The 71,532-nt window shown below is 48.7% G+C and overlaps 2 long non-coding RNA genes across 2 annotated transcripts; one reads left to right on the top strand and one right to left on the bottom strand.

Annotated features, from left to right (window-relative positions):
* Positions 1-23,640: 23,640 nt before the first annotated feature.
* On the bottom strand, positions 23,641-25,242 carry LOC147578034 (uncharacterized). Its single transcript, XR_015254177.1, has 2 exons — positions 24,810-25,242; positions 23,641-23,937 (listed from the first exon to the last, which is right to left on the bottom strand). It is a non-coding gene; the product is annotated as an uncharacterized LOC147578034 (long non-coding RNA).
* A 36,602-nt stretch (positions 25,243-61,844) lies between these two features.
* LOC147578033 (uncharacterized) lies at positions 61,845-64,475 on the top strand. Its single transcript, XR_015254723.1, has 2 exons — positions 61,845-62,227; positions 64,231-64,475. It is a non-coding gene; the product is annotated as an uncharacterized LOC147578033 (long non-coding RNA).
* Positions 64,476-71,532: the final 7,057 nt, after the last annotated feature.

Genomic DNA, 71,532 nt, shown 5'->3' with positions numbered 1-71,532 from the left:
CAAATTTTCCTAGCTTCTCTGGCCTCCATGTTCTCACCTATAAGAACAGGGGCCACAGTGCCTTCTTCTCAGGGTTTTGAGGAGAACGGAAGAAGAAAATGTGCATTCCAGGCACGTACTAGCTTCCTTACGGGGTAGACTCTCAACAGAAGCCACGTCCTTTGCTTTCCACCTGCTTGCTCCTCCATAAATCTGCAACTCCCCGTGACCTATGAAAGCAAACGGAGATGAGTGGAAAGCACCTCCTTCCAGGCTGTGGGGCTGGCACATCTTGAAAGCCCTTGATTTTAAAAAGTTGGTGACCCCCAGGGAGTGCACATGGTACCCCGGAAAGTGCTCCTGGAGCCCATCTCCCCCGTGGCACTGAGTTGGGTCTGTGTGTAGCTGAGGCATTCACTGCTGTCCTTGGTCTCACAGGATTACGAAGCCCAGGTTGCTTTCTTACAGCATCTGGAGACGACTGAGACATTCTTTTCTTCCAAAGCCTCTCCTCGCTGCTCACAAGTACAGGACGCAACCTCCTCCCCAGCGTGACATGTGAGGTCCTGAGGCCTAGGCCCCGTTTTCCTCTGCACCCGTCTGTACTCTGCTCCAAATACACTGAGCCCTCCTGGGAGCCGAACACCTTGCTCCCCAGCCCCTCGGGGCCATCTTCCTGCCGGTCCCTCCGCCTGGAACCCTCTGTCCCCAGTTCGGCACCTGGCGAAGCCATCTCCACTTTCTCAGAACCAGTTCAGGCATCCACTCCTTTCAACGGCTTCCCCACGTCTGGGCCACCTGCCCCTCCTCGGTGCTCCTGCAGCACTCAGCCCCCCTTGATTGCCATTTCCTGACTTCCTGCTGGCGCCTCTGTGGGACTCTGAGCTAAAAGACAGCAGAACCAGGCCCTCTCCAATGCCGAGCCCCCCTCCCTGCCCTCCCTGCCCTCCCGCAGGGCCGTAACTCAGCAGGTACTCAGCAAAGGGGCCACACTGCGTGACTGGGCTCCAGGGAGTCACTCTCTGAGGTCTAATTGCTGGTAGAGACACGTTTGCCCAAATTGCATCTGAAGACTGTCACCACAGTGGCCATTGGCTCATCCCTGTCTACCCGAACCATCCTTTTGGTTAACCTGTGCCCCGCTTTGAAGCCTTGCGTGCTGAGAAAGGCAGAGTCAAAGCCAAAGGGTGTGGCTGGAGGTAGCAGAGCCAGAGCAAAAGCCCAAATTGAAGGCAAGTTAGAAAAAATGCGTAGCCGTAAACATTAGGCTGCGCGCTAAATATTTTCTACTAAGCATTTTATCCGGTACTTACCCTGAGCCAGGAACACTTCCGAGTGCCTTAACACGCTTATTCTTGTAATCTGCACAACGACGAGGTGAGGCTGGTCTAATGGGTAACGTTACCCTCATTTCACATAGGGAGAAAACTGAGCCACTGGGATGTCAAGCAACCTGCCCGAGGTCACATGCCCAGGAATGGGTGAAAAAGAGATGCTTTCAAAAGCAGACAGAAGCGAGAGGAGGAGGATGAACAGTGTGAGGAACAGGGCAGGCGGCTTGGTCATTCACCGAGTCATGCACTCATTCCGTGAAAAATGTTAGGGGTCCCTGCCTAGCTCCGTGTCATGCTCTGGAATTATAGTGGTGAACAAACAGGTTGTTCGAACAAACAGGGACCCCTGGCCTGATGGTGCTCATGGCAGAGGAATTAGGCAAATAACCACACAAATAAATAAATGAGTATACATTATAGGAAGTGCTAGCAGCAAAAAGTACACGGCACCGTGAGACTGAATAGAAGGGGTTATCTAATAAATATCGTGGTCGGGAATATGATGTTCCTGCTGAGACCAAAAAAAAAAAAAAAGTGGGTTAACCCAATGAAGGATGGAAGAGAGAAAGCGCAGGGCACCTGGGTGGATGGGTTGGTTAAGCGTCCAACTCTTGATTTCAGCTCAGGTCGTGATCTCACAGTTCATGAGTTCGAGCCCAGAGTCAGGTATGTACTGACAGCAGGGAAACTACTTGGGATTCTGTCGCCGCCTCTCCCCTGCTCTCTCTCTCAAAATAGATATATATATTTACAAAGAAGAAGAAGAAGAAGAGGAGGAGGAGGAGGAGGGGAGAAAGCTCTAGGCAGAGAGAGCAGCATGTACAAAGGTCCTGGGGCAGAAGGGTGTTGGGTGTTCAAGGGGCTAGAGGAAAGGCACTCTGGCAGACAGACAAGAAATGAGGCTGGCACGGGCTAGGTCACACAGGACTTTGGAACAGAGCATGTAGGAAGGGGAATAACGGGAGGCCGGAAAGAGAAGTCAGAAGCTGGTCGTGAATGGCACACTTAAAAACTGGTGCCTCATCTTTGATGTCCAAGATGCCTGGGCATCATGGAAGCCAAGACAAGGTCTTGGGCATGTCACTTCAGAGATTAAAAATAAAAATAACCAAAAGGGTATGTGTTTGGTAGGGTGGGTGCGAGGAGATTTTAAATGTCCCGAAGGAGTGCAAAATGGCCAGCCAAATGATCCCAGCCTGGAAAGAGTTCGCCCCTTGCTGCCCTTGATATCTTCATCAACTCAGGCGCTTTGCAAAATAATAAGCTATCATTTATCAGCGTTCTGCAAGGTAGCATTACAACTGAGTCAGGGCAATAAATCAGGCACATATAATTTGAGCCCCGAAGTACAGTAATTCTTCTTTTAATGCCACATCTGGTATAGATAATACGATTTGCAGGGGAGAGGGGGCGATGAACACTATGCAGGGCCCTCATTATTGGGCAAGCGTTGCTTGCAGCCTGATCTCCCGCCCATCCTTCCAGCAACACGGAGGACTTAAAAAGCAGCTTTATTATTATTCCCTTGGCTGGCCAAAAGGGAAACCGAGTTAATTATAGACTTGTTTGCCGGTTATTAATTAAACCCCAGCTAAACATAAAAACGCAGGGGAAGTGCCATTTCCCGCTCCGTGCTTCCAGCCTCTTGGAGCTCAGCTGACGTTCCTGCCGCCGTGGTCCACTCTGTGTCCTGTTTCCTCTGCAGATTTTCTCAGGAGGGTCCCAGGGCCTTTGCCCTGTGTGCAAACAAAACCTTATTTTTAGCTGGGAAGGAACACAAAATTGGAAGCTCCGAAAGGGCAGGGGGACAATAGGAGGAAGCTTGCAGACACTGACAGCTTGTGACACCCAGGGCTCCGGGGACGGCCACACCCTCCCGGGTTCTCCAGCCTCCCTAGTCCTCAGATGGATGGCCCAGCCTGACCTGCACCATCTACGTGGTGATGGCTCCGCACAGTGACTAGGAGGACAAGTTTGTGGCACATGACCAGAACTCCAAGCTTGCCCCCACTTACTAACTCCATGGCAACGGGCGCATTTCGGTGGCCCCTCTCAAAAGGAGACATGAGCAGCACCCCCTCCTACACGTGCTATGAATCTCACACGAGACAAGGCTTGTCAAGCACTCAGCAGGTGCCCAGAGCACGGTTGCTTCTAAAGATTAGTTTCCTTTCCCTCACTCTTCCAGGATGATGGGCTTTGGTGTCTGTGGCTCCCACAGAAATATCAAATGCTAGACGATGCATGCGTGACCTTCTCATATTTCAAAATCTTTCTAAGCTTCTATTTTCTCATCTCTAAAATGGGAGCAAGTCTAGTGCCCACCAGAGAGGATCACCAGGAGGGTCAAATTCGATATCGGGAGCAACCTAGTGCCTGCCTCTGATCAGATGTCCAGTATGTTAGTGACTAAATTATCTGAAAACCATCCTCCGAATAATTAAAGAGAAGAACATCAAGTCCATATCTGTGACATAAAAAAGAAGAGAGAGACTGATCAAAGGGAATCACACCAAACTAGCCTCATTTCTTACTGGAGTTGACAAACTACATGACCAGATCAAGAACATTCCACGGATGTCGTACAAACACATCATCAGAGAGTTTGCCAGATTCCTTGGCAAAATCTAGCTAGACCATCAACCTAGCCTCCTCAAAATCTTCCAGTGGGCATGTTCTCTGCTTGGCGGCCATCACTGTCTGATTAGCCTTGCCCACACTGTTTCTTAGATGGGAAAAGCCAAGGACAGAGCCCTCTGACCACCAGTAATCTTCAAAACAAGATTTCACAACGTGGCTAGTCACGTGGACGAAAACAGAAAGCATTCCAGTAAAATCTGCAGATGAAACAAAGCTTGAGGGAATTATTCACGTGACTTCCAGACTCTGAGCACGGTGCTCTCCACACCCCCCTGCACTGCCCAGCCAAGCTAGAGACTGTCGAGTCTGCATCCAAACCTGCCCACCCCACCCACGAGAGCAGGCGTGGGCAGCCTGCCCTGGCACCAGCTTTGCAACTTGTGGTCATGGATCGTCACTGGTATCATTCAGTCCCGTTCACACCGTTTATTTCCCTCATCTCTTATTGTTTTAAGTGGATCGTTTCTACTCTCCACCCATCTTCTAGCAGCAATCCTGAGCCTCAGATTCACGTCTTATACTACTGAGGAAATCCCTGTGATGCGGAAGCCGGAGATACAATGGCGCACAAGGCCTACGAGAGCTCTATGGGAGAAACCATTGGTAAACACATAATTGCACAAATAATTATTGAATAACCATTTTACTAAGCACCGGGTGCTAAACAGAGCTAATGTCTTATTTGATCTCCTAAAACTTTCTCATGATTGTTCTGCCCATTTAAAAGGCGAAAGTGAAGCCAGAGAGCTCCTGTGATAGACACAATGGAGCTATTGTAGAAGAAAGGATGGGGAGGGTCGACAGGGGGGCAAACCTTGGAGAATTCTAAAGTGCTGCATACATAAAAAAGGTGATGACAACTGTCATTCTTGCCCTCTGGGATACCAAGCTTGTGATTCCATCCCAAAAGTTTTTTTATTTTTTTATTTTTATTTTTTTAAATTTTTTTTTCAACGTTTTTATTTATTTTTGGGACAGAGAGAGACAGAGCATGAACAGGGGAGGGGCAGACAGAGAGGGAGACACAGAATCGGAAACAGGCTCCAGGCTCTGAGCCATCAGCCCAGAGCCCGACGCGGGGCTCGAACTCACGGACCGCGAGATCGCGACCTGGCTGAAGTCGGACGCTTAACTGACTGCGCCACCCAGGCGCCCCCATCCCAAAAGTTTTTAAATACCTGACATCAGGGTTTCCATATTTCTTTCTTTCTTCTAGCCTTCTGTGTGATGAGGCAAGATGAGGGTCCTGAGAGAGGGTATCTCAATGTAGACATCTACCCTACATTCTGTCACCTACCAAATGAGATTCTTCAATATCCACTGTACCAATGTGAAAACTTTCCTCCACCTCTCAAACTGTTCACCTCGTCTGCAGGAAAGGGCTGATAATAGCATCTACCCCCACAGGATTCTGGTCAGCAATAAATGAAATATCATATATACAGCCTGACACATCCTGAGTGCTTAGTGGATAGCAAGAATTCCCCTTCCCTCACCTTCCCTTCTCTTCGTTTCCCTTCCCTCCCCTTCCCTCCCCTTCCCTCCCCTTCCCTCCCCTTCTCTCTGGAAAGGTCTTCATTGCACAAGAAGATGAATCAGCATTCTAGGAGCCTGGAGGAAGGCTGCTCTCAGAGGCGTGCCCTCCCCTGTCAATATGTGGCTCTGGTCTTAGCTCCAGGGACTCAAATTTTAAAAAGAAATGCAACTAGCATACCCCTCGCTACTGATTTCCCACTTGCTATTCATGCCTTACCAGTTGCATGAAGGGCAGAGTGCTTCTCAAGGAAAGGAATCGGGGGGGGGGGGCAGGGAATAAGGGGAGAGGGTGGTATGGGAAGTTTCCATGGTTCTCTGCACCTCTGAGAGCTTAGAAATCGTTTAGTAAGAAAATACCTTCTCCTCTTTCTCCAAGAGTTGAGCAGTGGCGCATCTGTAATTCTTAAACAGAAAAGCTTGAAGAGGGCATTAAAGATCGAGCTTGACTGTGGCATTTGAATGGCTTAAAGACCTAAACAGGTGACCCTTTGCAGACTAGACATAGCAAGTTGGAATGGTAAGGAAATTGCGGTGTAAGAAGCAAACCCACTCACTGGGAGGTAATGTTTATTATTAACCAGCTGCAATGTATTAGGTGCTGTCACACCATTGGGTCTTCCCTCTTAATGTGTACTTGGCCCTCACCATGATACCGAATGGTAGAAATTTTTAGACACACGAGAAACAAGGAGCTTGTACTTGTATTGCATATGAAAGCCCTGGGGCCCAGAGACCATAAGTGGCAGGGCTAGAATTCCTATTTGGATCTGACTCCAAAACCCATTCTTGTCTGGCTTGTCACACAGCCACCAAAGAGCATGAGAAAGTGAGGCTGGAAACAAATAAAATGATTATGGTAGGCAGATTAGCTCAAAACTCACAGCAAGGATGGGGAAATTCATTATTGGGGCAAATAGCTCCTTATTTTTTCTTAAATTAGAACCTTATAAATAAGTGGTCCCCATGTCCTCAAGGAAAGGTTAGCATATGGGCAGGATCCTCCACTGAAATAGTCAGGGAAGCATGTAATTGGTTTTAGAAAGACTTCCATCCAAAATGATTAAATCAAGTTTTGGCACATGAAAGGGGGAGGTTCAGTTATTGGAAAATTTGCTTAGGTGACACAGCTCATTTCCTGATGAAACCGGATTAATGGGACATTACTGAACCTAATTCCTCAAGAAGTAAATGACTCACCTCTCCTCCTGCTGGGCTGCCTGGAGCTTTCCATGTGCTTGGCCTTCTGCCCTTTCTGAAAACCCAAGCGCTAGGATGGGAAGCTCAGCTGGGAGAAGGAAAAGCGTCAATCCTTATTTTTCTTTACCTCCTGGTTCTCCACTAATTAGGTCTTAAACTAAGCAGCATCTGAATAGCCAAAATAGATCCCCCTCCCACTGCGTTCAGAGCTTACCCTATGTTATTGGGAGCTTACTGGGAAGACGTAGGGTGCTCGCAATGGCTAGATGGACAGGGTCTTGGAAAGAACAAGATAAGAGAACGGGTAGCCAGGAGGTCTGGGGCGGAGCTCTCCGAATGGGCACAGAGCCTGAGGCTGTTTGTGTCTGTGTCGATGTTCACACCCACAAAATATGCTGTCCACAGCAAAGGAACACTCAATAATCAAGTGGTCACGATCTCCCATTCTGTGTTAGGTAGTTTCTCTTCCCAACCACTTTGATGTTTGTTCCCTGGCCTCATGAACAAGGTGGTCATGGTTTCAGGGATGGAGGTAGCACTGACTCTGGTCGAAGAAGTCTATGCCATAGGACCCATGCATGAGCGTCCAACCCACCAACTGCAGAGAACATAGCTGAGCATTAGGCATGGCTTCGCTTGCAGGGACAGTATTCAGCCGCCTGGTCTGATCAGGTAGGGGGTAGCGATTTATCCTCACTGAAACCGACAGCAATATGCACATGGATCTGATGTCCCCGCCCACAATGTTTCTGACAACATCGCCACCCGTAGACCTAAAAATGCCTTATTCTCCATCGTGGAATCCCACACAGCATTGCTTCTGACCACGAAGCTCATTTTCTTTTTTTTTTTTTTTATTTTATTTTTGGGACAGAGAGAGACAGAGCATGAACGGGGGAGGGGCAGAGAGAGAGGGAGACACAGAATCGGAAACAGGCTCCAGGCTCCGAGCCATCAGCCCAGAGCCCGACGCGGGGCTCGAACTCACGGACCGCGAGATCGTGACCTGGCTGAAGTCGGACGCTTAACCGACTGCGCCACCCAGGCGCCCCACGAAGCTCATTTTCTAAAGAAGAGGGACAACGGGCTCATGACCGTGAGTCTCATCATGAACTTGGTGAGGCAGCAGCAGGCAGTCTCACAGATAGAATGGGGGAATGACATATTAAAGACTCAGTTACGGTAGCTGCTAGATGGCAATATTTGCCAGGGCAAGCTGCTATGCCACAAGTAATTCGTTCAGAACTACCAATTCACGCCGGATGCCGTTTTCCCATAGCCGAACTACTTGGGCGTAAAAACCCAAGAGGAGAAGGTGCCCCTTTTACCGTTAATGCTAATGACCCATTGGCAAAAATTTTACTCCCATTCCTGCAGATTTGGGCTCTGCTGGCTTAGAGGTCTTAATTCCCAGGGAAGGAATATTTCTACCAGGGGACACAACAATGGGTCTTGAACTGGCACTCAAGACTCACAGCAGGTAGGTTGGTGTGCTTGCCACGTGAACTAATGTGACCAGTGGTAAAAGTTGGTGGAAGATCACAGAAACCCACTATATTCAGATCTGCGACAGGTTTAGACCTTCCAGGAGTGATGGTCAGGGCCACACAGTCAGGTAAAGAACTGAGCTGCTGGAGGAGGCAAAAGGGAACACGAACGTAGCAGTAGAATAAGGAAGCTCCGACTCTATGCCCTTACAGCCCGTTGCGGAAATGGGGAAGTTTGCAACCATGCAGGCCGTGTTCCATAACCCCAATTCCTTCCTAGCATCTGGAGAAAGTCTAGGTGGTTTTTGTCTGGCTGGTGAAAACTAGGCGCAAGGAACGCTGGGAGAGAGAACGTCTTGGTTTTCCGGGTCTCTCACGAAAGTAGCGCTGGTCAATCCGGAGTTGAACGCCAAGGCCTTTCTCAGAGACACAGGTCTCTGGCTCGAGGAGATCCCAGAGTGCTCGCCACAAGGAAACTGTCCGTGCCTCAGCAGCAGGCTTTGAAAAATACTCAGTTCTTTTTAGACCCGAGCAGACCCTTGCCTTATCCTTATTCTAAGTCCAAAACCAAAACTTTAATCTTTTGGTGGGGAGTTGCGGGGCCGGGGAATAAGGAGCGGGCCGTGTGAGAATAAAATATACCACTACTGACCAAAGGGAAGGGGAAGAAAGGGGAGTTGAAATGTGGTCACTGTAAAGATAAAGCTGGGGTGTAAGGCCCACAGCTACCTTCCCAGGAAGTCCTAACAATGCAGACAATGGCCTAATTGTTGCCCCCCCCCGCCCCCTGCCCCCAAGAAACTTTGCAGTCCCCAACCTGGGAGCCACTCACTGTCTTTTTCTATTTCTTTCCTTGAAACACCCTTTATTGGAAATACTGCCAGATCTCCAGGGGAAAAACAAAAGGCTGGCAGTGAAATGAAACACCTAATTAACAGAGAGCTCCTCCACTGCTGCCAGAGAACTTTCTGCGGGAGCCCTGGCTCCTTGAAGAGAGGGCTTGGGGGAGGGGGACTGACTAGTACCTATTACTGTGCGCACCAAGCTGGCCGAAGGCAGCACACGGTAGTGTTAAGGCAGGTTCACTTTGGAGTCGGATGGCCTGGGCTCAAATCCCACGTTTACCCACTTACTGGGACAAGCGGTATAACCTCCTTGGGCCTATAATGAGGGTAATTGTCATTCTTCCGGTGATTATGGAAGTAAGGTGAGTTCCTCAAAGCACTTGGAAAAGACCAGTGGCCACGTTAGTTGCTATGGTTGTCTTTTTAAGTTTAATTATTTTGTGGGGCGCCTGGGTGGCTGAGTCAGTTAAGCTTCGGACTCCTGGCTTTGGCTCAGGTCATGATCTCATGGTTCAAGAGTTCAAGCCCCGAGGCGGGCTCCGCACTGATAGTGTAGAGCCTGCTTGGGATTCTCTGTCTCTTTCTCTCCCTCTCTTTCTGCCCCCCGCCCCAAATAAATAAATAAACGTTTTTTAAGAAGCTTTTCATTTATTTGTTTTGAAAGAGAGAGCGTGCGCGCAAGCATGAGCAGGGAGGGGCAGAGAGAGACTTCCTAGCAGGCTCCTCGAGGTTAGCACAGAGCACAGAGCCCAACGTAGGGCTCAGTCTCAGGAACCTAACCATGAGATGACGGCCAGAGCCGAAATCAAGAGTTGACCGCCTTAACCGACTCAGCCGCCCGGGCGCCCCGCGTTAGCTGTGGTTGTGAAGTGTTAGGTAAGTCCGCTGTTGCCTGAGCTTACGCAGCTGTTAGGCAATAGAGCCAGTACCCGCTCCAGAAATGCCCAGCTGTAGAGCCTGAGATATTTGCAGAATACCATGCCAGCCCCTCCCCTACGAGAGGGCTTTCCCATCATTGTGGCCCTTTGCAGCCTTGATCCACTGAGCGCCCAGGGTCCCCTGCCTCTGTGCTGGTGGATGCAGCCGTGGGGACCACGGGAAGGGTCCAGGGACAAGCAGACCCTTGCAGCCGGGTTCTGGACTATTACAGTCAGGAGAGGAGATTTCAGAGGCGTGGGCATGAGAAAGAGGGGCAGGGAGCAAAAAGGGGCAGCTCCACACGCATTAGCTTGTGTGTGCACTCAGCCCTGACTTAAAGGGATCACACAGCAGGATGAATGGAGGCTCACTTGGGGCAGCGAGTTTCCAACGGGTCCCCTTGAACTCTCACCCCAGTGACTTTTTCAACTTTAATTTATCATTTTTCAAACCAAGATAAGGCCTCGGCCAGCCGCCTACTTCTTTCTTCAGGCCCCCACCGCACCTGCCCCCTGCAGAAAAACCACAAAGCAAAGCATCTGGCAAAACGCTCCAAACATAGTAGGTGTTCAACATCGTCGGACAGCTCCAGGACCAGCGGGGCCGCTCCCTAAGGCTCCCACTGGATTTATCGAATTTCCAAAAGCAGCTGCCCCCAGGAGGTTTGCAAAGAATGCCCTGTACACCCCTGTCCCTTCCTTCCTCTCCCTACCCCCGGGGAAGTCCACTCTGCAGCCAAGACGGCCGGGACCACGGGCTCCAGCTCCGTGTCTTCGCTCGAGCGCGGGTATGTGAGTGTCTTCCCCCTGGGAAGCGGCATGGGAAGTCCTACCCCTAAACCTCCAGCCCCAAATTGAAACAAGCTGGTTGCAATTGTGAGCGAGCCCAGCGCACACCAGCTGGGCCCTGCTTGCAGCCTCAGAAAATGCTGTTTCATGTTCAGATGCAAATGACTATTTCCTCTCTCGAGCGTGCCCGGACTGTGTTCCAATCTGAACAGGGAGCAGAGGGGAACAGAGGCTCTGGGAGAACACTTGGCCAGGGCTGTCAGGATGAATTATGTTGCCCTGAAGCTTTCCCCAAATTCGGAGAGCGGTCAGTGCTCCACGGAAGGTGCAGAGAACAGGAGAAGGGTGATGTTCCCAGAGTCTGCTCCCCCCCCCCCAGCTGCTCCTGACCCTGTCCCACTGCCAACCCCTGAGGAGGGACGACACCTGTGGCCCCTGAGCACTGCCACAGACTCTGGACTGGTCCTTCTGCCCAACAGCATGGCCTCTCCAGTCTATCCAAAAGCCTGCTGTCAGTGATTTGATCATTCATTCATTCATTCATTCAAATATCCATTATTGGACACACTCTGTTGCAGGCACAGGGGATACAGCAGGAACCACACAGAGGGGGAAAGAACCTGTCCTCAGAGGCTTATGTTCTCATAATCTTTCTCCTACAGAGCTCCGCCATGCTCAAAAGTACTCAACGGCTCCCTCTGGCCAAATGGATAAAAAAAAAAACCTGTAGTCTCCTTAACGCAGACTAGTCTCTCCAGGCTCAGACCCAACCAGATGATCCAGTCTTACATTTCATTCTTGAGGGGGAAAGAACCTGTCCTCAGAGGCACAGGTCCAGCTCCAACACCATCTCCTTGAAGCCCTCCAGGATTTTCCACGGGGATGAACCCCTCCTCCCTTTCTGTTCTCGCAGCAACATCCCAGCCGTTTACAGCGAGGGGAAATAACAGTTATCCAACATGCAAACTGACCCTTTAACAGTCCCATTCTCCTCGGGCCTAATTGTATACAGCTAATTAATTCTCACTGTGGTCAGCATGACTCGGGGGCCCTGGACGCGGGCATTTACCTACAATGTATCGAGGGCCTAATATACGCCAAGGTCTGTGCTACACAGGTTCATCTGTTTTACTCCCCCCATCCTCTATTTCTCAACTCCGAGAGGTGAAGCGATTTACCCAATGTCACACAGCTGGGAGGTCAATACTGGGGGTGCCTGTGCAAAGTTACAGGAAAAACACGGGGCGTCCACCTGGGGTATCCTTTTCATTTACTGGCAAGTAATTTAAATACTACTTGATGTCGAGAATATCTACATTAAAACAAATCCAGATGTTGTGTATTATGGAGTGGAATTTTAAGATTGCATAAATTTGGAAGATGAAATGCAAGTCTTCGAGGCCATTTTACGCCGGAGGAGGGGGTCTTTGGGCTGTGATCCAGGCCTCCAGCTGGCACCCATTCAGCCTCCCGTGCAATGAGGGCCACTTGGATAGTCAAGTTTCCTTTAATAGTATTGTCCGACAGAGCAGTGAATGCCCCTCCCCTCCTAAGAGCTGGGTCTCGCATGTAGCAGGTCACTGATGGAGTCGGGTGAGTGACAAGTTCAACGATGGGTTGATTTCTCTTCTCTTGTAGCCTCTTTGGTTCTACAGGACCTTAGCTGCCTTGCCCTAAATAAAAGCTTAATGGTAGAATCTCACTCTGTGTCAAGAACTAGGAGGCATTTACATTGTGGGGGTGTGAAGGGGAGAGGATTCCGTGTCCCCGGATGACTCTCTTCCACATAAGTTAGAACTGATTCTCGCTGGCATTGACGAGGAGCAAGGCTGGGTTTCCTGAGTACAAATGAGTTCTGGAAAACATGTGTTTTTGTTTTCCTTCTGTTAATTATCTGGCAAGAGCCGCTCAGATTTAATATGTAGCACATGAGCCACCACATCGTCACCTCCCCGCTTGTCATGTCTGCGGCAAGTTTGGCCGCTGCGTTGCAAACCTCATTTCTTCTAGATTCCAGACTTCAGGACCCTTCTCGACACAGCACTCAGGAAGCTGTTACCGAGGGGTTGAAATGGGCACAGGAGATAAGTCTTCCGCCCTCCCCTTCCTTGATCTGGCCAGAGGGAGGGGACTTCTTCCGCGTTTCCAAGGTCAGTTCAACAAATACTGAGTACCTGCTTGACGTATATGCCCCCCTCAGACCTGCTCCTAGAGAGAAACCTGACCATGCCCACCTCCTACCTACAACCCTTCCGTGGCTTCACGTCCCCTGCAGGATACTATCCACATTCCTTTACCGGCTACTTAGGGCCCTCCGTTGTCCCATCAAGACTTCCAGGCTCCTCCTACGGCACATCTGCAGAGTGACCCTGCCCTCCAGCCTCTGAACCCTATTCCCACCTGACCTTCTGCTATTTCCACGTCTTTGCACACCTGCTCCCGTGGCCCGGGAACAACTTCCTCCCTCCCTTGCCTAGATCGGTAGTTCTCAGAGTTAAGCATGCCTCAAAGGAGTGGCTTAAACACAGATTGCTGGGCTCCAGACCCAGAGTTTGGGATTCAGGGGTGTGCTCCAAGAACTTGCATTTCTCACAACATCCCAGGCAATGGTGGTGCTAAGAGGCTACGGGACCACACTTGGATAACTACAGCTCTAGTAGTTATCCTGGCCTGTCTTTCAAGCTCAACTCCGGCTTCACTTCCTCCAGGAAGTCCACCCACACCAGCGCCTCCCACCCTGCATTAGGTGCCTCCTCTGGGCCCCCACATCCCCTTACTGTTTCCTCTGTCCTGGTACCTAAAAGGCATGCAGAAACCACCTGTCAATCTGTCTATAGCTCCTTTCAACTTTAAGGTCCTTGAGACTCCAGCTCAACCACATGTTTTCCATCTCCTTGTCCCTAATGCTTCACAAAATGCCTACTCTACAGTAGAGGCTCACGGACGGTTTTTTAGTGAAACAAGCCCTCCTGTAAGAAGAGGGCAGATGGAACCAAATCATAAGTAAATACATGATGTAAACGAGGAGAACTATTATCTGCATGGCTCGCTCATGTAGCCTCAGTCGCGCCAATTACCAGTGTCACTCTTTGGAGCCATTGAAAGATTATATAGTCAATGTTTCCAAAACCTCAATACTGTAAGATCTTGATGAAGTATATTTCAATCAGATTAGCCTGCCACCTCTCCAACACAAGATAGGAATGCCAACTAAATCCATTCAAGTAAGGAGATTTAATTTATTGTGATTTTGAAATCAATTTTATCAGGATATAACTTGCCCTAAAATGCACCTGTTTTAAGTATACAGGTGAATTGTGACAAATGCACATACCTATGAAACCACCCCCACAATTAAGATACAAAATGTTTCCATCACCCCAGAAAGTTCCCTCATGCGCCTTGGTTGTCAGTCCTACCTCCCACCCTCTACCCATGGCCCTAAACAACCACTCACCTGCTTCACTTCACAGTAGATTAGTGATGCCCGCTCTAGAACTCCACGTAAGCAGAGTCATACGCTCTATATATTCTTTGTACCTGGCTTCTTTCACACTGTATCTCTTCTTTTCATCAGTGTTTTTGAGATTTATCCATTTTGCTGCATATATCAGTAACTTCTTTCTTTTTATCGCTTACTAGCATACCAACACGGGGTTTTGCTTATCTATTCACAATTTGCTTATCTATTCATCTGCTGATGAGCATTTGGTTGGTTTCCAGTTTGAGACTACGGTGAATAAAAGCGCAGTGAACATTTTGTACGTGTGTATATATGTGTTCGCTCCTCTTGGATAAATGTATAAGAGTAGGATAGCTGGGTTGCATGGTTAGTGTATGATTAACTTTATAAGAAACTGCCGAACTGTACCAGTTTGCTTTCCCACAAGCAGAATAAGAGGCTTACAACTGCATCTTACCTGCCAACTCCTAATATGTTTGGTCTTTTGAATTGCAGCCATTCCAGTGGGCATATAGTGGAATTGTGTTATAATTTTAATTTCTCGTTTCCTACTGATTAATGATGTTGGACATATTTTCATGTGGCTATTGGCCATTCGTTTATCTTCAGTCATGCAGTGTCTGTGCAAATCTTTTCCCTGGTTTTTATTGTACTATGTCTTATTATTGATTGAGCAAGTTCTCTATCGCTTCTCGGCCTTTTGGCTAAGATCAAGTGTGGACAAGTTCTCTATATGTTCTTGATACTAGTCTTTATAAGATATACCTATTAAAAATACTTTTTTCTAGCCTATGGCTTCAGTTTTCTCTTTTCCTAATATTTCCCTTTGAAAAGCAGAATTGTGATGAAGCCAAATGCATCCATTACCTCCTTTTATGATTTGTGGTTTTGGGTCCCATCCAAGAAATTTGTCCTGTTCTCAAGATCACAGTTGCTTCTACAGTTTCAGTTTTCACAGACCCATGGTCAGTTGCTAGTGAGTTTGTGTATGTGGTGTGAGGTAAGGGTCAAGGTTCGTATTTTTCCAAATGGATATCCAATTCTAACACTACTTGTATACACTGCTTTTTCCCATTGGACTATCTTAGCACCCTGGTCAAAAGGCAATTGACCCTGTACTTGTAGGTCTCTTTCTGGTCTCTTCTACGTTTTATTAATCCAGATGAGTATCTTTACACCAACCCCACTCGGTCTTGATTATTGTCATTTTACAATGCATCTTGATATAAGGCTGTATAATTCCTTCGGCTTTGTTCTGTTTCAAAACCGATGTGGCTACGTTATGTCCTTTGCGTTGCCTAAATCTTAGAATCGTCTTGTCAATTTCTACAAAAAGCCTTCTGGAATTTTATTGCATTCGTAGATCAATTTGGGAAATCAAATTTGTAGATCAATGTGGGAGATCAATTGGTAGATCAAAAAGCCTTTTGGAATTTTATGACATTTGTAGAACAATTTGGGCGAGAATAAACACCTTAGAAATACTGAGTTTCTGATTCTTGAGCATCAAGAATATCACGCTCTATCACACTTCTATTTAGGTCTTAATTTCTCTCACCAATTTTTTATAGTTTTCACTTATCTTAATAAACTTACCCTTTTTGATGTTTATTAATACTACTTTAAATTACATTGTTTACAATTTCATTTTCCGGGGTGCCTGGGTGGCTCTGTCGGTTAAGCATCCAACTTCAGCTCAGGTCATGATCTCGCAGTTTGTGCTGATAGCTCAGAGCCTGAAGCCTGCTTTGGATTCTGTGTCTCCCTGTCTCTGCCCCTCCCCCATGCTCTGTCTCTCTCTTTCTCTCAAAAATGAATGAACGTTAAACAAAAATTCATTTTCCAATTGTGTTTTGCTCTATACAGAAGTATAACTGATTTTGACATATTGAACTTGTATCAAATGACCTTGCTAAATTCATTTAGTTCTAGAAGCTTTTTTTGTAGTTTCCTCTGAATTTTCAATATATATGATTATGTCATCTGCAAATAATGACAGGTTTCCTTCTACCTGTCCCATATAAATGTCTTTCCCCCACTCTTGCCTTTTTGACTGTCCAGGACCTCTCTTATAATACTGAATATAACTGATGAGAATGGGCATTGTTGACTGTGGGGAGGAAGTATTCATTTCCAACATCAAGTATGAGGTCAGTTGCAGGTTTTATTGTAAATGACCTCTATCAAGTTAGGAAAGTTCCCTTATATTCCTAGTTTGCTGAGGAATTTTATCTTGAATGGGTGTTGAATATTGTCAAATGCTTTTTCTGTGTCTATTGAGATAATCGTGTTGTTTTCTCCTTTATTCTGTTAATGTCATGTATTCCCTTAGCTGAATTTCAGACGTTAGACCAAACTTGTTCCTGGAAGAAACACAGGATATGGGCGTGATTTGCCAATTTTTTGCATCTATGTTCTAGAGAAATACTATCTTAGATTTTCTTCTCTTATAATAGCTATGTCTACTTTTAGTATCAGGATAATATTAGGCTTATAAAATGGGGTGGAAAGTATTCCCTTTTCCTCTAAAAAAATGTATATAAAATTGGTATTATTTCTTTCTTAAATGGTTGGTAGTGTTCACCAATGAAGCAATCTGGGCATTAAGATGTTTTGTTCTGTGGGAACAATTATTTTTAACTCTTTATTTTGAGATAATTTTAGACTTACCGAATTGATTGCAAAAAATAGTCCAGAAAGTTCCCGTAGATCCTTCACCCAGCATCTCCTAAGGTTAACAGCTCACATAGCCATGGTACAATTATCAAAAACTTTTTTTTTAAGTTTATTTATTTTGAGAGAGAGAGAGAGTGCATGTGAGCCAAGGAGGAGCAGAGAGAGAGCAGGCTCCGTCCGTCTGCTATGTCAGCACAGAGCGTGACACTGGACTCAAACTCAAAAACCTGAGATCATGACTTGAGCCCAAATCAAGAGTCAGTTGGTTAATAGAATGAGCCACCCAGGCCCTCCTCAAAAACTTTTTTTTACAGTAACACTGGCATAATACTATCAATTAAACTGCAGACTTTATGTGGACTCACCGGTTCAGTTCACTAATATCCTTTTTTACATTCCAGAATCTACTGTAAGCTGCTGCGTCGCATTTAGCTGTCATGCCTCCTTGGTCTCGTCCAATCTGTGACAGACCCTCAGCCATTCCTTGCCTTTCATAAATCATGATTTATGATTGTGGTTGTCTACCCCCCAGAATACCTGTGTTGAAACCCTAAATCCCAGAGGGATGGAATTATGAGGTGGGGTTTCTGGCAGGTAATTAGGTGGTGAGGGTGGGGCGAGCATGATGAGATTAGTGTGCTTATAGAAAGACACCAGAGAGCTGGCTTCCTCTCTCTCCCCACCGCCATGTGAGGATACAGAGAGAGGACGGCCTTCTGCAAGCCAGGAAGCAGCTTGTCGCCAGACATCAGATCTGCTGAGGCATTGATCTTGGACTTGCCAGCCTCCAGAACAGTGAGGATTGAATGTTTGTTGTTTCAGCTATGAAACAGTCTATGGTAATTCGTTATAGCAGTCTGAGCTGGCTAGGACAGATGACCTTGAGACCTTAAAAAGTACCAGCCAGTTATTTTACAGTTTGGGTTTGTGTAAGTTGTTCCATGATTAAATTGAAGTTATGTGCTACTGGGAAGAATACTTCAGGTGCCCTTATTGGTATATCATTTCAAGGGGTACATGATAGTATATCTTACAGGATTCCTTACAGGATACCGTTATTTCTTGGTTAAGGTGGCGTCATCCATGGTTCTCTATGATAAAGTTTTCTATTTTTTCCTTTATAGATTTTTTTTTTTTGAAAGAGAGAGAGAGAGAGCAAGTAAGTGGGGGAGAGAAGCAGGGGGGAGGGGAGAGAGAGAGAGAGAGAGAGAGAGAATCTCAAGCAGGCTCCATGCTCAGTATAGAGCCCGATGGGGGGCTCAATCCCACGACCCTGGGATCATGACCTGAGCCAAAATCAAGAGCCAGATGCAGGGCTGGACTACCCAGGTGACCCTCTATTTTTTTTCTTTCAATTAATAAATATTTACTTGGGGAGAGAGATTTTGAGGCTCTACCTCCTTAAACTGTTTAAGTTTAATAAAACTAATTTAAAATCGTTCATGTAGCCCACAAGAATGATTATTATTATTCTCTTTACAGAATATCTTGTTTTTCTTTCTGTTCTTAAGATTTTCTCTTTATCTCCAGATCCCTGGATTTTAGCAATGTGGTTATAATGTCTTGGTGGTGCGTGTATGTATGTGTGTGTCCTGCTTGGAAATCATTGAGTTTCTTGAATCTGTGAGTTTATATTTTTTTATCATATCTGGAACACTTTTCAGCCATTATTGCTTTAAGTATTCTTTTCCTCTCCCTTTTCTGGTATTTCATGGATACATGGATTACATGGATAAATTGTTTTGTCTCAGGGTCACTGAGGTTCTGTGTTTCCCTTTAAGCGTTTTTTTCTCTCCTTGCTTTAGTTTGGATCGTGTTATAGACTGAACTTTGCCCCCTCCAAACTCGTCTGGTAAAGCCCTATCATCCAGTGTGACTATAGTTGGAGATGGGGCCTTCAGGGAGGTAATTAAGGTTAAATGAGCTCATAAGGTGGGGCCCTAGTCCAATCAGATTGGTGTTCCTTTAAGAAGAGGAAGAGACACCAGAGATCTCTGTGTATGTGTGGGAACACAGAGAAGAGGGCATGTGAGGACACAATGAGACTGCAGCTGTCTGTAAGCCAGGAAGAGAGGTCTCACCTGAATCCAGGCCTGAAAGCATCTTGGACTTCAGCCTCCAGAACTGTGAGAAAATAAACTCCTGTCGTGTTAGCCACCCAGTCTGTGACATTTTGTTATGGTGGCCTAAGTAAACCAACGCAGACAGCCTATTGGCTCAAGAATGTTAACTTCCGTAAGGTCTACTCTGTGTTAATCCCATTAGATGTGACATTTTTTTTACTTAAAAATATTTTTTTTATCTGTAAAAGTTCTATTTCACTGGTTTTTTCATACCTTTCATTTCAATATTTATTGTATCCTTGTTTCCCTTTAAAGACTTGAACATATTTATAGTTATTATAAAGTTCTTATCTGTTCATTCCATTATCTGGGTCATTTCTGGGTATGTTTCTATTGGCTTTTTTCTCTTTTGTTCATCTCAATTTCCTGCTTCTTTACATGTCTAATTGGATCATGGGCATTGTTGTGTGCTGGGTTTTGTTGTCTTCCTCTGAAGAGTGTTAGGCTTTGTTCTGGCAGGCATCTACGTTACTTGTGAATCCACTTCATCCTTTCAGGAATGTTTCAAGCTTTATAGAGTAGGCTTTATTGAGGACTAGTTTAAGTACTTCTAATAGGGGGTGACCCTTCTGGTGTTTACCGAATGCCTTGGGGGTTCAGTGAGATCTCTCTACTCTGGTTACAGACATCTCTGAGTGCTACAAGCTTTGGAAATAGTCCTATTTATTGCTTCTCTAGTCATCCTTTTCTTGGCTTTATAGAGATGCCCCTATGCATGTGCAGCTCAATATTCAGCAACAGACTCAAGAGGATGTGCAGATATCCGGAGCTTTTCCTCTGCATAGTTTCCTCCTCTCTGGTACTCTGCTCTGCAAATTCCAGCAAAGTCTACCTCCCTGAACTCTGATCTCTGACTCCTCAACTCAGCGAGACTGCCATGGTGCATTAATTTCAGACAGAGCAGACTTCAAAGCAAGGAAAGTTATCACAGACCAAAAAGGGCATTATGTAACGATAAAGGAGCCAATGCCCCCAAAAGACATAACGACATGACTGCTAATTTTACAGAAATGGAGGCAAGAAAAATTGATTTAATGGAATAATGACATACAAATTTATGAATTACATATGTCTTAGTTTTTTCACGCCTCCAAACATGGGCTCACCAACAGAACACTCAGATATGTTCACTAATAATTAAATCCAGTCATCTTTTATACTTTGCCAACTTTCACTCATTGAAAAACTACATTTTAAATGTAGTTTTAGGAGCGCCTGGGCCGTTGAGTCGGTTGGGTGTCTGGCTCTTGATTTTAGCTCAGGTCATGGTCTCACAGTTCATGGGATCAAGCCCCACATCAGGCTCTGTGCTGACAGCACAGAGACTGCTTGAGAGTCCCTCCGTCCCTCTTTCTCTGCCCCTCCCCTGCTCTCTGGCTCTCTGTCTCACCCTCAAAATAAATAAAATTATTTAAAAAATAAAAACTAAATGTAGTTTTAAGACTACATATAAAAACAGCAATTTAACATTTTTTAAAAACTTGTTATCGCGACATGTAATAGTTTATTGGGTCGATTGGTGAGCTTTAAATATTTAGATATATGGGATACAGGTTTCATTTCAACTCAAGTTCCAAGCCCTGCAAGTGTCCAGGCCCTGCACTTGCCATTAGACATTCTACTGCCTCCAGGTTAAATAGTCTCTGCTTTGCCGGGAGCCACTGTCTCTACCTGTGACAGACACTGACGCCCCACCCTGCTTCTGCAAGAGCGTGGCCTCCCTCATGGTCCTGGAGGACTCCTAGCTCCTTCATCCCTTGCTAGTGGTGCTGGGATTCAGATTCACTCCCTCGATCCCACCACGGATATTGGCTGCTCCAGAACCAGCTTATCTCAGTGTTGCAACTGCCATTACCGTCACCGGTGAAGTTGGAGGTTCCAGTTCCGGCTGGGGCGTGCACTGCCTCTCCATGGCCGAGGGCAGCTTACTATTCTCTAAGCCCCTGTATTAGTTTTCTGCAGCTGCTGTAACAAATGACCACAAAGCTTGATGGTTTTAAAACAAAGAAATGTATTTCCTCACAGTTCTGGAGGCCAGAAATCTGAAATCATTGTCATTGGACCAAGCTCAAGGTGTAAGCAGGACCACGTTCCCTCCAGAGGCCCTAGGGGAAAATGTGTTCCTTGCCTCTCCCAGCGTCTCGTGGCTGTCGGTATTCCTTGACACGCGGCTGCATGACTCCAACCTCTGCCTCCTAAACGCATTGCCTCCTCCCTTTCCATGTGTCCTCAGATCTCCCTCTGCCTGCCTCTTAAAAGGGTACATGTTATTGAATTTAAGGCCCACCCAGATAATCCAGGACAACCTCTCCATCTCAACAGCCTTAACCTAATCACAGCTGCAAAAATTCTTTCCAAATAAGATACCATCTCCAGGTTTCGGGAATTAGGACCTACTATCGTTGGGGGCCATTCTTCAGCCCACTTTACCCCCCTATCCTCGTTCCCACCACCATCAATGTCGTCTCAGCCCTCCTTCCCCAACTCAAAGCCTGGAGCCAAAACCTTTCGGACCCAATTCAAAGTTTCACTCGTGTTCTGTCCCAGAATTAATGATTCCCAGAATGACTAATCACGAAATCAATTCTTGTCTTCAAAAGAAAAACCTACCCTGCCCACCAGAATGTGGCCTTGTCTTTAGTTCCAAAAACCAAAATAACAAAATAACTTAATTTTGTACAACCAAACCTTGGGAAATAAATGAGTCTTATCCACGTGTACTTTGTTCGAAATCCTTTGTCATAATTCTACATTATAAAAACCATTTGGGTTTTTTTTTAATTTTATTTTTTATTTTTTAAAATTTACCTCCAAATTAGCATATAGCGCAACAATGATTTCAGGAGTAGATTTCTTAATGCCCCTTACCCATTTAGCCCATCCCCCTTCCCACAACCCTATCAGTAACCCTCAGTTTGTTCTCCATATTTATGAGTCTCTTCTGTTTTGTCCCTCTCCCTGTTTTTATATTATTTTCATTTCCCTTGCCTTATGTTCATCTGTTTTGTCTCTTAAAATCCTCATATGAGTGAAGTCATATGATACTTGTCTTTCTCTGACTGGCTAATTTTGCTTAGCATAATACCCTCCAGTTCCATCCATGTAGTTGCAAATGGCAAGATTTCATTCTTTTTGATTGCCGAATAATACTCCATTGTATATATGTACCACATCTTCTTTATCCACTCCTCCATCGATGGACATTTGGGCTCTTTCCATACTTTGGCTATTGTTGACAGTGCTGCTATGAACATTGGGATGCCTGCGTCTCTTAGAAACGCATACCCATAAGCTGTGGATAAATGCCTAGTAGTGCAATTGCTGGGTCGTAGGGTAGTTCTATTTTGAGTTTTTTGAGGAGCCTCCATACTGTTTTCCTCCTGTGAGTGCCCTCATGTGCTACTACATAGGGGTACTTTGTCGACTGGCATCATAAGGCTGACACTACTGACCGTCTTCCACACTCATCACCCCACCTCCTCAAGGGGCCCCCCTTTTTAAAGCCATATTCTACCATATTTGAGGTCCTAATAATCGCACTTAAGAGCAACAGAGTAGATGGAAGGAAGTGAAGCTGGACTGTAATCCCAACTGTCTCGTTAATGAACGGAGTAGCCCGAGAAGCATCACTTCCCGTCCCCCCTCTCCGCCCCCCCCCCCCAGGCCTGCTTTGGCTCACTGGTCAAGTCGGGACACAGGCACGGATCACTCAGTGCCCTCAGGGGACTGACAGACACCAGGTAGATGAAGGGACCACGTGCAAAACAAAGAGCTGTGCAAACACTAGCCGTTTCCCTCACTGATAACTCTGTAGAATGGGTATTATCATCACCATAAGACGGGGGATATTATTTCTAATATAAATCATTGTCTTTTTTAAAACGAAAGAGGCTCGAGGCGACTGTGGGTGGCTCAGCTGGCTGAGGGTCTTGTCTCTTGATTTTGATTCAGGCCATGATCCCACGGTCATGGGATCAAGCCCCGCATCGGGCTCCACGCTGAGCATAGAGCCTGCCTAGGACTGTTTCTCTCTCTCCCTCTGCCCCTCTCCTCCGCTCACGCTTGCTCGCTCTCTCTCTCTCTCTCTCAAATAAATAAATGAAAAATTAAGAATAAAATAAAAGATGGGGCGCCTGGGTGGCGCAGTCGGTTAAGCGCCCGACTTCAGCCAGGTCACGATCTCGCGGTCCGCGAGTTCGAGCCCCGCGTCGGGCTCTGGGCTGATGGCTCAGAGCCTGGAGCCTGTTTCCGATTCTGTGTCTCCCTCTCTCTCTCTGCCCCTCCCCCGTTCATGCCCTGTCTCTCTCTGTCCCAAAAATAAATGTTGAAAAAAAAAATTTAAAAAAAAAAGAATAAAATAAAAGAGCCTAGAGACATGCTGCCCCAAATCACACCTTGCTAGTAAAATCACATTTCAGTCTCTGGCAGATAGAAACAGGCATACTTTTTCCTTTCATCATAGGAAGATTCTGCTATGTCTAATCCTCTGTGCGTAACCTAAGTGCTACACACATTAGAACTCTGTGTCACATACAAAAACACAGGCTGTGAATGAGGACCTACAAGGACACACGTTTTTTAAATTTGTTTTCCATTCACAGATCCTCTTTGGCCAGCATCCCGATTGCCACATATTCACTGATGACCTAAGAAGAGCAGTAAAAATAACAATAGTATTTATCACTGTGTTAACAATGGCTCTCATTTATTGAACAGTTACTCTGTGCTGAGGACACCACGGCAAGAGAGGAAGGAGATGTGGCTTAGCTACATTGTTTTGAACCTAGTGACTACATTGTAGGCTGTCCACAAAGACCCCCAAACAACTCAGGGAATAAAGCGTAACAACTCTAGAACATAAAGATGCTAGGTATTTGTACTCATCACCCAGGATTTTTCAGGATGGAGCTGTGGTCAGCGGGCAAAGGTTTATAGGCGACAGCTCCCTCACCTAAAAGGAAAGGAAAGAGAAGTTTCTATGCGAGAATTTAAAACACAGAGCCCCTTGCTCTCAGCCTAGTGGGTGAGATACCTCACGCTTGTTCTCTTTTCCCTGCCTTGGTAAATGAAGCGTTATTGTAACTAACACATTGTAAGGAAATACTCACTTATAGGGAAATGAGGTTTGAAATACTAGAAAACTAAGTTAAACTTTATATAGACTGTAAACCCTTATTTTTATTTTTTTCCAGTCTGGTGTTATTAATTTGCTTAAAGACTCTGTGGCATGTTTTATACAAGGAAAACCCTCACCCTGGCTATCACTCTTGTGCTATTCAGAATACTTCCCAGCTATTCATCAAGAGGGTTAGGCAGACGATTGTTAATTTGTTTGTTTGTTTCATCATCTCCAGCATTTGGAGAACTTCTTGATGTTTACAAAGCACATTCCCACTCAGGCTCTCAGCTCAACTTCATACAACAGATGAGGACAGTGAAATTTAGGGAGGTCACGGGACTTGTCCAAAGTTGCACACTTAGTAAGAATTGGAGCCGGGATTCCAACCTTTCAACCGCCCCCAAATCTCCTATGACTAACGAGAAGCAAATCATCTTACTAAGACCTGCTGGGTTCAATGGGAATTTTTCAGGGACAATAGTCTAAGGAGGCACCAGAATCATGAGCATGATGAGGCAGGGGCAGCCCCAAAAGAAATGAGCACAGGACGCTCTGGGATTTGAAGCCTTCCACCGGTTCGAAGCCCAGCTCTGTCTTTGGTAACAGTCACACTGCTTGCACGGGTGTGATTCTTATGTGTCTCATCCTTTCTGTCTCACTCGGATGTTAGTGGCACGAGGACAGAGCCGGTCATTCTTATTCACCATGGAATCCTCAGCAACTCAGCCCAGGGCCTGGCACAGAGCAGATGTTCACAAATTACGTCTTGAATATGTTTCTCCATCAAAGCAAGCTGCCGCTTCCCTCTGGGCTCTGCTTAGTCATTCGCAGAATGGCATAAGCCCGTTTAAGGGCTAGTAAGGCTTAAGGTAAAAAAAAAAAAAAAAAGAAATGTTAGCTTCCCACTAAAGGGCAGTTCCCCCGCCTGCCTTTCTCGGTGGCTCGCCATCACACGGGTCCCGTCCTGGGATGGAATTCTCTGGAAGGCAGACAGTGATCCACATGGGAGTGGACGTTTGGGTGGTGCTGCTGTTTCTGAGCTGCAGAGCCACAGTATGACACAGAGATGAAAAATGGCCTTGCTCCTAAGACCTGAAAGCAACATCTCTCACTTTTAATGTTCTGCCAACGAAAATCTCCGCGTCTTTAAAGGACTGGGTGTTCCCCTCATATTGCCCCACTTAGCATTTGTGCTTTTTAAGGGAATAAACATTTCTGTTTGCTGGACAAAAGCAAAAGGAGATTCGGTAAATACACAACCCGTTTGATCAACACAGTTCACGCAAAGCTCCAAGCTGATTGCTCAAGATAGATGTGTCATGGACAAAAAACACAGCGTTCGGATCCTCCCCGACTGGGCTCCCCTCTATCCGTCCAATGTGAAACGGCGACAGACTGGGACGGAAGAGCCTAGGCTGTAGTGTCAGACCTAAAGTCAACCCCAGTTAACCATGTTGGGGCACACACTTCTCTCTATTAGTCAGGGCTTCCTCAGAGCAAATGAACCCATGAGATATATGTGGAGAAACTCAGAGAGATCTATTTTAAGGCATCGCCCCTCCTGGCTGTGGAGGCTGGCAAGTCTGAAATCCACAGAGCAGGTGGGCAGGCGGGCAGGCTGGAAATTCAGCTAACAGTTGATATTGCCGCTGAGTCTAAAGGCATTCTGGAGGCAGAATCCCTTCCTCCATGGGGGACCTCAGTCCTTTTTCACCTGGCCTTCAACTGATCACGTAAGGCCCACCCTATTATGAAGAGTAATCTGCTTTACTCCAAGTTGACTGATAGAAATGTTAATCGCGTCTGAAAAATACCTTTATTACATCCAGACTGACGGCAGACCAAACAACTGCGCTTGTAGCCTGACGAGGTGGACACATCAAATCAATCTTCGTGCTCTTCAGGCCTCGATTTCCTCATCCACGTACGACGTCCCTGCAAAGTACTTAGAAAAGCGCCCGGCTTATCGCAGGTCCTGGACAAATGCCGTGTGAAGGAACCGTCCAGTTCTATAAATATCAGTGGGGCCTCTACTGGGCGCCAGGTGCTGTTCCAGCCCCTGGAGATGCAGAGAGGAACAGGACCTTGACCTTGAGGAGGTTACCACCTAGGGAGGCAAATGCAGGTGGCAGCTACCTACCACGGGTGACATGAGTGTCCAGATGTCCAGAGAAGATGGACCCACCACAGCTGAGAGAGACAGGGAAGGCCCCTTGGGGAAGGTGACCTCTGAACTGAATCGAAAAACCTTAGCAGCATCCAGAAAGTGAGAAAAGGCGGTCCGGGCAGCAATAAGACCACAGCCAGAGGCTTAGAAACCTGAAATGGCACAGTGCATGTGAGAACCGCAGCTACAAGGGTGAGCTTGAGTGGCAGGGGGCAGGGGGGAGATGAAGCTGGAAATGGCAGTGAGGCCAGATCGTGAGGAACCTTGGCACCACAAAAAGGTGTGTTAGTGGCCCTACGGCTGCCTTAACAAATTAACACAAACTCGGTGGCTGGAGCGGACAGAAACGTGTTCTCTCACGGCTCTGGAGGCCGGAAGTCTGAAATCAAGGTGCTGGCAGGCTCAGCCCCTCCTGGAGGCTCTGAGGGAGGATGGGTTCCGTGCCTCTCGCCTGCGAAGGTTTCACTCCTACCCCTGCCTCCAGCTTCACATGGTGCTCTCCCTGCGTGTGTGTGTGTGTGTGTGTGTGTGTGTGTGTGTCCAAATTTCCCTCTTATAAGGACACCAGTCATGGCATTAGCCGCCCCCTCCCAACTCCAGTATGACCTCATTTTAACATGATATCAGCAAAGACTCTCTTTCCAAAGAAGGTCACATCCACAGGTACTAGGGGTTAAGACAAGAACATACCTTTGGGGGACCCACAATTCAATCTATGATACAAGGTAATGAGAGAGACAGTAAGAGTTTTAGTTAGGAAGCTCTTCCGGGCTCTGACAGAAAGGGGAGCTAAGACTAGAGGTCCCGTCCTGTGGTTCTGTTGCTTTGGTCACCAGGAAGTTCAGCGTAAAAAGTGTAACAGGTGCGCTGATGCATCTTTTTTTGTGGAGGGGCAGGGGGACACGTGTACAGGGCATTACAGTTGTATTTCATTTATGAGCAGTATTTCTAACTGCCTCTTTTTTTTATCCTTTTATATCAGTCGGAGTCCTAACAGGAAACAAATGGAACACTCAAATTAGGGTGATTCAAGAAGGGTTTATTTACAATGGGACACTTGCAGGGGCATGGGCTGGAGGTAGGGGAAGGACACAGTGGCCAGAGACTAGTTAGTCACAGCGGGTTCCAGGGGATGAAGCAGTCACCTGTCTAGAAAGAGAGTGTCTTGCTGAGGTCACCTTGAGAAGAGATGACCTCCTTTGTGGCAGGGACGTGGCCCACTCATGTCCTCCCCTCCCTCTCCCTCTGACCTCCTGAGGGCAACCCCCATGGCCAAACCCAATGAGGATCGAGAGGCAGTCCCCACAGGTCGGCGCCCCAGGGCGGACAGCAGGATGGAGAAGGGTGCCGAGAGGGTCCGAGGGGACAAGCAGGAACAAGTTTTATTTTCCCTCCATCCTGGTTGCCTCATTTATTTTTCATACTCTTTATGTTTGGGTCAGCTATCCCAAACCTTTCCTTTTTAGGCTAAAAAGGGCAATGACGGTCCAAAGAAAACGGGAAATGGAGGCAGCATCTCCTGTCCCCTTCACCAAGGGGCTTTTCGTCCTGAGCAGTTTGCAAACCATGTGTCACCGTCGGGTCACCCTGCACAGTCACAGAACGCTGACCCACCCCAGCATCAGAGCCCTTCGCGGACATGCTTCTGGCCACTCATCGAGTTACGTAAACTCCCAGCCAGCTCCCCATCTCCAGGGCTTTCCGAGGACATACTTGAGGCAAGAGTCATCCCGGCACGGAGTGCTTGTGACAGATGTTGCAGACTGCCACGCGGACGGGGCCCAGATGGAGTGCTGGAGGGGGCGGAGTGAGCCCTGGGAGGGTCCACGGGCTCTTCGTCTCACATGGAGAACACATCAAATCATTCCGTGCACATGCTGAGAAGCTCATCTTTCCTCCCTGAGCCCCAGCACACTTCAGGAGTCTGCAGACACAGGCACAGATGTCGGAACCAGAGGGGACCCTTGAGACCACCTAGCGCAAGCCCTTTGTAATATAGACACACAGACGAAGGGCCAGAGAGGACAGGGTAACAATGTGGCAGCTAGGGTTTGTCCATGATCTTCCAGCCAGTGCGCTCCGTGCTAAGGTCCTTCGTTCGTACTGCTACTCATCAGGGATGACCGCGGACCTGTCACATGCCAAACAATGGAGACACGCATGAGGACAGGCTGGCATTACCCTGTCTTCAGGGAGTCTACAGGATGATAGTCTGTCCACCACGATTGCTAATCCTTCCCTCTACCCTGCAGGGTCCGGGCAGGTCGTGGAGACCAAAGGGATCCAAGCAAACACGGCTCCCTTTTAAGAACCGAAAGAGTAGGGGCGCCTGGGTGGCTCAGTCAGTTAAGTGGCCGACTTCGGCTCAGGTCACGATCTCGCGGTCTGTGGGTTCAAGCCCCGCGTCGGGCTCTGTGCTGACCACTCAGAGCCTGGAGCCTGTTTCAGATTCTGTGCCTCCCTCTCTCTCTGACCCTCCCCCGTTCATGCTCTGTCTCTCTCTGTCTCAAAAATAAATAAAAAACGTTTAAAAAATTTAAAAAAAAGAAAAGAACCAAAAGAGTAAAGAAAAGGAGGTTGCCCTGTGCGAGTTAACTACCAACAACTCATAGCGCATCACGGAGATGTGGACAGTCACAGAAGGAGGTGGAAAAGGCCTCCAGACCTGGAGGCCTGGATTGTAACCGGCGCACGTTATTGTTGTTTCTAAAGGAACAGGTTGTGTCCACGTGCAGGGTTTGGGTCAGGCATGGAGACAGAGAAAATGGGTAACGGAAGCTTTGTTTAGGAAAAGGTCAGCAGCTTTGTTTAGGAGAGGCCTCAGCCCTCTTACAGGCTTTCTCCCTGTTTTTAATTGAATGAAAGAGGAACAAAAGCCTGTTTTCCTTGACCTTGGGGAAACTTGGATTTTCTCTTCCAATCAGTCTTCTGACAACCAGTTGACTCCAACAACTGAACGAGATGGGACTCAGCATTGGGCCGGCGCACGTCTCTGACCCACATTGTTTTATGACGCAGGCTCCCTTTAGAAGGGCTGTCGCCCGAGGAATCGCGTGTTGTACGGGAGGGAAGGGTGTGGACTTCTAGTAGGGAAAGACGGCGTCCTGGTGTCAGGCAAGCCTACCTTGAGCCCTGGCTTCACCAGTGAAAACTGTGACTTCTGGAACAAGCCTCTTATCTGTTAGGAGCCTCCGTTCTGTCATCTATATAATGGGGATGATTATACTCCTTACCGGAGGTCTGTGTTGTTGGTAGCACTCGATAATATGATCAAAAATCTTTAAATGCCTTCAGTCATTGTCAGTGTCAACAGATAGGCACTTACACTGCTCACTGGTTCATAACAGAAAGGTGATGGAGGCTTTTGCTGGATAACATTATTTTAAGCCAACTTTCTCTTACGTTTCTTTTCTGATCACAATGGAAAAAAAGGAGAAAATACAACAAAGAATAACATGTTTAAATCCACAATCCCACAGTCCACATGTAACACTGTGAACACACTGGTATATTTCAGGTTTTTTTCCGTGTGTGTGTGTGTGTGTGTGTGTGTGTGTGTGTATAGAGGGAGAAAGACAAATGGCACATAAATGAAATTATACTTTACGTATATGACCATTTCCACAGAAAATGGTTCTATGATGTTCTATCTAGGCACACACCATAATTTACAAAACCGTTCCCTTATTGTCAGGCTTTGGAATTTACCCAAGATTTTTGCTCTTGTCACGCATGCGATAATGAAATTCTTTATGTAGAAATCTTTTCCACACCTCTCCTAATTTCCTTAGAAGATGATTCGCTCGGCAAAATTTTTGAACCAAAGCATATAAACTTCTTTAAGTCTGTAACACACTTTGTCAAGTTAACCTCCAATAGGTTTATACTAAATCACCCCACCTTCCGCAGAATGTGAACACCCGCATTTAAAATTCTTCACTTCATAGGTGAAAGTGTTATGCCCAGAATTCGTGATCCCCAAAGACCACCAGGGAGCCGAGTCCGATGCAAAAGCAAAGAGCCTTTATTTGAGCTAGCTCGAGCTCAATCTCCTTCCTGCACCGACGTAGCGGTGAGATACCGGGGAGAGAGAGCGAGTTTCAAAAGCACAAAGGTTTTATAGGGGTCTAGGGGCAGTTGGTGAGGTAATGGCTGTGGCCTCGGCCGATTGGCTGGGGAAGGGTCGTGGCCTCGGCCGATTGGCTGGGGAAGGGTCGTGGCCTCGGCCGATTGGCTGGGGAAGGGTCGTGGCCTCGGCCGATTGGCTGGGGAAGAGTCGTGGCCTCGGCTGATTGGCTGGGGAAGGGTCGTGGCCTCGGCCGATTGGCTGGGGATGGGGAAGGGTCGTGGCCTCGGCCGATTGGCTGGGGAAGGGTCGAGGCCTCGGCTGATTGGCTGGGGAAGGGCAGGAGTCCTGTTATGCAGGTCGCAGGGTGTGTTTTGATCGGGAAGTTTGAACAGGTGAGCAGGAGGTTACTCAAGGGGAGGAGGCATGGTCTGAGGTTTCTGCGATTTTCCCGGAAAGGGGCCACGTTGGGGACATAGTCACTCAAGGTGGAGGACTCAGAACGAGATGGAGTCTGCCGGCGTAGGTCCGCCCTTTCAAAAGCATTGTTCTGTTTTCACTGCTTTGATTACTCGTAAGCTTGATGGCCGTTGTTGGTTCTTTTTCTAGGAACGATGTGTACACCTTCGACCCCCTTTTTCTGCTATTTCTGTTGATTTTCTTGTCACTACGTATGAGCTCTTCATATCATAAAGCTATTTTTGAAAGTCATGGCAATGGCAAATAAATTCCAGAGCCTGTCGTTTGCCTTTTAACTTTTAACCTTTTGCCGTATGTAAGTTTTCAATTTTATGCAGTTTGAAATTTTAAATTTTTTTTAATGGTTATCTTTATTTTTGAGACAGAGAGAGACAGAGCATGAGTGGGGGAGGGGCAGGGAGAGAGGGAGACACAGAATTCGAAGCAGGCTCCAGGCTCCGAGCTGTCAGCACAGAGCCCCACATGGGGCTCGAACTTGTCAACCGCAAGATCATGACCCAAGCTGAAGTCAGACGCTCAACCGACTGAGCCACCCAGGCGCCCCTGTAGTTTGACATTTTAATATAACTTATAACCACCTCTGCTCTTCTGTATACAACCCATTCCAGATCCACACTCTTAAACCTCACAGCACTCAAGAAAACTCAGTAGAGCTAGCTTCTATACTGAAACCAATAGTAGAAAGCATATCAGGGGCGCCTGGGTGGCTCGGTCGGTTAAGCGTCTGACTTTGGGGTCAGGTCATGATCTCGCGGTCCGTGAGTTTGAGCCCCGGGTCGGGCTCTGTGCTGACAGCTCAGGGCCTGGAGCCTGTTTTGGACTCTGTGTCACCCTCGCTCTCTGCCCCTCCCCCGCTTGTGCTCTGTCTCTCTCAATAATGAATGAACGTTTAAAAAAAATTTAAAAAAAAGAGAGAGCGTATTATACGATCCTGTATGTTGACGATTTGCCGAAACTGGTTTTGTGGGTACCCAGAGGTTTCCCACGCGATTTTCTCTTTCTGTGCATGTTTTTAAATTTCCCATAAGAAAAGTCTAGGACATTATTTTGTGGTCTTGCCTCTTCAGGCACACAAGGCCTTATCTGATTTATGCTCGACCGCCTTTCAAGCTTCGTGGACATAAATTCCTAACTTGCGGCCTTACGCACACTTTGGAATTCCTGTAAGCCTTAGCTACCTCCTTTACTAAAGAACAAAACAAAGAAGTAAAACTATACCAAACGTGTCAGATTGTTGAAAGGAAGAAATAATGCAGATCTAGTAAAGAATTATGGTTCCTGGCACACAGTAGGTGCTCAATACACGTTTTCCTTTATTATTCTTAATTATTATGACTACTGCTATTCCAATTTCTATATGTCAGACTTTCTTCTGCGAGAATCAAAAGCTGATCCTGGCTGATCTTAAGTAGAAGCGCAGTTTATTTCAAAGATACTGGGGAGAGAGAGAGAACGAGTTGATGGGAAGCTCCAGACTGATGCCGGGAAGCCCGGCATCAGGAGGAAACTGCTGGGGCAGCTGCAGCCCTGCTGAGGACAAGTGGCGATTGTCCCCCTGCAGTCCCCCTGCACGGCGCCGCGTCTGCACCAGAGCCAGGCGCCCCACCACTGCACCTGCCAGCCCCATGTTTCTGAGGGGGCTCTGCTTCCTCAAGGTGCTCCTTTCAGTGGGCCTGAGGAGCCAGACTGTCTCCTCCTTAACTGCCCTCTCCTCCTGAGAGCCATGCAGTCTCCTCTTTAACTGCCCACGATTATCACAAGAACAGGAGTCTCACCCAAGGAGGCTCTCCCTTCATGGGAGGGTGCCTGCCCGCTGTATAAAGAGGTTAACCCAGAGACTCTTCAGCGGCTCTCCTGGGCAAGCAGTCCAGGGTCTCTGGGTGATGCTTACTCCTCTCCTGGCTCTATTGCCATTCTCTTAATGCTAGACCTGGGGACAAAACCGTAAAGGCCGCCACCACCATGGCCCGTAAGCAACACAAGGGAACAGGGGAAGGAGAGGGGGATTTGTTATAGGACAACATGCTAACACATCGTGACACGAGAGTTAGAAAGAGAGACTTAAACATTACGTTCGTTCTGCTCTGAAGTCTTGACTTCTCGGAGTGACCCAAGCCAAACACTAAATCTTCACTCCTGAGGGACCTGAGCCACTGGTGGTCTGACCGGTACAGAGATTTCGTAGTCTTTCTTTATCTATGACTCTTAAACATTAAAATAAAGGGGGAAAAAAAATGTTGAAGACTCCACAGAGGAACTTCTTGATTCTAGATATACCTCTCCCTGTCCAATGTTGTTAGCAGAAACCCCATTTCTCCCTTTGTTGCTCAGGATTAAACACGCTAGAAAGCACCAGAACCTCTTTTTTGGCCTATTCATCAATGGCATGAAGGAGCCTGAGAATAACCAGGTGGCAGGCAGTTCAGATTCCTGCTAAACATGAGCAAAAACCAGAGTCGCCAGGATGAAAATTAAAATCTCATTAGTGTGGTCATTAAGCATGGCTGTCTTGGGAAGTCCTGTCTGGGGAGACGGCGACCCTAGCAATTCGAACATGACTGAGCCCAATTCCAGGCCGCTGAGCATAAAATTTGGCGTTCTGGGGTGGCTAGAGTCTCTCCCTTTCAATCCTGGCTACTTTGCACCACTGAGTTCCAAAGGGTGCACGTTACCATGGAAAATGCTCTGGAAAGACCTGCTTGATTGGGGGAATATGGAGTAAGCAAATATGTTGGACCACCACGCCCTTACCTACTAACCTCATACAGAAAAGTGGTCCAGGTGGAACACAGGTCAGCGGATGCTGCTGTAGAGAATCCAGATTTGAGAACAGAAAGAATCTCATCTCCCCTGGTAACTGCATGGCATTGTTCTGAGAACCGGATTAAGTAAGAGATGCAAAGCGTGTGTCACATAGCCGATACTCAGTGAACATGGAAAGGTGTTCCCTCTGTATTTCCAACCCAAGCTAGACGGTGAGTAGGGCTGTGCGTTAATGTAGCCCTTTTGCAGGTTAGAAAGCTGGTGATGGGAAAGGATAGATTACCTGTTAAAGAGAACACAGCTAGGAAGTGGGAGCGGGCAGTGGCAGCAAATGACCTTGGCCTTCTGGTTTCATTCCCAATTCATGAGACTCGCCGCTTCCCAAGACACACAGCCCCAGTCTGGTCTCCATCACCCCGCAAACCAACATTTCACAAATACTGAGTCACGGCTTCCCCTCCTCTTAGGCTGCACAGGAATCGCAACACACTCCAAATCACGGGATTGGCAGACCCTACCCTCTTCTGGGGCCCCTGCTGGGAATGCACGAGGCTGGGACTGCCAGGAACCGAGAGGGTAGGTAAGGCGTCTGCTCCCATGGAGTGACCCGACCTTCGCGAGCCGGAGGGATCCACGCCGCTGCCAAGGATCACATCAGAAAGATAATATTTGAAGAGTGAAAGGTTCTCTGAAGTATGCAAAACCCTTCAAGTGAGTAAGCGCCTGAAGCTCTGGAGGCATGACTCACGCCGGAAGGGCCAGAACGTGAGCTGCAGAGAGCGGGTAAAATAGGTCACAGGATGGCAGAGCGTCAGAGATGGAAGGGATCGGGGAGCTTATCTATCGCTTTGGCAATGACCAAAGTGTGCTTCCAAGTGGAAGACTGACTCTTCTGAGACCACATACAAAGGCGAAGCACTAGGACCTGAACCCAGGTTTTCTCATTCATTCGTTTATGCATGCATGCGTTCATTCATTCAGTATTTTTTTGAGCACGTACTATGGGCTGCATGGGGAAGATTAAGTACTGAGAATATAGCCGTGAAAACAAGCAGTTTTCTGTCTTCCCAAAGCTGACTTTCTAGAGGGAAGGAGAGACAATTCAGCATTCAACTGTGGGCAATGATGAGCAGGGCTGTGATGAGGAGGGAGGCTCAGGGAGCTCTGGAGGCATAGAGGAGGGTGGTCTCATCCTGTCTGCAGGGTCAAGAAAGGCCTCCCGGGGCGCCTGGGTGGCTCATTCGGTTAAGCATCCCACTCTTGATTTCGACTCAGGTCATCATCTCACAGTTCGTGAGATCGAGCCCGGCATCAGGCTCCTCGCGGACAATGCGGGGCCTGCTTGGAATTCTCTGTCTCCCCCTGAAGACCAAAGATGCATTCATTAAGTGAAAGGGGATTAGCTGGAAGGAAGGAGAACATTCTAGGCAGGGGGAGATCTCTACATACCAGACACAGTACTAGACCCTTGTTTTAAAGCAGCGCATGTGATACAGGTGTCCCACACTCAACAACAGCCTGGAGTGCTAGGCGGGCACAAAAAGGGACCATCTACCGGCAAGAGGAGGTGACATCTGGTCTCGATCTTTTAAAAAAAAATTTTTGAGGGGGGGTGCCTGGGTGGCTCAGTCGGTTGAGCATCCGACTTCGGCTCAGGTCATGATCTCGTGGTTCATGAGTTCGAGCCCCGCGTCGGGCTCTGGGCTGACGGCTCAGAGCCTGGAGCCTGCTTCGGATTCTGTGTCTCCCTCTCTCTGTGCCCGTCCCCGCTCATGCTCTGTCTCTCTCTCCCTCAAGAATAAATAAAACATTTAAAAAAATTAAACAAAAATTTTTTAATGGTTATTTCTTTTTGAAGGAGAGAGAGAGAGAGAGAGCCAGAGCACGAGCAGGGAAGGGGCAGGAGCAGAGAGAGAGACCTAGAATCTGAAGCAGACTCCAGGCTCTGGGCCGTCATCGTAGATAGAGCCTGACGCGGGGCTCAAGCTCACGAACCGTGCGATCATGACCTGAGCCGAAGCCGGACGCTCAACCAACTGAGCCACCCAGGCGCCCCACCTGGTCTGGATCGTAAAGGAGGAACAGGACTTCAAGTCCAAGGCTATGGAGACTGTGTGGGGAAAGGCATAGAAGAAGAGCCTGCGACCGTTAGTTCCTGCATTGGAAATGACCGTTCCGGACAAGGTCAGTTAATGTTTGTCAAACGCTAGACCCCAGTACTAATTTGAATCAGTGGGGTTCAGAGAAGCACAGGGGGCTTTCCTGGTTTCCAGCGGCTGTCAGTGACAGAGCAGGTGCAGAGGCCAAGTGGCCGGTGGCCGCGAGTTCCCGGTGGCCCCCCAAAGCTGAGGACCCTAAGTGGGTGACGAAATAGTCTGAAGGAGCCCAGTCTCTCAGCTCATTAATTTTACTCTGGTAACAGCATAAACAGAGCAGGCAAACTTGATGCCCGATAGAAGAGCAAGAATTCCTAACGTCCCATCCCGGTGCACAGATTAAACAGACACACGAAAGAAAGCAGTGCTAAAAATAACAGCCTCCGCGGCGAAAATCATCAGGGTGGAGCCTTGGTCAAAGGGAACAGAGACACCTCGCTTCTCGTTTATCACGTCTCCGCTGACCGCAAGGACTAAAATGAGAGGGCTCAACTGATCCCCACCTTCCCCTTTGGGGTTGGGGACTGTGAGCCTGGGCAGCCCCTAAACCCCCCGCCTCCAGAAGGAGTTTCCAGAAGCAGGTCGGGCTGCCAGAGCGTCATCTTGTGGCACATTCCTACGTGTCAACTTCAGTGTCAGAACCTGTACGGGCTGCGCCTGGTCCCCGCCAGTAGTGGGATGCTGAAAATCTCAAACTTGAAAACCTTCTCTGGATTTGTTGGCATGCTGAGATCGCCGTGTGTTTTTGAAGTTGAATGCAGTACTTATCACGCAGTACTTATCACACTGAAGGATTTGGTTTTAGTTTAGTTTAGTTCAGTTTTTTTTTTTTTTTTTTTTAACTCAAGTTAGCTAACGAACAGTGTAGCCTTGGCTTCAGGAGTAGAACCCAGTGATTCATCTCTTACCTATGACACCCAGGGCTCATCCCAACAAGTGCCCTTCTTAATGCCTGTCACCCATTTGCCCATCCGCCCACCCACCTCCCTTCCAGCAACCCTCAGTTTGTTCTCTGTACTTAAGGGTCTGTTATGGTTTGCCTCCCTCTCCGTTTTTATTTTTCCTTCCCTTCTTCCCTTAGGTCCATCTGCTGTGTTTCTCAAATTCCACATATGAGGGAAGTCATAGGATATTCGTCTTTCTCTGACTGACTTATTTTGTGTAGCATAATGCCTTCCAGCTCCATCCGCGTTGTTGCAAATGGCAAGATTTCAGTCTTTTTCATCACTGAGTAGTATTCCATTGCATATATTATAAAATTTTTTTTTTCAACGTTTATTTATTTTTGGGACAGAGAGAGACAGAGCATGAACGGGGGAGGGGCAGAGAGAGAGGGAGACACAGAATCGGAAACAGGCTCCAGGCTCCGAGCCATCAGCCCAGAGCCTGACGCGGGGCTCGAACTCACGGACCACGAGATCGTGACCTGGCTGAAGTCGGACGCTTAACCGACTGCGCCACCCAGGCGCCCCATTGCATATATTATATACACCACATCTTCTTGGTCTATTCATCAGTCGATGGGCATTCAGGATCTTTCCATAATTTGGCTACTGTTGATAGCGCTGCTGTAAACATTGGGGTGCAGGCACCCCTTCCAATCAGCATTCCTATATCCCTTGGATAGATACCTAGGAGTGCAATTGCTGGGCCGTAAGGCAGTTCTGTTCTTAATTTCTTGAGGAACCTCCATGCTCTTTTCCAGTTTGCGTTCCCACCAACAGTGCAAAAGTGTTTCCCTGTCTTCACATCCTCACTGTTGTTTCCTGAGTTGTTCATTTTAGCCATTCTGCCAGCTGTGAGGTGATATCTCACCGTGGTTTTGATTTGTACTTCCCTGATGATGAGTGGTGTTGAGCATCTTTTCATGTGTCTGTTGGTCATCTGGATGTCTTCTTTGGAAAAGGGTCTATTCGTGTCTTCACTGGATTATTTGTTTTTTTGGTGTTGACTTTGGCCAGTTCTTCATAGATTTTGGATACTACGCCTTTAACTGACGGGTCGTTTGCAAGTATCTTCTCCCATTCCGTCAGTGCCTTTTAGTTTTGTTGATTGTTTCCTTGACTGTGCAAAAGCTTTTTATCTTGATGAAGTCCCAATGGTTCATTTTTGCTTTTGTTTCCCTTGCCTCTGGAGACATGTCTAGTAAGAAGTTGCTGTGGCCAACGTCAAAGGGGCTGTTGCCTGTTTTCTCGTCTAGGATTTTGATGGTTTCCTGTCTTACATTTAGGTCTTTCATCCATTTTGAGTTTATTTGTGTGTATGGTGTAAGAAAGTGGCCCAGGTTCATTCTCCTGCACGTCGCTGTCCAGTTTTCCCAGCACCGTTTGCTGAAGAGACTGTCTTTTTTCCATCGGATGCTCTTGCCTGCTTTGTCAAAGATTAGTTGGCCGTTTATTTGTGGGTCCATTTCTGGGTCCTCTATTTCTGGGTTCCACTGATTGATGTGCCTTTTCTTGTGCCAGTACCATACTGTCTTGATGATTACAGCTTTGTAATACACTTTGAAGTCCAGAATTGTGATGCCTCCAGCTTTGATTTCCTTTGTCAACATTACTTTGGTTATTTGGGGTCTTTTCCGGTTCCGTACAAATTTTAAAATTGCTTTAGTTTTAAATAAAAATGTGTATTTAATAACTACTAAGACTTGTTGAACACTGAATTCAGTTGATGTAGACACAGCATTGCTAATGTTTGTAACGACCCTGCAAGTTTTACACATAGGCCTAGAGAGGCGTAGTAAGGGGTCCAAAAGCCTGTGGTCCTTCCAGCAGGCAGTGCCAGCCAAGGGAACGGGCAGACGGACTGCAGCCTGAGACATGAGGGGTTGTCTGGGCAGTTGGCATAAGAGGTACTGAACGGGGAGCAGTGAGGGATGCACCCGGAGAGATGGGGACCTACTCTCAGGCTACATGCCCTGCAGCAGATGTTACAGGGACCACAAAGGAGCTCACAGACTCCAAGGAGAGAGGCAAGGAGCCAAGTAAGCCAGCCTCGAGGTTGAGGCTAAGGGGGGGCCTTCTGGGAAGAACAAGCAAGCCCTTCTTTCCGAGCCCGGCAGATCCCACGACATCGATGACTGGCGGAAGTAGCATCGCCTGATCAGACTGTGTCATAACCCTGTCTTCTCGTCCCACGGGTCATCGCTCTTTTACCCTCTCCGGGGAGAGGTCCCAAACTTAAACAGCCTGATACCAGGAAAGCGGGTTTGTGGTCCTGCAGCTCTGACCACAGCCTCCAGGTCAGTGGGGACTTGCGTCCGCTCCCTGGTTCTGCAGTCACCACTTCGGCGTACTCAGCCTCTGGGTTTACATTTCTGCGTCGGTAGCTGAGTAGACAGAACCTCTCAGTCTGGGAAGTCGGGGGAAGGGCAGAGCGGCTTGTCCCGGGGCCGGCAGCCAGTGCTCGCTAACCCGTGGAAAGTGACCATTAAAACTGTAGAACTCAGGGGCGCCTGGGTGGCTCAGTCAGTTAAGCGTCTAACTTTGGCTCAGGTCATGATCTCGCAGTTTGTGAGTTCAAGCCCTGCGTCGGGCTCTGTGCTGGCAGCTCAGAGCCTGGAGCCTGTTTCAGATTCTGTGTCTCCCTCTCTCTCTGCCCCTCCCCTGCTCATGCTATCTCTCTGTCTCTCAAAAATAAATAAACGTTAAAAAAACAAAAAACTGTAGAACTCAGAGTCTGCCCAGAGCCCTGTGTGAGAATCACAGTTTGCTCCTGAAGAAGATTAATCCATTCACTTGCATATTCCATCCCCTATGGTTCTTCAAGCCCCCTGTTGACCTGGGGACAAGGCAAGTGACAAGGCAAGCATTGGTCACAGTCCCTGTCCTCACGTTTTTCTCAGCTCCCTCCTTCCCTTCGAGCAGAGGTTAGCGGCTTCCCGCCTCCTGCCCCACGAACCCCCCGCTTCCCCTGGCTCACCTCAACTGAGAACTTCCCATGTACGAGGTGCAGCGATCTATGCTGAGAGCCTTCCGCCGTTTATCCTAATTCTCCTTCACTACAACCATGAGGTAGATGTTATTGTTAGCCCATTTTACAGATAAGAAAACGGAGGCACACCTTTTCATTCGTTGGGTAAATACAAACAGGAAACGGGTTCAAAGCACAGAAGAGTCTTCTGAGGAAACAAGAAAAGGGAATGAATGAACATTTATTGAATGTCTACTACACGTCAAGAACCGTATGTTTCCCAAATGTTACCTCACGCAATCCTTCCAACAAAGCTGGGAAGTGGGTTTTGATTTCTCAGTTTTTCCAAATGTGCCAGAGATTCCGCGACAAATAAGCCTCCTCCCCATGGTATTGACAAGTCTAGTTGTGGAGAAAAACAATCAATCCATCAGGCAATTCATTAATTAGACCTGAGCAAGCCCAGAGAAGAAGTATGCAGGAGATGGGGACAGAGAGTGGCAGTGGGGTAGTCAGGGAAGCCTTCTCTGAGGCGGCGACCCTCGATGAGCTCAGACCTGAATGCAGTGAGACAGCAAGTCATCTAGTGTCTAGGTGGAGAGCTGTCCTCACCAGGACACTTGTCATTACATTTCCATCTCCCACACAACAGGACCTTCGTAATCCAGCCCCGCTCAGGGATCTATTCTACAGCAGGATTGGCTGTCAGATTATTCTCAACCCCAGGCTCGCTGCCTCAGGCTGCTTAAAACAGATTGTCTAAAGGCTTCTGGAACCTTCTAGACTATCAGAAGTGCACGCCACGGTCACTGCAGGGGTGTGTGTGTGTGTGTGTGTGTGTGTGTGTGTGTGTGTGTAGGCTGCAGTATTTCATGGCGGGAGCTCCAAAGATCTTTGGTGCCTGCCTTATTAGGGTCTCTGACAGCCAACTGGCTACCCAACCACTGCAGAACCCCCTCCAGGACCCTGGAAACCATCTCCCCCAGCCACCCCACTAAGGTCCTCGAACAGGGTGAGAAACATTCTACAAGGCGTCTGATGGACAGCCTGCAGCGGGTTGGATGCTCCTTGAGGTTAGGGTCCACGTCTTACTTATTTCTGCATCCCACTGTGCCCAGTTCCAACCCTGGCATCCAGTAGGTATCTAATAAGTGTCTGTTGAATGGAATTGAAAACGCACCCTGACACAAACCAAATTAGCCTCTCTAGAAACCCGTCCTTTTTAGTCTGTTGAGGACCATATAACAAAATTCTTCTTCCACACATCAACTCTTTGGGGAAAAAGAACAGGGATGGGGTGGAAATTAAATATTTATTGAGCACTTATTAAGTGTCAGGCCTAAATGGTTTCCAAATGTGGCTTCATCTAATCCTCCTGACAACTCTGTGAAGTAGCTGTTGTTTTTCCTTTTCACGGATGCAGAAATAAATGTCAAAAGCCCCTAGTCACATTTATGAGCTGTGTGCCTTTGGGGATGCTTCTAGTCTCTCCAGCCCTGCAATCTTTTCCATTCATCACTCTGCCTCATAGGGATTTGAAGAGAGCAACTGTGCCCCTTTGAGTCTTTTCTTTCTCATCCCCAGGCTATACCTCGCCCGTTACTGTCAGTGTCTCTCCTGGTCAAGAGCACAGGCTCTGGAACTGGAACAACCCGGATGTGTCCCCAGCTGTGACACCTGGTGCGCAAGTGACTTACCCTCACTGAGTGTTGCTTTTCTATCCGTGTGACACAGGAATGCTTGCAGCACCACCCCTCGGAGTTGTTGTAGATGAAATAAAATAGTAAAGGCAAACACGTGTCTCATAGTACACAGTAGGTCCTCAAAAGATGCTCTTGTGATGGTTTTGAGCTCCCCCCTCCACCTTTCACCGGAACTCATGCCAGTGTGCTAATGTCCCGACTCACATTCTGTGACATTCAGAGTGGGACATTATCTTTGTTTTCCAGGGAACACCGTCATCTGCCCCGCCAGCCCAGATCCTGCCTCTCGGGGTTAAGTAAGGACCTGGAGCGTGTGAACAGGACCAAGGTCATGCCATTTCCAGGAACCCAGGCAGGCTGTGCCGATAAGTAACTTAGGAGCTGATGATAAATAAACTGTTTACTCTGAGTGAAGGAAGAAAGGCAATCATCAGAGCTAAGCAGTGGGATTTTGATTACATTAACTGTTTCAGAGCAACTGTCAGGAAAACCTTCTTCATCCCCGGGGGGGGGGGGGGTGTTGGGGGGGGGTGGTTAGTAGCTACAGCACCCAGGAACAGATCACTGTCCCTGGCGTACTTTCTTAAAGTCCCAGAGGCACATGTTTTTCACATAAAATGTTTCTAAAACCGGAATTCATCTGCTAATCAATGCGCAATAATAATCCATTAAAACGGTGTCTAAGCTTCCTTCCTCTGAAGAGCTATAGTTACGTCGGTGGTGAACATCAGGACAGAGGGGGCCAGGGGTGCCTGGGTGGCTCGGTCGGCGAAGCGTCCGGCTTCGACTCAGGTCATGATTTCGCGGTTCGTGAGTTCAAGCCGCACGTCGGGCTCTGTGCTGACGGCTCAGAGCCTGGAGCCTGCTTCATATTCTATGTCTCCTCCTCTCTCTGCCCCTCCCCTGCTCATGCTCTGTCTCTCTCTGTCTCCCAATAACAAATAAACGTTAAAAAAAAAAAAAAAAAAGTATGGGGCGCCTGGGTGGCGCAGTCAGTTAAGCATCCGACTTCAGCCAGGTCACGATCTCGCGGTCCGTGAGTTCGAGCCCCGCGTCAGGCTCTGGGCTGATGGCTCGGAGCCTGGAGCCTGTTTCCGATTCTGTGTCTCCCTCTCTCTCTGCCCCTCCCCCGTTCATGCTCTGTCTCTCTCTGTCCCAAAAATAAATAAACGTTGAAAAAAAAGTATAGAGGAGGCCACCATGGAAGGAGCACCTATCATGTGCTAGACCCAAACCTAGATGCTAGATACGTCCATTTTCATTTCTTTCATTTCTTTTCTTTTAGCATTTTTTTTCACTCTATAAAAAATAATCACCATTGAAGAAAACTTTAAAAATACAAGCAGCTCAGGTATCCCCAAGTTCCCCAGCCTAAAGGGTAGTCTAAAGAGCCCCTTCAGGACCTACCGGGCCATAACACAACAGAAACTTCAATTTGCATAATTATAGGAGCAAAAGCAAAGTCCGCTCACGTCACTAGGAGGTGCTTCCGAGGATCCCAGGTTAGCTTATGTTCTCTGGGTAGCCGCTCTCCCTACACACGTCTGCTCCCAGCTTCTCTGCCCTTCATTTCTTTTTTTTTTTTTTTTTTAATTTTTTTTTTCAACGTTTTTATTTATTTTTGGGACAGAGAGAAACAGAGCATGAACGGGGGAGGGGCAGAGAGAGAGGGAGACACAGAATCGGAAACAGGCTCCAGGCTCCGAGCCATCAGCCCAGAGCCCGACGCGGGGCTCGAACTCACGGACCGCGAGATCGTGACCTGGCTGAAGTCGGACGCTTAACCGACTGCGCCACCCAGGCGCCCCTTTGCCCTTCATTTCTGCCCATCCCAACTTCCCCAAGGTGTCATCACATCTTCCCACGTATAGACACCTAGACATCGACTTTTCCTGAATTCTCCAAAGCGCGGGTGACACTAGACCCCAGTGCTTAGCCAACAGTCTCAAGTCTTAAGTGCATCACAAGGGTGCTGCAACACAGGAAAGTAAATGAACGAACAGATACCAGCTAACGCCAACCCCAAAGACCAACAGTCCCTGCGCAAGGGACCGCCAAAGCAGTCCGAGCTCACCTCATAACAGAGAACTCCCCGTCGGCTCCCCTCCCCCAGATTTCAGGACCCAGGCCTCACCCCCCGGGCTCTGCCGACCGAGCCCAAAACTTGCTATTAGGTTAATTAAGGTAACACTAGCTGCTGTAACAGCAAAATCTGGAAACTTGGGAGGCCTAAACGAATAGTGGAGTCCACTCTTCTAAGCTCCAGTCAGTGGGAGGGCAGAGCCCCCGGAACTCTGCTCCTCGTGGTCATTCAAGGATCCAGACTCACAAAGGAACTGCCATTCTCTACACGTGGCTGCCATTTTGCCCTGGTTCCAACATCCGGCCCGCCAACAGGGGAAGAGAGGGAATCATGTGTAGAAGTTTTTGTGGGCCAAGCCTACAAGCGGCAAGTGAAATTTCCACCCACGGCCCATTGGCTAGAACATATGGCTGTATACCTCATGGCAAGTAAGGCTGAGAAATGGGCTCACTAGCGTGTGCCCACCAGTGAAAGGAAGCAGATTTGTTACATAAGTAGTCACGCCCTGCCACAGGCACTAACATGATTTACTCTGTGCCCAAGGAGATAACATCTCCCAGTCGGTCATGCAGAACAATTTAGCACCTACTGCCTTTGCTTCAGCCTCTCCCTGCACACTAGCTCCAGGCTAGGCCTCCCCATAACCCAAATGCTGTTCAAATGTCTTTCCTAAACAATAAAGAGATCTCCCTCAAAAACCTCCATTCGAGCGTCAACCCTAAAATTCGTATGTTTTGCCCCCTTACATAGAAAAAAATACTTAAAGAAATCACTCTTAATGCTGTATCAATTTTCATATGTTTCTCTCTTCTATATTTCCATATGTTCAGCCCTTGTACAGCCTTGAAGGTCCTCTTTAAATGATCTACCTTCCTTGAGCTGGAGACTCAGAGACATTAAGTAGCTTGACTGAGGTCACACAGCTAGGGAACGGGAGAGTCAGACTCCTAACCACGATCTAACCCCAGAGCCAAGGCCTTTGCCAATGCATGATCCTGCCCCTTAATAGACCTTAGAGTTGTCCCAGGCCTTTTATTCACCCCTGTCTTCTGGATGGTAATTATCTCTGTCTAAAGAATACAGTGACCCGCCAGTGCCATACCTTATCTTCCTTATTAGAGTGTCAGCTCCTGGGAAGCAGGAGCTATGTTCGATTCCTCTTGAGAACTGCAAGGCCTGGCCCAGAATAGCTGTTTCATTCTCTCCCACCAAAGAGGCCAACATTTATTGGACAGTCATATTGGAAGCTACCTACAAGGCTTCCGGTCCAATTCACAGCCCCCATTCCTATTTCGCACGGTGACCAAAGCACAGACCTTGGGGCCTAACAGATTCAAATTCAGTTTTGCCTCCACGGCCATGTGACTGTGGACAAGTCACGGACCTTCTCTTTTTGCGAAGCCCAAGTGAGCGAAGGCACCACACATTCGATAAACAGTATTGTTTACGCTATGAGCGATAATATAAATAAACATAAAAACAATAACCATTATTGTTCTTATTGGCTGTCCAGCTCTCCCACATTATTTACCATAGACAGAAGCAAACAGACCCTTTAAGGCCTGGCAACAAAAGAGAGGTGGGATTTCGAGTGGCTTCTTGTGACCCTCAGAGAGCAGAGTGGAGTAAGTACTCTTTGGGGGACTTCTTGACCCTTCTAAAATCCCATTAAACCTAAACACACATCTGTTAGCACACACCAAGCACGCAGTGTCTGTTTTCACCCAGCACTGAGGAGTACAAGGGGGAATATTCTACCCCGTAACTCATATGGAACTATTTATTGCCAATCACTTTGTGCTTTTCCTTAAACTTTTCCATAGTCTTTGGTTTCAAAGGCCATTGCAGAATGACTGAATTTCCTTGCAAAGTAAGTCAGAGCCACCCCTGCCCCCCCCCCACCCCCGCCCCAAAAAAAGAGACTGTTTTAGGAAAATCTCCTTGGGGCATAGAGGCCTTAAGTTTCCTAACTTGCTTTCTCCTGCTCTCCTTTTTCCTTTCACATAACAATTGGCCAGGAAAACAAGATTCATTAAAGAGATGGGGGGGGAGAAATAGGACAGAGTTGAAAGGAGTCTGTGGCTGACTGCTTAGCAGGGAACTCACAGAGGTGTTTCACTAGAAGATCAGAGGAACGGAGAGATCAGATGCTTCCACTTTCTCATCTGGAGGTGGGAAGACCGAGGCCCCGGAGAGGAAAATTACTTTACCCAAAGTGACACGGCCAGTCAGCCAAAGAACTGAGACTTGAACACGGGTCTCCTAAATCCCAGCCAAATCAGGCCAACTCCTCTAGAAAGCAGAGCCTGAGGCAAGGATCGCTGCCTTGATGCTTTACTTGGGAAGTGCAAGCCCAGGCCGTGAGAGTGAAGAGAAGAGGACGGGAGGCAAGGAAGGTGCGAGGCAAGGGGATACAGAGGGGCACACCCTGGTGCTCGCGCCTGTTGCAGAGACAGGCTGGCTTACTCGGCACTCAGGGCTTCTTCAGAACCGCAAGCTGAAACTGCCTCTCCAGGGGGATTTAGAAGCCGCATCCTTTCTGACCAATCCGATGGTGAGTTGGTGGATAAAGAACCCGGTTTCTTCACCCCTAGTTGGGATAACTGTAGGTATATATACCGACTCCCAAATTGGGTGACCAGTGCGTCTGGATTTGCCTGAGACAAACACCTTGATCGGCCAATTGGGCCAGTTGATCCCCTACCCCAGAGGATCCCAGTGTGACTGAGCTCTAGGTGTTCACCAGAACTTTGTACTGGTTTCCTTTCCTTTCCTGTCTCACTTCCGTTTGGGTGTTGCCTACACTCACCACACGTTACACTACTTGCCTTTCAGTCTTTGTCTCCGGGTCTGCTTCTGGGGAAACCAAGCTCTTGGCACATCGTGTGCTCTTGATACATGTGGTGAGCAATCATATTAAAATGACATAACAAAGCCTTCTCCCTCTTCCTTCCAGTTGAACTTGAGCGAAGTTGTCATTAACCGCTCAGCCTGCTCTCCAGACACCCCGTAAGTCAGCAGTCCAAACGGTTTTGCCCACGCCGGGCAGCAGAATGGTGACCGAGATGGTCAGGCAGAACCTGCCCGGTCCAGATGTATACGTATCAACGTCTTCACAGCTGCTCAAACTAGAGACTTTTGTGACCCAAAAGAATGGGTCAAAAATGACTACGCTATACAGAACAGAATCCTATGCATGAGTTATCATCGGGTTGATTTAAGTCGTATTTGTATTTAGCAATGAGGAATTCCCCGAAGCGTGATCAGCAATGTACCTACCTGCAACCTAAACATGGGGGGAGGGGGGGTGTTTTCAGAATGCTGGTTCCAGGGTCCCATCACAGACTCCCCTTACCAAGTGCTTCCTGACAGGTGAGGCCCCAGCTTCTGCAAGAAATTCTTAGGCACATGTAACTTTGAGAGCCGTTGCCCTGAACAATCAACAAAGGCTTGGCTTCTCCTTGAGGAGCAAGTGAGAGTTCCCCGGACACTCTCGGTTTCACCCAGGTGGGTTTCTCCCCTCTTCTGCCCAATTTCTAAAGACCCCGTTCAGAGAGCCCCTTCCTGCTCTTGTGCTACTGGTCTGGGCCCACACGGCCACTTTCCAGGGGGGGCTGTGTTTTCAGTCTCTGCTTCAGAACTTGCTCCAGGTTCACGGTGAGTACAAGGCTTCATCCACCGCGGTGCCCGCAATCCACGCCTACTGCTAGTGATGGGTGAACCCAGCTGGCACTCAACCAGTCTTCCCTGATCTGGGCCTCTGGGTCTACCTGGCCTCAGGTGCACAGAGGGTCTGTGCCCGGGCTGCCATCATCAAAGAACGTTTTATCCTGCCCTTTGGTGGCAAAAGAATTTCATCTCTGGGACCCAAGACGGAAACGGGTTTTCCCCGTTGGGGTAGAACCCGGTCTGGGGTACTTTGTTACGGCAGCAGGTAGCAAACTAACACAGCGAGAAAGAAATACATCTGCCTCGGTTGCTCCCATATCCCGGCACCTGAATCGTTCCTGCCCCAGAGTAGGTAGGGGATAAATAACTGTTTTATGAACACTCTGAAAATACGAACTACAGTACTCAAAGCTCCCCCAAAACGGACCCGCTCTTTCATCCCTCTGAGGCTTTACGGACGCTCTTTTTCAGCCTAAAACACCCCTTCCCCATCCAGCCCAAGAAATCCTATTTGTCCTTCAAAACTCAGCTCTGACTCCTATTGCCCGAGTATGTCCTTGAGCCTGCTGGGCAGAGTTGACCATCAGCCTCTTCTCCGTGCTATCCTGAACTTTGTACCCATGCTTCTACATTACTGTAACTGTCAGGCTAGGAGGTCGACCTCGGAAACCACATTCGGCTCTGATCCCTGCCATCTGGCACTGGGCCTGGTGCAGAAGGGCTGATCAATCTTTCAAACACCATCCTCTTTGAATCTTCATGATCTAGCCGCGAAGCAGACGGCGTGACTTATGCCTCGTGCGGGACAGATCCATAAACACACGTATCTGGCTCAAACCACCATTGAAATAACTTTCTAGGCCCAAGGTGCTGCTTCCGCCAAGGCTGCCACGCCAGCAAACAGAAACTTGGAGACCCTTCGGACCCCTGTAAATGCTCCTCTCGACCGGAAACAGAAACGGCCCATCCCCAAACACCGCGCCAGCCCCGGTGTCTGTACCTACCGCCTTGTTCCTTCTCACCCCACACCAGGTTGACTGTGTGGACCCAGCCGATCAGTATGTTCTACTTGTCTCTTCCTTGTTCTTTATTCTTTCCCCTATAAAAGCTTCCTGGCTTCTGGCCCGCTTTGCCATTCTCCAAATGGAGCTGATCGGCTTCATGAAGTGTTAAATAACGTTTGGGGCGCCTGGGAGGCTCAGTCGGTTAAGCGTCTGACTTCGGCTCAGGTCATGATTTCACGGTTCGTGGGTTCGAGCCCCGCATGGGGCTCTGTGCTGACAGCTCCGAGCCTGGAGCCTGCTTCGAATTCTGTGTCACCCTCTCTCTCTGCCCCTCCCCTGCTCATGCTCTGTCTCTCAAAAATAAATAAATGCAAAAAAATTTTTTTTAATAAAGAAATAAATAAATAACGTTTGCATCACCTACGTTATCATCTTTAATCATTTTTTAACACTAGCTACTCAACAAATATTTACTGGATTGAAATTAATTTACCAAACTGTCACCACCATAAGCACATTATTTTGCGGGGCCTAGAATGTTCACCTCTGTCTGTCCTCTCCCTCCCAATAAACCACCCCCCTTTTGGGGCGCCTGGGTGGCGCAGTCGGTTAAGCGTCCGACTTCAGCCAGGTCATGATCTCGCGGTCCGGGAGTTCGAGCCCCGCGTCGGGCTCTGGGCTGATGGCTCAGAGCCTGGAGCCTGTTTCCGATTCTGTGTCTCCCTCTCTCTCTGCCCCTCCCCCGTTCATGCTCTGTCTCTCTCTGTCCCAAAAATAAATAAACGTTGAAAAAAAAATGTTTTTTAAACAAAAAAAACCACCCCCCTTTTAAAAGGCAAAACTTAAATCCTAATTCTTCTGCGGTGCCCCACCTGGCTATTCCAGAACTTACGGAGCTCCTAGAGTGACTCACCGTAAGAAACAAGAACTCAGCCCAGACAGGAGGCTGGGCATACGTTTTCCATCCTGGCACATTTTTTGAACATTCAGGTCTCTCCGGACCATGGACTGACTCCACCTGGGGAGGACCAGTCCCCCACCAGGGCTGGATACAAAGCCAGCCCGGGTATTCACAGGCTGCATTTTGCCTTAAGGAAGAAAATCTGCATGTAAAGAAAACACTGACAGGAACCATCTGCCCTCCCCCAAAGCTTGAAAGAAGCTGCCTGTGGACTCCCTAATCCTTCCTCTCTCCCCTCCCCAGGAATGAATTTCATTTGGAGGGAAAATTAGGGGGGCTGTGAGGGAGAGGTAGGCCAGACACATCTGGACAGCTTTTCTTTGTAAATTCAGAAGACTGCAGGGAATCACTTTCTCCCCTTGACAAAGGAAATGGCCCATGGTCAGGAATTGATGACTAGTAAATCTCACGCAGGAGAAGAGGTTATTGTGCCTCAGAGGTCTTTGGGGCTTAGAAAAAAATAATAGTAAAGAGCAAATAATTTAAACGGGGCAGCTGTTTATGGGACCAGAAACACCAGCACCAGCACAGTCAGCAGAGAATGAAGTTCTAGAGGCTTGGCATTCAACACAGCGCTGGGTCCCAATGGCGCATCCCCCCATCCATTCATTCAGTTACTTAGCAACAATGTCTTTAGATGTGCTTGAGAGTCTTTGCCAGGCAGGGTGCCCTGTGCTAGGGAAATAGTCGTGGGCTTAGATTCGTACCCATCTCGAACGACCTCACGGTCACGTAAACAATCACATACTGGCCAACAGTCACAAGCGATCATCTAGAAACAAGGGCGGGTTGGGTGTTAAGTATTATAAGTGAGGTATTTGAAAAAACTATTCACTTGACTAGGACCTTGACTTTGGGGGAGGGGGCGGTATGAGACAAAGCTTTGGAGAACTGGGCACAAAGCTGGATCCTGAATATTATCCATCCTGCCTAAGGGGCGCCTGGATGGCTCAGCAGGTTAACCTTCAGACTTAGGCTCCAGTTGTGATCTCCTGGTTCACGAGTTCAAGCCCCACATCCAGCTCTGTGCGGACAGCTCGGAGCCTGGAGCCGGCTTCAGATTTCTGTGTCTGCCTCTCTCTTTCTCTCTCTCTCAAAAATAAATAAACATTAAAAAACAATTAAAGGTCTTCTGCCTGAAAGAAAAAGACCTCTAAGAGAGCATGCAAAAGCAGAGCAGTGTGAAAGTCAGTGGTGCACTTGGGGAAAGGAAGCAGTTGTGTGACCTAAGCTCAGGAAATGTGGGACGTTTCGGGGGAGAAGCCTGCAGAGATAGGCCATGCCTCAGTATCGTACATCGACACTGTGCAACCCTTTCCCTGAAAGTTTTCCAAATGATAGGCCAGCGTATAGATGGGCTTACGGGGAAGCCGAGGGAAGAACTAAAGTCCAAAGCAGCCTCCTCCAAACACAAAATTATTTGAAATTTCATCTTTTCTGCTTTAAGAAAAAAAAAACCACGCGGGCTTTGCATTCTCCTTCATTGTATAATTTTGGCTCTCCTATTTTTTAAAATAATACTCTTTTCCCCAACTCTTTAAGCGGAATGAATACCCAGCAGATGGCCTTATGTCTTCCAGCATATGACCACGTGTGGCCTGGGAGCATATAAACCCCAGTCTGGGGGCGCCTGGGTGGTTCAGTCGGTTAAGCGTCAGACTTCGGCTCAGGTCATGATCTCGCGGTTTGTGGGTTCGAGCCCCGCGTCGGGCTCTGTGCTGACAGCTCAGAGCCTGGAGCCTGCTTTGGATTCTGTGTCTCCCTCTCTGTCTGCCCCTCCCCTGCTCACTCTCTATCTCTGTCTCTCAAAAATAAATAAAAATGTTAAAAACAAAAATTTTTTTAAACTCCAGTCTGAGGAGCGGAACTTGTGGGAAGTGGAGACCCAAAGAAGACAAAGGAACAAAAAGAGGAAGGCTTCACTCCCACCCCCACCCTACTCAGTCCCAGAGAGCCCCCTTCCCCACGGAGCCAGAAAAGGGAGGTAAGGAACACAGTTCCTCTTACACGAGTGGGTACGGATCCAGAGCTAACACAATGAGGTCTCCCGTCGTCCACAATGCGATACACATTTCCCCAGCCTTCTGCCAGGACCACAACGTGCCAGGGGTCTTCTCCAATGAGGTGACCCCACGCTTCACATTCCAGCACATCTCAGGCCTTCATTGTCTGACAGCGTTTTGTAAACTTTGCTGCCGGAACATAGTAATATGACGAGACCAGGGCAATGGTTTCCTACTCCTCACTGTCCTCACCGTGAGCCAGAACCCTTCTCCTCAATGGTTAGAATCAAACACGCAAGTCAAACTGTTTTCCTTCGTTTGCCTCAGGGTTCCAGAAATCCAAGGTGGCCAGGGAGTCCCCCATAATTTCCAGTTCGGCAGGAGAATGACTGTCTTCCCTGGTGAGATCGTTGTTCCCTCGGGCGCTTGCTGGGGTTCAGCAACCACAGAGCCACAAGTGAAGGGGCAGTATTTTGAGCATCTATGGTTTGGGTCCAGTCATAAGAGGCCCCACCCCGCCTCTGCCTCTTCGTTCCTAAATCTAGAGTCGCCAGCTCAGAATACGTACCACATCCTGGAAAATAACCACCCAAATTTGCAATCTGTTACCTCTCACCTGTTGCCATATCCAAATCTTCAGTATGGCATGTCCCTGCCCTTTAAGGTCCCCTGGAGAATGGAGGGCATGACAGAAAACCAGCGACTGTCCTAATAATTTGTCCACTGCTTGCTTGCTTTCACTGTACCTATCGGGCCCTTGGGGTTTGGTGGGGGGCAGGGGGGAGGCAGACGATAGCAGTGACAGGAACCTCGGAATGGAACAGTCCACGAGCCATGTGCGGTGTGCCCAGGACCTCTTGTGCTTACCCCACACCCTCTCTTCCAGTCCACCTGTTACTGTGGCAACGCACCCGCAGGTGTGTGTAGCCCGACAGCCGATTGCCTCAGCTGCACCATCTATCTTGGGCTTTTCCTTTTGCCCCGAGGGTTCTCGGTATAGGAGATGCCCACAGGGGCCCACGCAGTTGTCAGTCACAGGCGAACCCCTGAAATAAGAGGGGATCAGCACTCCATGGGGCAACCCATGGAGACAATAGGCAGTGCCTTCCTTTTCCCTCCCTTGGGTGGACCATTCTGAAGTTCTCGGAGGGTCCCCGTGGGAGAGCCCCAGCCCCCCACAGTAGTGATCAACTCGACAAGACAACCTAATATTGGCTTTCTCTCCTTCCCTGTTTTCCTCTTCCCAGATCCCCACCCATTTCCACCTGGAATCACACCGCAAGATCAGCAACCTGCCCACAGGCTCTTGTCTCTGAACCCATTTGTGGGGTAACCTAATCCGATAGGGTTGCTGTAAGAAGTTGTTCTGGAATGCAGACTTTCCAGATGGGATTCTGGAACCAAATGTACTCACGGGTCAAATGGTGATAAGGAACCCATTGCTGGTGGCCACTGCTGGGTAGCTCCCAGCAGTACTAAGACTGAGGTGTATTGGAAGGAAGTGAAGCATTGAGTGGTAGGAGGGCAGCAACGATTAAAGGAATTATAGATTTGGCTAGCTGTGGTTACCAGGTTTGGAAGTCAGATGAAAAGAAAATGAGAGCTCGGTTAACCAACTGTCTAGTCAAGATGTGCTGTGCAAGGCAGGGAGCCTCCATGGCAGTTGGAATGGCCCTTTGAAACTTGGACACAAACTTGGTCTATAGTAAATGAGGAAGAGGTATTAAAACTGCTTGAGTGGAGTACTGAGGAGGGGTCAGAAGGCTCAAGAAGGTAAGAGTATTGGGATGGTGTTCTCACGTGACCAGACCATGCAGCATCTAAAATTACCGCAGATGCATCAAGCCCTGTGGTATCTGTACATCAGAAGGGTTGAGTGAAGAGCCACTCTGACTGCTTTTAATCTGGGTCTCTCCTAAAGCCGCCATTTTTTCAGGACACCCGGCAAATGGGGGAGAGCCATACACCCAAATGTAGTATCAACCGATTCCAAATTTCTAAAAGACTCACTTAGCATCATGCCTCCTTCGTGGTGGAAGGGAAAACAACACAGTCCGTCGTGGCTTCGGAGGAGATATCAGATATGCTCCAGATCAGGGGTCTGTACACTGAGGCGTGTATGCCAAGTCAAGTCCATAGCCTATTTTTATAAGTAAAATTTGGGGGATGCCTGGGTGGCTCAGTCGGTTGAGTGTCCGACTTCAGCTCAGGTCACAGTCTCACAGTTCGTGGGTTCGAGCCCTGCATTGGGCTCTGTGCTGATGGCTCAGAGCCTGGAGACTGCCTCAGATTCTGTGTCTCCCTCTCTCTCTCTGCCCCTCCCCCACTCACGCTCTGTCTCTCTCTCCTTCAAAAGTAAGTATTAAAAGAAATTTTTTTAAATAATAAAATTTTGTTGGAGCACAGCCACACTCACCAGTTTGTGTGCAGTCTACAGCTGTTTTCTCACCTCAACCACAGGTTTGAGTAGCTGCAAGAGAGACCACAGACCCAGAGCATGGTCTAAAATTGTTTCCTACCTCACCCTTAACAGAGAAAGTTTGCTAACTCCAGATCACTGGGACTACACAGGAACTCCATTTCACAGGATGTATAACTTACCTTCTGCACACAGGCATCTTGCCATACATCTAGGGAATCTTCTATGCCTAGGTCCAATTTACTGTATGGGCAGGGGGAATTTTCCTCAGCCTTCTGCAGAGGGCTCTTCCTCAGTAGAGAAGTAGAGCTTCTCTACTTCTTAGACAAAAGTAAAAACCAATAAATTTGTGAAGAAATGATAAGACAAGGGGGTTTAGTTTAAGAGTAGTAAATGGTGGAGAGGTAACTGGGAAGATCAAGATTAGTTCAATAAGGGTTAATTGTACAAATTTCTTAGCTCCCAATTCCCCGTCCCTGGTAATAGGAATGTCTTCCTTCTTCCTGGTACAGGGAGAATACCTTTCACATGGGAGTTGTATGATCTGTTTCAGAGAAGAAGGGTGATGGGGAAAATCAGAGTGACCCCCCTCCTTCTGCTGTTTACCCAAACTCCTTCAGCTCAAGATAGTCGATATGTCAAGGTGCCGTATTTTGGGGTAGTATGTCTTGAACGCCATCACTGCATGGTGTCATGAAGCTACTGAACGAGCATGATATCCTCTAAGATGGTGAGGCCATTAAGATCCTGTAGAACAGGGGCAGCTGGGTGGCTCCATTGGTTGAGCGTCCGACTTCAGCTCAGGTCATGATCTCACAGCTCGTGTGTTCGAGCCCCGCGTCGGGCTCTGGGCTGACACCTCGGAGCCTGGAGCCTGCTTTGGATTCTGGGTCTCCCTCTTTCTCTGCCCCTAACCCACTCACATGCTATCTCTGTCTCTCTCAAAAATAAATCAACGTTAAAAAATTAAAAAAAGAAAAAGATCCTGTAGAGTAGACTATAGCACAGATCTACAGTTACAAATCCCTGAATTAGGATAGTAATTATAATACTGCTCTCCCTACTAGATGAGAGCAAATTGCCTCTAATGTTCACTGTGACTCCGGATGGAAGAAAATGCATTTGCCCTCTCAGTAGCTATATAGCCAAAGTCAGGGGCCATATTGCTTATTTCCAAAAGGAGACACATCTGAAACCGCGGCCACAGTTGGTGTCTCCACCTAATCTAATTTAAAATAAACCGTGATCACTTTGAGGATACTTTGACTCTGGCAAGTGAAAAAATTAAGTGGGGAGGTGCCAGGAAGACCCTGCCTATACTTTTTCAAGTCTTTGATGGTTGTGATAGGGTCTCTAGCTGTCCTCGAAAATGTAGTATTGCTTTTGATTTTTTCTTGTTTGTTTTTGTGTGACTGGTGAATATTAATAGTTTCTGTGCCGTGTGAGATTTCCATCGGTTACCAAAGATATCCATCCCAGCGAGGCATCCAGACTGGGAGAATAATAACAAGGAGATTTTGTGCCCCGTTGTCCTTCTGTGGAGGGTACTCAGGTGAGATCTCTACTATCTGACCTACAGAAGACCTCCCCCTACCCTATTTTAAATGGTGAGTGAGACACAGTGCAGTTCTGAATCTCTAGCTCTAGCTTGAGCCAGTATCAAATAGAATTCCAAAAGGTTTGCCGCTTCTCTCTCCTTTGGGATACGATTGCTAGGTTTAAGTGGCAGCAGGTTCCTTTGGGATAGACTAAGATATTCACAGGGATGCTTAGGTGTGAATGGAGCAAGGTCCATTTTGAAGGGCTCCCGGCTTTGCCTCCACCCCAGGAATTCAGGGACCGCGGACTGAGCCAGGGGTAGGATTGGAGAGGAATGGTGGGCAATGTCATGGCTCAAGGTAGTCACTGCTTCACCCTTGATCAAGTCACAGTCTGTCTGGGAGACAGAAATGATACATGGAGATGTTTAGGTCTAACTGCATCACGATACATCATGATATGAATGCAGGGTACTGTGGCAATGGGGAGTAGGGGACCCGGCCTAGATCAGTGAAGAAAGCTTCCAAGGAAATGACATTGAAACTAAAAATCTGAAGGATAAGTGGCCACACACTCAGGGTGGGAAAAGCATGACATTCTGGTCCCAATTTTTGTTCCGATTTCATTTTAAAAGTCAGATGTTTATACATATAATTAGAGTAGCCCTCTACTCAGTTCGGGGCACATCATTTATATTCCAGGAACTGACCAGCGCACAATACGATCGCTCATATGCAATATGTACATTTACGTACACAGAAAAATGTCTGGAGGGTATTTAATAAAGGGCTAATGATGGGTATCTCTGCAAGGATGAGTTGTAAGTGAGCTTTTTTCCCCTTATGAATAGTTCTCTATATGATTATTTTACACACACACACACACACACACACACACACACACACAAAAGCAGTTATTATTTTTGCAATAAGGAATAAAAAGTGACTCGTTGGTTTGCTTGGAGAGAGGCCACGCATCAATTTTTAAGTCATTTGACCTCTTGACTCTCACCTCCAGCAAGGCCTAGCTGTTCAACAGTCTCTGCATCACACCTGTCATCATGGCCTTCCAGAACTGAAACTTAAAGCCCTAGGAGCAGAGGGCGGTGTCAGACTTGCCCAGGGCTACAGCATTTAGGACCCAGTCCTGAGCCAAGGGAGCAGCTCTGACATCAGGCAGACTCTCAGTGCTCTTTCTGGTACATCTGGTACCGGCTGTGGCCCGGGCAGCATGCATCCTGGGGCCAAGTATCCCTGGGGGTGCGGAGGGGTGGGGGGCTGCATCTCCAGCCTTCACCCTGAAGGCCAACACAGGCTGCCGTTAGTCAAACCTACACTGGCCTCAAATAGAACAAATGGTTGAGCCAATGGCCTCCCCACCTTTGCACTGAGGACCATCAAAACATCTTGAACTCTTTCCCTAATATTTTGGGTTTGTCAAAACTCTCAGTCATGCTTGGCTGATTAATTCTAAATGCATGAGGCTTAAAAAGAAGCGGGGGGGGGGGGAGCAAATGGGATCCTTATGTTTTTGATTCATTCACACCTAATTCAGCCAGATGCGCGGGAAGGGCAGGGGGAGGGGTACAAGATGGCCCTGCATTTGATCGCGGAGCATCCCGTCGAGACAAGAGGTGACGGGGACTGGGTGCCAACAGGGAGCCAGAAAACCAGGATTCTTGTCCAATCTTTACTAAGTGCCTTCTCCTGCCAGGCCCTGTGCTGGGCACTGGAGGTGCAAATACGAGCCAGACAGGTTCTTGCCCTCAAAGGATTCAAAGTACAATGGCAGAGATAAATCTATAAGCAAATCACTCCCCTAAAGAGTGTCAGCAATGCACTGGCCGTGCCGGGGCATCAAGATGGAAAAAGTCGGGGGCGCCTGGGTGGCTCAGCCATTTGAGTGACTCACTGTTGATTTCAGCTCAGGTCATGATCTCACGGTGAGTTTGAGCCCCAAATCGGGCTCTGAGCTGACAGCGCAGAGCCTGCTTGGGATTCTCTCTCTCCTTCTCTCTCTGCCTCTCTCCTACTCACTCTCGCTCTCACTCTCTCTCACACACACACACACAAATAAATAGACATTTTTTTAAAAAAAGAGGGAGGGAGTCAATTCTGCCCAGAGTATAAAGAAAGCCTTCAAGGCTCCATAGATAATAAGAATGCTAATGCTCCCCATTTACTGAGTTCTTGCCTTGCAAGTTAGTTTCGGGGTGGGGGGGGCTGCCTTAAGGAATTGCCCCAAACCGAGTAGCTTCAAACAGAAACTTATTCTCCCATAGTTCGGGGTGTCAGCAGGGTTCTGTCTGCAGGCTCCGAGAGAGAATCTGTTCCATGCCTCTCTCCTTGCTTCTGGCAGCTCCCAGGAATCTGTGGCATTCCTGGCCTTGGAGCTGTATCCCTCCCAATCTCTGCCTCTGTCTTCACACGGCCTCCTTCTCTGTCTCGGTGTGTCTCTTCTTCTCGTAAAGGTACCCGTCATTGGATTTAGGACACGCCCTAAATGTCAAGGTCCTATTCCCAAATACATACACGTAAGTTCACAGTTCAGGGAGGTTAGGACTTGAACGTAAGTTTTGGAGGACACAATTAACAAAGCACGTCCCCGTTTCAGCCCCTTCCATACATGATATGATGTAATTCTCACAATAGCCCTCAGAGGTAGGTACTGTCGTCATTCGCCCTATTTTAGAGGCCAGAAAAGGTATACAGTTCACCAAAGACCACAGAGCCAGTAAGGCGGAAAGCTTGCTTTGACCACAGAGCAGTCCAACTCCAAAGCCCTGTTCTCAGCCAGCAGCTTAACTCTCCTGAGCTGAGTCTTGAATGGTGGGTACCTGGTTAGCAGGCACATGACAAAGTACCAGGGAGATAGTCATTTCAAGAAGTTGCTGCAGGGACAAAGGCGTGGAGGACAGAGTCCTTGTCTTAGGTCATTCGCTGATTCACTGTGTGATTTAGTGCCAGTCGATCTCCCTCCCCGAACGAGACGTTCTGCCTGCCTCCTGTTCCTTGCACGCCACTGCCGGAGGCACGTTATGCACCTGTAAAGACACGGCTGCAGCCCAGGTTCTAGAACCTATCCTGCCCCTCGCCCTGGGGACACCCCACACTAAATCAGCCTGCCTCCTAGTCCCCTGCCAGCTGTGAGCCCCTGCACGGCAGACCCTCTTCCTTATAGTACTGATAAGTAAAATATCATGACAGGTTTCTATCCACCAGGGCCGTGCTAAGTGCTCTACATGCATTGTCTTATTTAATACAACAATCTTAGGAGAATCTACGGCTCTGAGCCCAGTCCACAATTAGAGTACATGAGGCTTGGAAAATTTGCCATGTGCCCATGGCCGTACAGCTATTAAGTGATGGAATTGAAATCCAAGCTCATGATATGTGACCCCCATAATGTACACTCCTGATTACTAAACAGCATCACCTTATGCACTGGTCTTATTCTTCTGTCCTTTCCGCATTCAGCACAAAACCTGGCATGTAGCCCGTGTGCCGTGGCCAGACCTTCTTGCCCCGGGACCCATTTGTTTCCACTTCACCAATTGCCCATCACCACGCTCTGCGGAGACCATTCTTCCTTGTGGGCCTGGGCTGCACGCATCCTGCGTTTGAACTCCCTCTGAAAGCTTGCAACACCCACGCGTGGTCTGCTCTCCAGTTCCAGGACGCTACGTCTCAGGCCACTCGTCTACACACCCAGTAATAGTGCCCCAATAAAAGATGTAGCCTCGGGGCGCCTGGGTGGCTCCTTCGGTTAAGCGTCCGACTTCAGCTCAGGTCACGATCTCACCGTCTATGGGCTCGAGCCCCACATCGGGCTCTGTGCTGACGGCTCGGAGCCTGGATCCGGCTTCAGATTCTGTGTCTCCCTCTCTCTCTGCCCTTCTCCCCCTTGTGCTCTGTCTCTCTCTCTCAAAAATAAACAAGAATGTTAAAAAAATCTTTACAATAATTTTTTTTAATGTTTTATTTAATTTTGAGAGGGAGAGAGAGAGAGAGAGCGCGCGAGCAGGGGAGGGACAGAGAGAGGGGGAGACGCAGAATCGGAAGCAGGCTCCAGGCTCTGAGCTGTCGGGACAGAGCCCGATACGGAGCTCGAAGTCACAAATGGGGAGATCATGACCTGAGCCGAAGTCGGATGCTTAACCGACAGAGCCCCCCGGGCGCCCCCCACCAAAAAAGAATTTTTTTCAGATTCTTCACTTGGGAAAAATAGGTGCTGAATCAGGTGGGCTTCCAGTTTGCATTTTGATCACAGTCATGGTTTATCCACGCCAAAGTGAGTCCCTCCTCCTGCCATTTGGATGGGTTTTATAGATCCCTTTTAACCGGAAGATTTTCCTTGTCCCAAGGTTACACGGTGCAGGGACAGGTAGCATTATGGCATGCTGTCTCTCTTGCGTGTTTAATGTGCAACGAAGCCTGAAGAAGTAAATCGGAGCAGCGAACTTGGAGTCGGGCCCATCTGGGTTCCAACAAAGGAACCGTCGCTCAGCAGCAGGACTTCAGCCAAGTCATCTCCGTGGTTTTTAATGTTCATGTGTATGAAACGAAGACACAAATACCCTGTGAAGGGTGCCTGACGGACAGCAGATACCTAACCCCGGGGCCTCAGAGGCGACAGTAAAAAAAGAGGAAGACCCCCACACACCTGTTAGAATGGCCCGGATCCTGACCCTCACAGCACCAAAGGCTGATGAAAAGAAATAAGCCATCAAGCCACAAAACGATGTGGAGGAACCTGAGATGCCTATTGCCAAGAGAAAGAAGCCAGTCCGAAAAGGCCATAGGCTCCGTGATCCCAATTATAAGGCAATCTGGAAAAGGCTAACGTATAGAGACGGGAAGCAGCTCGGTGATTGCCAAGGGCTTGGGGAAGGATGGGCTGGGGGAGCACGGGGGATTGGCAGGTCAGTGAAGATACTCTGTAGGATATTATAATGGTGCTTACATGACGTCTTGTCAAAACGTACAAAAATCACCGAGCTGTACAACACAAAGTGTGGGCTCCGACATCGCCCGTGGACTTGAGTTAATATGAACGGACCGTTGTTGGTTCATCAGTTGTAACAAACGTACCACGCCAGTGCCAGATGGCAATAACACGGGAAAGTGTGTGGGGGTCGGGGGTGGGGGGGGTGGTCCAGGGGAATTGTCTCCGTCTTCCTGCCCAAGCTTTCTGTAAACCCGCAACGGCCATAACCAAACCTGTAATTAATGGAGCAAGTGGGAAAGGAACATCGTCGCGCCTACACACTTGCCCGCAGCCAGCCCGGGAGCATCCCGAGAAGGCTGAAGAAGAAGACGTCCGCTGAGAAATGGAGGGACTGAAAATCCCTCAGGAAAAGAATGGGTGGTTGGCTGCTCCCCGCCACACCCTCCGGCGGATCCTCCGATGTGTCCTCACCCACGTCGCCTGTTTTCAGAGAGGTGAACATATCGCTGTCTGTTTCTCATCTCCGGCACTGGCCCCGTGCTGGAGGCCAGGCACGCAGATATACACAAGCCGCGGTCTGGATCCCCTTGCCTGCTCGCGTCACCGAGAGGGCCTCAGACACACAGCAACCTCGGGCTTCCAAACGCGGGGCCAGATGCAGGGTGGGGGTCATGAAGAAACCCACAGCCTGAGCTCCAAATCCAGAGGGAGCCCTCCTCCCAGCACGCAGCGCAGGGGAGAGGATTTGCAAGGGAAGGGGGACTTGGGGTTTGGGACAAGTGCCAGATGCGAACGGGGACGATGTCTCTGCGGCCTGGGTGTTGCTGACGGTGCCTCTCGGAGAGCCAAGGCCGCCGAAGCTCTGCTCCCGGTGGCCCCCAACGATTCTCGGAGCCGGGACAATGGGCCACAGGCCCACAGAGCCTCCCACCCCGCTGGTGCCCTTCTCCCTGCCCTCGCCTCCCCGCCCCCTCTTTCCCTAGTCTACCCTCCTGAGAACACGTTTTACCGCTTCTCACTTGGAGGAGGCAGGGGCAGCACCGAGGGGAGACGTGGCGCTTGGCTCTCGTTCTAATTGGATCGCATGCCAGCCCCGCCTAGAGAGGAGCCCGGTCACCCCCAGTACGCAGCCCTGCGTGCTCCTGCGGTGCCCTGGCCACATTGTCCATGCCTACGCCGACCCAGCGACTTCCCCTCCCTGCCCACTGGGCTCTCTCGTGCTTGGCTGATGCATCGACTGACTGTGGGAAGAATTAGCAAATGCCACCTGCCCCCACAGCAGTCAGTGTCCCCTGCCCGCTGTTTCAGACACTGTGCTTGTGACTCCACGGAGGCCAAACCCAGGTGCTGGCTCACCGGCCTCCTTCCTTCCACCCCCACCCCCAAGAGCACCCTAGGTTCTTGCCACACCAACCAACTTGGCCCTGCCCCTAGACGGGGCACACCCTCGCATCCCTCTGGGCCTTTGCTTCTGTGCCTTCTCCTTCTGGGAAGGCCTTGCTTCACCTTCCGGCCCCTACTTATCTTCTAAGACTCGGCTTAAATGGCATCTCTTCTACAAATCCCTCCACCTCTGCCCCGTCCCCATGCTCCCAAAGGGACTCACCCTCAATTCGAGGTTTCTGAAGATCTTCCCTCTCCTGTAAAGCATTTTGCCTCCCATCTGTTTTCGTGCCTGTCTCCCCCCAAATAGACTCCTCGCTGCATTTCTCCTTCCCCGGCCTAGAGCAGAGTAACTGGCGCATAGTGGGTGCACAGCGCCTGTTTCTGGCATGAATGCGTGGGCAGGAAGGGGTTAAGTGTGATTTTCGTCCCCTGGCACGGAGCAGATGGGAACCATTTGGGAAGGCACCTCCGCCTCCCCAGCTCCAGCCCCTCCTGCCTGGGCTCCACCTCCCCGTGTGTCGTGTCCTGTCATGTTGTGCGGGAGGCTGAACCCCTCCACGTGGGCAACATCGCCCACCTGCAAGCAGTTGTGGTGGCTTCTTTCCTAGAAACCAAAGCCTGTTCTATGAACAGTTCTGCGTGTTCCCCACAGCTGATCCGATCTCCAGCGCTGACCACCCTGGGGCTAATGCCGCCAGTTAGCTTGTGAATTCCTGGAGGCGGCCCTCCCTCCGACAGAGACGGAAAATGGAGGGTTCCTGCAGCAGTAGCCAGCATCAGGGAGCTGTTGGCCAGGCCGGGACACGAAGACAAATCAGGCCGAAGCTCTACCCTCCAAAGAGTTCGAGTGTGGTTGGCAGACCAGTGAGTAGATATGCATAATACAGTGTGGCTCAAGGTGAAAAATAATGCCCACGGCAGGGAGCAGAGAAGGGTGGGTGCACATGTGAGGACAAACGAAAGGACGTCAAACCCGGCTTGGAGTGCTCCGGGAAGGCTTCCCGGCAGAGACAATGCCTAATTAGGCTGAGTTTTCAGCATGTACAAACACAGGACCTTAGACAATTTCAGATCCAGACTCCCAGGGTGTCTGGAGCCTCCCCAGGGCAGTGTCAGGAACGGGGATGGGATCTTGTCATCTATAGCCACCCAGAACCTTCCATTGCCCTATACAGGAGAGGCCCATGGCCGGAAGCCCTTCAACCATTGCTTGGGCTTCTGCCGTCCCTGCTGGCGCGGCTGAGGCCCCGCAGCTCAGAGCCTCAGGATTCTAAGATGCCTCATTCTTTGTCACACTCCCCACTTTTGTAGCCTTTTCCAAAGGCTAGACCACGGGGACCTTAGAATACCACGTGTCTTAGAATCAAACTAAGTGCGGGATGAGGGGTCAATCCAATGGGTTTCAATTCATTCCGATACTGGGCAAGTCACTTAATCTGTTTTCTGATCTATTCAAAAAAGGTAATACTACCGTCTTCGGGGTTGTTGAGGGGATGAAGTGAAATCAAGGATGGAAACTCATCTTCCAAGCCTCTTTTGCTCCCTTGAGCACACCATGTTCCTTTCTGCCTTCAGCAGATCTTCTCTTCGCTGGAAGGTCTGACCCCAACTTGCCCGGGGTAACTCGTACTCATGTTTCAGGCCTTCCCCTGAAGTCACCCCCCGCCCACCCCCGCCAGAAGAGCTTCCCCTAAGCTTCCCCTAATGCCTCAGACCCAAAGGGCTCGCGGAACCTGGACTTTCTTCTATGTCGTACTCAATGAACCTGAACATCGCACAGGTCACATCTTTGCCAGCCAACTGTAAGGAGAGAAATTTTATGTCTCCTGTGCAATGCCCTGTCCCCAACTAACCCTCAATGTCCCGCACACAGCCGGTGCTCAGTAAGCATCTATTGAATGGACGCACGGTAAGCAAATAAACGGGAAATCAACATTGGACGGCTATTATTAATACTTTATTCTCAGTCCCCCGTTTACCAGCGAGGTGACTCTGTTGCCTCATCTGCAAAATGGGAAGAAACGAATACCCCAAAGGACCCTGCAAAACAGCTATTGACCTAATGTCGCTAGCACGCTTATCTCAGAGTAGTGTTACAAACAAGACAACAGGCCCAAAATGAAGTCACTTATGCTCAGCCCCATGTCACCAAACCCAGGCTTAGTTACAGGTTTGGCTCCCCCAGAAATGGAATCTGAAGCCAGTCGATCAGGAACCACCTGCTCAGCACTAGCTGGGTGACCCTCCTGATAGACCCCAGCCGGCCCCTAAGGGAAATCACCCTGCTAACAACCAGTCCACGTGTGGCCTGTTACAACATCCCCGTTCCGTTCCTTTCCGCCTACGAAAGGCTTTCATTTTGCCCAGCTCCTCGGAGCTCCTTTCCATCTGCTAGATTGGATGCTGCCTGATTCAAATCGATTTTTGCTGAAATAAACTCTTAAAATGTTTAATATGCCTAAGCTTATCTTTTAACGGGAGCAAATCAACAAGTGACAGCGACCGTTCTTCAAGGCAGAGAAGAGCAAAGGCACCTATTTCAGAACCTAAACGAGATCCCTTCCCCACGTTCCCAAAGGCCAGGAAAGCATTATGTGTATCACCCAGTGCCCTCCAGGTGATGCTTGCAGGGGCAAAACACGCCCAAGGCTGTGCCGGGCCTGTTGCCTTGACAACCGAGGCTGCCCCTGTTCGGTTCGGGCTGCTGCGGCAGATCGGCTCACTCCCGCTTCCGACCAGGACAGAAAGGGGATCGCCGCCAGTCGCCTTGTGCAGACTCATCATTTCGAAGCCTCACTCTTCACATGTGTTTTCAATCTCGCACCAAACATGGCTTTCTGGTTTCCATTACCTTTGTTTCGTTTCAGAATAGAAATGTTTTACGGCCTGGGGAAGGGAGAGCGATGCCTGCGAGCCAGCGAGAGTGTGAGCTTGTATGCTTTTTACGCGTCCATCAGAAGAAAGAGGGATGAGAAAGCCAAGAAATCAGCGATGGCAGGCTTGCCTCAGACTCCTTCAAGTCAATCCCCGATTCCCCACGCACCTATCGAGAACCTACCCCATGCATGCAGATAGGCAGGATGAGAAGATGACCCACACGTGGTCCCCGCAGGCGAGTAATTGCAATCGAACGAAGCAGATAAACTGACAGCGTTATAATACAAGACAGATTTTTCTTCTGGAAGGGCAGAGGAGAAAGTAGGGTGGGAACCGAGGAAGAGAATAAAGGAAACGCAGGAAGAAAGAACGGAGGGGGGAGATGAAGGGAGGCAGGAAGGAAGGCAGGCGTAGTGGGAATAAGGGAAGGAAGGAGGCTCGTTGATGACTTCCTATGTGCCAGGCACTGTGCTAAGTACCTCCCATCTCGCATTTTATTTAATCCTCGAACAGCCCTTGAAGGAAAGCCCATTTTACAGGTGAGAAAGCAGAGACATAGGTGACGCCCAAGGTCTCAGGGCAGGTGCCAGCTTGGCTGTGCTGTACAAACAGGACCCTCCTTCCTGCACGCACGAGGGGTGCAGAGCCCGGTTAGTCCTCTCGCTCCTTGAAAGCCGTGCACGACCACAGGAGGTTAAACCCAATGGACCTTAGGTATATTTAATCCAACGCCCTTGAGGAGAAACTGAGATCCAGAAGCAGGTAGAGACCTAGCTGGGGTCTTGTGGAGGGTTCATGAGAGACCTGGGCTCCAGTCCTTCCCACCGGAGCCCATAAGAAGGTCAGCTGGCCAATTGCCGTGGCATGTAATTGTTTCCAGACCGTGGAAGCCGGCGGTCCACCCTCCTAGCTCTGTCCCATTCTGGCGGAGGCATTCCCAGGTCGGCTGAGCAGAAAGGTTTGTTTTGGCAGAAAGCTGGGTGCTGTCTAGCTCGATAATCACCCGTGTTAACACACCATTATGTGTGTCGTTAACAGACTTGGCAACTGGGACTTCGCTTTTCTTTTTCTTCACATTCTCTTTTTATTTTCAAAAAATAGAAAAATAAAATGCAACCCCCATGTGTGAATCAGAAAGCCCAGCCACACAGGTGCATGCTGACTCTGCCGGGAAAGAGAGGCTTTTACCGAAAGCACGTCGTTTCTGCCCGGGAAGTATCTCCCAACCTTGTTCTTGAAAGGAGCCCTGTCTGTCATGCAGGTGGGGTTCGCTGCTCGTGACCGGGGCCCACATCCAGCCTCTTTCTCCCGTGGCTCCCCAGCACCCCTCCCCCACACCAGCCTAGTTCATGGAATGCAGAAGGTAAGGGCTATGGGGTCGAGCAGACTTAGATTAAAGACTGGCTTCATCACTCTGTGGCTTGTGACACCTTAATGAGGAGATTCAACCTCTCTGAACCTCGGTTTCCTCATCTGGAAAAAATCATCCTCTGCTCCATTTATGCCACACTCTGCAGCTCATGTATTTAAAGAGAAGAAAGAAAAAGATTTTAAAAATAATATCGTACTCCGATTATTTAGCGGACCTGGTTCTGAATACTCAGACTATAAAGATAAATCAGGGGCGCCTGGGTGGCGCAGTCGGTTGGGCGTCCGACTTCAGCCAGGTCATGATCTCGCGGTCCGTGAGTTCGAGCCCCGCGTCAGGCTCTGGGCTGATGGCTCAGAGCCTGGAGCCTGTTTCAGATTCTGTGTCTCCCTCTCTCTCTGACCCTCCCCCGTTCATGCTCTGTCTCTCTCTGTCCCAGAGATAAATAAACGTTGAAAAAAAAAAAAATTTAAAGATAAATCAGACACGGGCCTTGCCTTCCAAAAGCTTACGGCCTCACAGGAGAGTCAGGTATAAAGAAATTTCATGCGATCCTTACTCCACAAAGAGACAGTAAGCAGTTCTGTCCAATTCCAGTGCTCACACACCATTGCAAGCCCCATGTTCTCTTGCCCTGGCCACTGAGCTGCCTCCTAGCTGGTCTCCCAGGTCCCTCTCTGCCCCTTCTGCAGCGTATTCTCGACAAAGCAGCCAGCATGAGTCTTTCAAAACATCAGCCACCTGGTGGCTTTCTGAGGTGCCTGGGTGGCTGAGTCAGTTAGGTGTCCGACCTCGGCTCAGGTCATGATCTCGCAGTTTTTGAGTTCGAGCCCCGCATCGGGCTCTGTGCTGACAGCTCAAAGCCTGGAGCCTGCTTTGGATTCCGTGTCCCCTTCTCTCTTCGTCCCACCCCTGCTTGTGCTCTGTCTCTGTGTCTTTCAAAAATGAATAAAGGTTAAAAAAAAAAAAAAAAAACAGCAAAAACCCCGGTGGCTTTCCTACCCTTGGCTGGGGGTGGGAAGGATCTAAAGCTCTTGCACTGGCCTAGAAGGTCCTCTGGCCTGGGACCTCACCTGCCTCGTTCCCTCCTTGCTTGCTCTGCTCCAGCCACCCCAGTCTGCCTGCCATTCCTTGAGCACCCCTAGAAAACTCCCACTCCCCACTCTTCCTTCTCTCTACTAGAACAGTGTTTCACTAGGTATCTGCATAGCCCTTCCTCGCTTCATTCAGGCCTCTGCTCAAACATCGTCACCTCATCAGAGAGACATTCCATCCAAACCGGCAGCCCCATTGCTTGCTTGGTTCTTACTTTGCTTTATGTTTCCTTCTTCTTTTTTTTTAATGTTTATTTATATTTGAGAGAGAGTGTGTGAGCAGCAGAAGGGCAAAGAGAGAGATGGAGAAAGAATCTGCAGCAGGCTCCAGGCTCCGAGCCGTCCGCACAGAGCCTGGCACGGGGCTCGAACTCACGAACCGTGAGATCGTGACCCGAGCTGAAGTCGGACACTCAAGTGACTGAGCCACCCAGACGCCCCTATTGTTTTCTCCATAGACTTTTCCCTTCCTAAATTATATTGTGTATCTATTTGTTTTCCTTCCTCACTAGAATACAAACTCCCAAAGGGCAGAGATTTTGGAACAGGGCCCTGCCCATACTCGGTGCTCAATGATTGCCTTTATTGGATAGATAAATGGAAGCACAAATTAACGCAAACGAAGTGCCAGGTTCTAAGCTGAGCAATGGTGAGACCAAACGGACAGCGTCCTACTCTCGTAGTCTGTGTGGGTAGGCGGAAAAAAGGGAGCTCGGTAGGAGCCCTGAGGAGGCAGCTGACCCAGCTACAGAAGGGCAGAACCGGTGAATCGTTTCAGAAGGAAATTATTTCTGAACCCAGTCTTAATAAATGAGAGTAGCCAGGTAAAGATGGGGAAGTTGGGAGTGAGGGGGGCATCCCAGAGGGACCAGCGTGAGAAAAGGAACAGAGAAAAAGAATCATCTTGGTATGTGTTTTGAGACCCACAGACATCCCGGTTTTACAGGACACTCGTGTACGTGCGTGTGGGGGGCGGGAGGGGGAGCAGGTGCAGAATAATAAGAGACAAACCTCTTATCTTCAGGGACGTGGGAAGAAACAGCTTGTGAAAGGACTTCTGTGGCGATTGAGGACGTGGGGTCTCGCATGCTAGGGAAAGCCATTAGAGAAGTGATCAGACCATGACCAGGTTTGTGCTTTAGAAAGATCCTCCTGAGCCAACAGGCAGAGACAGGATTTGAGGGAGGTCAGGGTGAAAAGCATGGAGACGAGTTAGCTGCAAATACAATAAGAACAATAAAAATTAGAACAGGAAAAAAACTGTTTTGCTTCCTATGACGGCAACCACCTTTTTAAAAAAAATTTTTTTTTAATCTTTATTTATTTTGAGAGAGAGACACACAGAGTGTGAACAGGGGAGGAGCTGCGGGGAGGGAGACACAGAATCCGAAGCAGGCTCCAGACCCTGAGCTGTCAACACAGAGCCCGAAGTGGGACTCGAACCCACGAACCATGAGATCGTGACCTGAGCCGAGGTAGGACGCTTAACTGACTGAGCCACCCAGGCGCCCCTGCAACCACGTTTTGTTTTTTTTTTAAGTTTATTTATTTACTTTGAGAGAGAGAGAGAATGCACTAGGGAGGGAGAGAGAGAGAATCCCAAGCATGCTCTGCATGGTCAGCACGGAGCCCAATGTGGGGCCTGAACCCACGAACCATGAGATCATGACCTAAGCCGAAATCAGGAGTCAGACACTTAATGGACTGAGCCCCCCAAGCGCCCCACAATCACCTTTTAAAGAGAACAGATTCCATTAAATGGAAGAGGAACCCTTTTATCCTCTAAGAATTTCTATGACTTTGAGGACAAGAGCTATAGAGACCCGAATTCTCTGCATGATTCTCTGGATCTTCCTAGAGAATCTCAATGGGGAAAAAAAAATAAGAATAAAGGCAAGAGGAACCAGCAAGACCCTGTGATGCCAGCTGCTGAGCAGGTCGCTACTGAATTTTCGATAAGAAAACCCCAGTAGCAAAGAAGCTACCATGACTTTACATTGCTTGCTAATGAACGGGACTTCCGCTCCAGGAGACGTTGGACTCACTGGGATGATGTGCCCTCCCACCGTCAAAACAACATCAACATAAAACTGGACAAAATACAGAAGGGCACCAGTGTTCTGGCATTGACTGGACAACAGACAACATAAAACTGAGATCCCCGTTAGAAAGGGAGTTCACAAGGTAAGCCCCACTGTTGCCCTGGCTGGGAATAATCCACACCCCCACCCCCACCCCCCTGCAGAGCAGAGAGAGAACTGAGCAGAGCAGGGTAGCTCTGAGGAGCTAGGAAGGTAGAAATCAGAGTTTAGGGAAGCTCAGGCAACTGCACTTGTGAGGTGGGGCACCAGAAAGGGGTGAACTGCACAGACGGGGTCCACAGAATCTTGCGCAGGGGTGCCCTGGGCGGTCCTTGGCTGTGAGCGAGGCCATCCAGGGTGCAGCTACGCCAGGCTAGAGAACAGAACAGGGAAACTTGACAGCACTTTCGTCTGGGATTTCCAGCCTCCGGAACTGGAAGAAAAGTATTTTCTTTGTTCAAGCCACTTAGCCTGTGATATTTTGTTACGGCAGCCTGAGCAGATGAATGTATAAAGAATAAATAGGAGAAAGGCGGTGTAGCTACATTGATACAAAGTCGTTTGCTGTTTGTGCTGTTTGACCCCAGTGAGTGACAGCCAAGTCTTCTGTGAAATCTACACTCATGTAGCCTGGTGCAAGCAGGCTCCTTTATGGACATCAAGAAAGGCCTTGAATCCGGGGCACCTGGGTGGCTCAGTCGGTTAAGCGTCTGACTTCAGCTCAGGTTGCGATCTCACGGTTCATGGGGTCGAGTCCCGCGTCCAGCTGTGTGCTGACACCTCAGGGCTTGGAGCCTGCTTCGGGTTCTGTGTCTCCCTCTCTCTCTGCTCCTCCCCCGCTCATGCTCTGTCTCTCCCTCAAATATAAATAAACGTTTTTAAAAAAGTGTTTTTTTGGTTTTTTTTTTTTTGAAGAAAGGTCTTGAATCTGGTGCCTGGGTCTAGACACTGGAGGGAAGAGGGAGCATATGCTAACATAGAAACCTAAGACGGAGATGGTCGTGAAAACCTCCGCCCCCTTGAAAATCTGCAAAACCATAAGGACAGTAGGTGTCCACAGGCCATGAAATAATGGTTTGAGATCCTATCTTGGGAGATTTGAGACTCCAGATGTTATCTGGGTTTCATCATTTGTAAAAGCTTCGTAATCATATGGATGATGATGGTGACGATGACAAGGATGATGATGATAGAAATTAAAAAGCCCTGGTTTCTTATTTCCAAGTCCAGGACCCTTTCCCCTGAGACACAGCACTTTCTGCTTTCCACAAGCCATAACGGACCTTAAAATTAAATGATGCAGGAGTTCAGGACCCTAGAGGGGTGGGCACGGGCTTCTCAGAGGAGGGAAGTTTTACCCTGGATCTCCAAGAAAGGGTACACTTAGGGAATCTGGAGATGTGCCGTGCCAGGTAAGGCACGGCTCTGGAGAGCTGTCACAGACAGTAACGAACAGTGTCTCGTGTGGCCCGAGGGACAGAGCTATCCCAACGAATGAGCACCGCTGAGGATGGGAAGACCATTTGGCCCGGGAGCACTTGCCAGCTAAATTTTCACCATTTTTATCCTGATGTAGAAAAGAAAAAACAACTGCTTAATCAGGGATTATAACCCCCTACCTCCCAGAGTGCCTGGGAAGATTGCGTGACGTCACAGAGCGATTCTTCTAAAATATATGACGCGGTCTTCCCACTGGTCTGCTCGAAACCCTGGCACTGGCTCCCGGGGCGGAACCCAGGGCAGGGTTTCACCCCCAGAGCTTCCCGGGAGAGGAACAGGACAGGTTCTTGAAAAAGGTCACAAGAAGAAGGTTTTTGTGAAATCAAAATCTGGCTACTGTGTTAAAAAGGAAAAATAGGGGCGCCTGGGTGGCGCAGTCGGTTAAGCGTCCGACTTCAGCCAGGTCACGATCTCGCGGTCCATGAGTTCGAGCCCCGCGTCGGGCTCTGGGCTGATGGCTCAGAGCCTGGAGCCTGGTTCCGATTCTGTGTCTCCCTCTCTCTCTGCCCCTCCCCCGTTCATGCTCTGTCTCTCTCTGTCCCAAAAATAAACAAACGTTGAAAAAAATAAAAATAAAAATAAATTAAAAAAAATAAAAAGGAAAAATAAAGGGGGGGGTGCTTCTGGGTGGCTTTCTTGGTTGAGTGACTTCGGCTCAGGTCATGATCTCATGGTTCGTGAGTTGGAGCCCCACTTCTGCTCTCGGCGTAGAGGCTGCTTCCGATCCTCTGTCTCCCCCTCTCTGCCCCTCCCCTGCTCACGCGCATGCTCTCTCTCTCTCTCTCAAAACTAAACATTAAAAAATTAAAAAAAAAAACAAAAACACTTCACTGACACACTCCCATCTCAGAGGGAAAGCACACCTTGAATTGACCAAGCAGGTGTCATATTACCAAGCCTCGCCCCAGTCCCGGCTGGCTGGCTTTCCTACCTCGGCCCCCTGCTGCTTGTGCACACGGGCTCCTGGCTGGGCCCCCGAACCCCTCAGGCACACTCCTGCTTCAGGACCTTTGTATTTGCTCTTCCCCCCAGATGGGGATGCCTGCTTCCCCACCTCCTTCCCCTCTGGCCTTAATGTCCCCCTCTTGGGAGGTCTCACCTGACCTCTACTGAGAATCCGCACACAGGCCTGTCCCCTTCCAGGCTTCCTTTTTCCCAAGGGACGCAACATCTGATGCACCACCTGTATTATTCATTGATTGATCTTGTGTTATTTCCTGGATCCACTGCTAGAAGGTGAGTACAGGG

This window comes from Puma concolor, chromosome C1, assembly GCF_028749965.1.
Source record: "Puma concolor isolate L17-30 chromosome C1, mPumCon1.1.hap2, whole genome shotgun sequence".
NCBI lineage: Eukaryota > Metazoa > Chordata > Mammalia > Carnivora > Felidae > Puma > Puma concolor.
Note: the sequence above shows the minus strand (reverse complement) of the source record. Positions and strands in the feature narration are given on the sequence as shown.